Source organism: Giraffa tippelskirchi, chromosome 8 (genome assembly GCF_054371585.1).
Source record: "Giraffa tippelskirchi isolate mGirTip1 chromosome 8, T2T-mGirTip1v1.2.pri, whole genome shotgun sequence".
Lineage (NCBI taxonomy): Eukaryota > Metazoa > Chordata > Mammalia > Artiodactyla > Giraffidae > Giraffa > Giraffa tippelskirchi.
Genome location: NC_137282.1, coordinates 163,246,339 through 163,305,170, shown reverse-complemented (window position 1 = coordinate 163,305,170; position 58,832 = coordinate 163,246,339). Strand labels below are relative to the sequence as shown.

Below are 58,832 nucleotides of genomic sequence, written 5' to 3'. Positions count from 1 at the left end.
CCCTCGTCTCTGCTGTGTCCTGAGCTGAGCTTGGCCTCAGCCTAACAGGGAGTCGCAATCAACCGGAATGACCACGGGGACACGGCTGGCCTTGGGGGTGCATGGGAACCCGGGCCAGCTGAGAGCCTACCGCTCGGGACGGCAGAAAGAACTGCTCAGGCTCGGTGCCCAAGGATGCTTAGAGGTTTCACCCAGGCGGGCATCTCCAGGGGATAAAAAGCCTCCCAGCTCCTTCCCGAGTGAGCAGGACTGTGAGGATGGGCTGTCCTGGAAAGCTTGTCCTAACAAGGAAAAACTAACCTTGTAAATGAAGGTGACACGGAAGTGACAGTGTGCCTGGGACCTGCAGTGGTCCCCACCTGCCCTGTCTGGAGGGCCTCCTTCTACCTGGGTGCCTCCCCATTTTCCCGTCACATGGGAGCCATTTCTCACGGGCACACAGTCACTTGCAGGGTTGATTAACTCACTTGAAATCTTTTCCTCAAAGTGTTCAGACAATTCTGGCATCCTCACTGATTAGATTTTCCTATAATTCAATCCTACTCAGAATTTCTAGTCAGAATTTATCTCTTCCTGTTGATGAATTACTGGCTTTGAAGCGATCTGAACATTCCTTTGGTCAAAATTTAGTACTCTATATCAGAATATTTCTTATGGATTCCATTGCACAACTTTTCATTTTTGTTTGTACTCTATTGAATTTAATATTAATTTTCTCTTCATTCTTTAACAAATTTAGGCTTGCCAAAAGAAGATACACACCCAGACACATTCATAGAGATACATTCATATGCATTCAAAAGATATACATTTACATATGTCCAAATCAAGGCTCTGTGATTTCTCCTTGGCTTTATTAAAATGTTTCTTCTTTCTAAATCCAGTAAAAAAAAAAAAAAAAGGCTTCCTTTTTTATCAGATGTTCCAACCCCATCCAAAAAGAAAGAAGAAAGCAGAATGAACTTTTGACAAACATTGATGATCCTCTGTGTACAGTTTTACACAGTGATGGCTGGAGGAGCCTCCTGCAGACTAGCTTCTGAATCTGTGCATATGAAGACCTATTTCTCCTCGATACCCACAGCGGGTGCCCTTGGATTGACTCTTATCTCTGGACCTACATCTTCCAGTCTAGGGGCTGGGCCAGTAGACACAGCATGCCGTAGAGACGCTCAAGGAAGCCACCCTCCATCAGAGTGTTCAGTAGTAAGTTGGCAGAGGAGAGGCCTAGAAATCACATCCATTTATCCCATTGTTTCCCCAGGTCCACTCATCCCTTCCCTGGAGCCCGTGTGCCCTGCAGCCACTCCAGCTCACCCTCCAAAGGGAAGGTGTGATCGATAGGAAATAAAAACAGGAGAAGACGTTAGTTCATCATTGTTAAATGATCTTACGTTTGCAGATTTTATTGCACATGGTCACAGAGCATATTGTGAAGGGTCACTCAAGAAACATACGTTCGTGTGGACAGTTTCCTGAGGAATCCACCTGGCCCCCCGAAGGAGCCCATGTAATGAAGGGTCCTGAAGCTTGAGCTCTGTTAGTTTTATGGTAAATCTGCCTTAGACATCTATTTATTCATTCAGGATTTTGTTGTTGTTAATTTTAAAAGGGTCTGCTCTGCGCCAAACACATCAAGAACTCCATGAGGAACATGAGTGACGCTGGCTTGTCATCTGCATCCCCCGCCCCTCCCTACTCCGCAAAGGGCGCGCTGGCACTCAGCTGTCCCCTGGGCGCTGGTCTCGGCTGTGACGGCCTCAGAGGCAACCAAGGAGCAGTTCGCGATATGCGCTGAGGGAGCCAAGGACTGCACTGCGGGTAGCAAGGCAGGCTGTCTCAGCTCTTCGCTTTCAATACAGTTACAGGAAAACCTACCTATCAGCAAGTGGATCATTAAAAATAATTTTGGTGATTGATCATTACGTGATTTTTGGCATATAACTCAGAAGAAGTTAAAAGAATTGAGTGACATCAGCTTGACAAATCTTTTACTTACTACTTATTTACGTGACTAGGGCTTCTTTATAAAAAAAATAGTAAAAATAATTATTGCTAACTCATTTATTATTCAAACAATAAGTAGCCCATAAATTCAATTAAAAATTACACACACACATATGAAAATTTGGGGGAAGTTTGAAATGGGCAGACATTATTAGGTATCCCTTGTAACAGGAACATACCATTCCATGTCATCTCTGACGAGCTATTTTACAACCTATAAACTGAAGAAGTTACATGATAATGCGAAATGGTTCTTGACCATAGAAATATAAATATATTATGTCTGAATTACTGGAGATTCAGATAACTATTGCCTTGTGGATACTGACCAATTTTGATCTATCTGTAAATTCCTTTCAGCATTTCTAATCGCTTCTGTGTGTGTATAATTGTTTCCTGAACTCATGGTAATTAACATCTTACTGGTTTCCTCGCTAGTTGATGATGAAAGTAAAATCTCTGATGTGCTCATTTTGTATTTTCCCTCTAGTAATGATGATTTTTACCTTTTAAACATTAAAAAAATCATTAAAAAATGATTTTTATCTTTTATTGGAGAAAAAAACTTACCTGTGTGATTTCTATGTGGGGAATTTATGGGGATTTTATTTTTGCTTAGTAAATGGCCAGTTCAGGGGTTATGATTTTTTCATCATGACACGGTAGTGATCTCTAAGATGCAGGGCAAATACCAGTATGTGCTTTTCCAAATATTTTCTTAAAATCAGGATGAAACAACTCCCATCTCAAGGGCTGTGCAAATGAATGCGTATCCCTAGGGGCACAGGTGACATTTTCAGCTGATCCACCACTGGCTCCCTAAGTCACTGACCCCTCAAGCACGATGTGTGAAGAGCGTGATGGCTCTTTCTAATTTCCGATTAGCCATGAAGTTTTCTGTTTTCTCTCTTTTTGCCCCCAGCATCTTCTCTTGAAACACACCCCCCAATAGCCATCCCCCCACTCACCCATAGCCAACCCTAACCACTCGGAAAAAAGACAACAAGCTCACGATCGACTGAAATCAGATGCAGATGGATGCTCGGTTTTGTCTGGAGCCAAATGACTGTATCCACAAAGTAACCAGAAAATTCCTCGCAGTGTCAACCCCACCGCCAGGCAGAGGAAGCAGAGCTCAGCCGGCTGGTGTCCCGGAGGTCGGACGCTCTCAGGAGGTGACACGCAGACTCAGGGGCCTCACAGTTCAGGGGAGACTGAAGGAGCATCTCCTCCGAGCGGACACGACCCAGCCGAGACAGGAGGAAGAAACGGCCGAGGTTCAGCCCTTTTTTGGGATTGAGATGTCCTCGGTTTGGCAGGAAGCCTCTGCCTGTGGGGGTGAGGGCAGAGGAGAGTGGGGGCCTTGGGGCGCGAGGGCAGGTGCCCCTGGGCCCGGGACAGCCTGCAGTTCTGTGAGGCTCTCCGCCTGCCCCTGGACTGCAGGACACGAAGGACGGGCAGCATCTGGGTGTGATGGGGCCCTGGGGAATGGCCCAACCCCGGGACAGCACGCTGGCTTTGCCGCCAGGGCTGCAGCTTGAGGCTCTGTAAATCCAGCCCGGCTCCTGCATGGCCCCCTAGTCCCAACTCGTCCACCTGCCTCCCACCAAGCCCTGGACACTTCAGGTGTCAAATGAAATGGCCCGGTGGGCATCTAGGTGGAGCATGCTGACTGCAGTCTGCTTGGCTAGGAGCTCCTTGGCCATTTCTCCTTTCACTCCCAGTGCCAATGGAAAGGCAGCCTTGCCAGCCAGAGACACGAATGGACTTCAGCACCACGCCCTTTCTGTGAGGCCTGTGGGCAGGAGCTGAGGCTTGTGAGCTTTGATTTCCAGCCAGCTCTCAGACATTCAGGCACATGCATGCACACACATGTACATATGCACACACATGCATAGACATGAACACATGCATAAGCACAAATGCACACCCAGGCATACCCAGGCATACATGTGCACACATGATAACACGCTCGTGCACACAAGTACACACTTGTACACAATTGTGCACATAAGCACATACTCACACACAGTTGTACACAATTGTACACACTTGTGAACACTTCTACACACATATGCACATGCTTGTACAAATATATACACACTTGTACACAATCTTGCACATTTGAACACTCATGAAATCATGTAAATACTTGTACACACATGTACACACACAGTGTGTACAGGTATGGACACATGTGTAAAAGTGTGCATGATTGTACACAATTGTGTGTTCAGAGGTAGATCGCCCCTTCTCTTCCTCCTGCCCATCCTGACACCGTGTGGCCAACGCAGGACAACTACACAGTCTGGGCCCTTGTCCAGACATGGGGGCTGCGGAGGAGAGGAGAAAGTTCAAAGATGGCCCCTCTGCTGGTTTCCCTCTCTGGGAAAATGGGCGTTGCGATCACTGAAGATAAATCAGGGTCTGCTGGGGCAGGAGTGCAAGTCACTGCGAGACGAGCTGATGCTAAATGAAGCTCAGAAGTTCAAGGGGGACTCGAGATGTGGGTTTGGCAAACAATGGTGTCCAGTCAGTTGAGAGGGGGAGGTCTGCAGCTGAGCCTTCCCGGGGGCAGGTAGGGAGGGCCCCGGCCTCCGACCTGAATGCCCTGCTGTGCTGCGGGCGCCCCAGCCCAGGCCCCTAACTCCTCCTGAGTGCAGGTCCCCCAGTGCTTGAGGGTGGAGGCTGGGGAATCAGGGGAAAGGCTGCTGCCAGGTGTGGGACAGAGGCTGTCCCTGAAGGTGAGCTGGGAAGGACGTCTCGAGGTCAGGGGACAGGAAACTGGACCTGAAGTGACCGAGGGAATATCATTCCCCCAGCATTTACGGGAATGTTGGGGAGGTCCAGCCTTCCCACAGGATGTGGGCAGGAGGCTCAGCCAGTTCTGATTGAGTCCTAGAGGACCTGGTGTGCCCCGCTGACCCCTGAGTTACACAATCTCCACCCTGCACTCCTCTGGCCAAAACTCGACACAAAGGGCGAAGACACCCGGGGTCTTAATGTCCCTGGAGACACAGCCACTGCAGATGCGTGATGGTGCCTGGCAGCCCAGCCACATTCATCACACGTCTGTCCCTCCTCGCGCTGGTGATGCTGGGGGCTCGCGGCGTCGGGGGCAGGAGGACGATGGGCTTAACCTCCCCCGGGGACCGACTTCTCAGGTTAGACCAACTGCCTACTCATCTGGGACTTTCTCTTTGGTCTGGAAGCTGATCTGGAGGAAGGGTTGGTGGAGTGGAGCCCCAGAGGAAGGGCTGGTGCTCACCAGCCCAGGAGGGGACAGCGGTGGATGCCGGGGTGATGAGTCACAGCCCCCGAGGGTCCCCTCAGCTCTGCTGACCAGAGCACAGACGTCCCAGAAAGTAGAATAACCTGCAAAGCGACAGGGATACAGGTGTGTGCACTGTTGGCACTCAGAAAGACCCACGTGCACGCGAGCACACACACATGCAAACACAAAGCATCCTTTCCTCATCCTCCCAGACGCCGGGTGTGTGTACACATGTGTGTGCGCGTGTACTCTGTCTCCTTGCTGCACGGAGAGTGAGGACAGGGTGGGCCATGAGTAGGAGGTGCTCTACCAGTTACACTAGGGGGCATTGATGGTGTCGGAGCAGCTGTCTGGACAGCCACTTGGGGACAGAAACGGTGAAGACGCACTGGAGACCAGCTGCCTGTGTCCGGAGCCCAGCTCTGCACATTCGAGCCGTGGGAGCCCCTTGCCTTCCCGCCCCTCCCCTTCTCTGTTTCCAACAGCGTCCAAATGATAACGTCCCTCGGAGGACGGCCATGAGGGTGGGAAGAGCGGACGCATGCGGAGCCTCAGGACAGGGCCGGGCGGGGCCTGGCGCTCACGGGGGAGCTGCCGCTGTGACTGTCTTCATCGAGGACGTGTGGGTCTCCATTCGACGTGCGGCGGGGCCTGGCGTCTGCGTCCAGATGAGGAGCAAAGCCTCTCCCTTCTCACCCGGCGCGGGGAGGCCGGAAGGCGGGCGTGTCCCGGTAAGAGGAGGAGTCCGCGGTTGCCCAGGAGACTCCGGGTGCCTGAGACACCCCAGCCCACGGAGTCTCCAGGGCGCCCACCAGCGCCCGACTCTGGACGACACGGAGTCAAGAGCGGGCAACGCCTGTCGTCATCCCCGCGTTCACGGCTCCGCCAGCTCCTCCCCTCTCCGATTGGTAAGATTTGCTCTCACTGTCTGCCCGGGTCGAATGGCAACACCTAATCGAAACGGGGGAAGCGACTCCCGCCTTCAGTCCCCGCCTGGGCCTGTCCTGCGGAAGCAGCGACGTCTCCAAGGATGTCCCGAGCCGCAGGCAGGGAAAGTGGCTGACAGCGTTTCCCGGTGACCGCCCAGCATTCGGGACGAACATGGGTTATAAACATAAAGATGTGACCACCGTCCTCTCTGGTGATTGACAGACTTAAGCAGCCACACCTCGTGAGCAAGCTAGCCAGCCCCCGGCGGCTGTGAAGAGCCCTGGAGCTGAGGGAAGACGAGGAGCTTCGCTCCCACTGATGTCCCGCTCTTCCTGGGGGCTGAGCCGACCCCTGTCGGCAGGTCCAGGGGAGCCTTCAGGAAGGCACCGCCCAGGTCTAGCTGCTCGGTGACACCTCCCTGGTGGGAAGTTACATCTTTCAAACTTGCCCCATGGAATGACTGTCATTAGGAAAGAATTTCACGGCCTCACATTTAATATAAGCTAATGGATTCTGGAGGATTTTGAGCAGCAGATACTAAGTTTCAGCAGCCTCCTGAGAAGGTTTAGTGACACGCAAGTGCTAAAGCGGAGCGCCATGTCCCTACCACGGGACCGCGCCCTCAGGCTGAGCTGACCTACTGAGATTTGCTGGAAAACATGCTGGGCCCAGGCCTCCGCGTGTGTGGTCAGCCCCTCACTTCTCTGGTCTGCGTGGCTGAGTCTTGCTTTTATTTCCAAAGTCCACTGAGTTGTGAAGGTACCTCCACGCATAGAAACAAGATAAGGTAAATCCATAGACTGACTTTACGGATGCAGATTTGGTAGAGAAAACTCTTTCCATCAGATGAGGGCAGAGTGCAGGGAAATGTGTCAGAGATGTGTCAGTGTGGATATGAAAGGTTGCTAACTAAAATTGTGTTACTTATGATACTTATGCTAAAGTATTTTCAGTTTGACATTTCTCGTAGTCATGTATGGGTGTGAGAGTTGAACCATAAAGAAAGCTGAGCGCCGAAAAATTGATGCTTTTGAACTGTGGTATTAGAGATGACTCTTCAGAGTCCCTTGAACTGCAAGGAGAGCCAACCCGTCCATCCTAAAGGAAATCAGTCCTGAATATTCATTGGAAGGACTGATGCTGAAGCTGAGACTCCAGTACTTTGGCCACCTGATGCAAACAACTGACTCATTGGAAAAGACTCTAATGCTGGAAAAGATTGAAAAGAAGGGGACGATAGAGGATGAGATGGCTGGATGGCATCACCGACTCAATGGACGTTAGTTTGAGCAAGATCTGGGAGTTGGTGATGGACAGGGAGGCCTGGCATGCTGCAGTCCATGGGGCTGGAAAGAGTCGAACTCAACTGAGCAACTGAACTGAACTGAACCAAAGGCATAAAGATGAACCATAATCTGAAAACTCTGATAATGTAGCTTCTTCCTCCTTCCTTCCTTTCTTCTTTTCTCTCTTCCTTCCTTCCTTCTTTCATTCCTTATTGCAACACATAAAACAAGATGCACCATTTCCACCATCTTTCAGTGCACGGGGCAGGAGCGTTCCCTGCATTTACGCTGCTGAGCCACCGTCCCCATCTGCCTCCAGAACTTTCCTTTCCCCGAACTGTAACTCTGTCCTCATGAAGCATCTTCAGTGTTTTTGAAAAGCTGGTAGAACACTGAGATGACATCACAGTGACACATGGAAGCATTTGGAGCCGTGCCTCATGGGAGGGCAGCCCTCAGGGCAGGCAGGCGGGCTTCAGGCCGACAGGACAGGCTCGCAGACCGACCTCCTGCATCAGCAGCCGTGCCGCTCGTTGCTGGGTCTCGGCACGTCCTGCAGGGACCACGTGGAGGAGGAGGACCTCGCGTGCCCAGTGTCGCCCGTGTCTTCTTTTCTGGTCCTCGAAGCAGACCCACTTCCCCATCCCTCTCGGGAGAGCAGGTCAACACCAACACGTTGTCACTCATGACCAAGGCTGGTACTTAAAAAACTCATCTACAAGTGTGGCTATCGCCAAATTGCCCAGAGAAATTATCTTTGAGCAAAGGGAAAAGTATTTGTCACTCCTAGTGTAGTGACTTTTCTCCAGAGTAAACAGCAGCATCTTTCCAAAACTAGCCCCTCTCTGCACTGGGTCAGAGGTATTTACACTCAGCCAGAGCCATGAAGAGCCAGGAGCCAGGCTGACTGTGCCCGCAGAGGGCCTTTCCTGTCTGCCCTCTGCAAAAGCCTCCAGGAGGAAGGATGGAGCCTCCGGAGTCGAGAGGGGACACCAATCGGGGCCAAGGCAGGGATGAGGGGAGGGGGCTGGCTGGTGGTCTGGGCCTGGACTGGGTGGGCTCACTGGCAGCCCAGATGCCACGGCCCCCGCTTCTCGAGGAAGGAGGCAGGCACACAGCGAGGGCGGGTTGTTTCTGGGGAGTGAAAAACATTTAGAAATTATTTTCTGAAGCGTAACTCTAATGTTTCCTGTTTTTATGATCTAGAATTGCCTCGGGAGCCTGTAGGGTCAGTGAACCCCCAGGGAGGCGAGAGCACCGCGTGCAGACATTGTGGTTGGCAGCCGGAGCGCTGACGCAGCTGCGTGCCCACGGCCCCGGCCGGGAACAGCTGTCCCCGAGGGGCGGGCACAGCGCAGGGGAAGACGGGCAGAGAGGGGGCAGGAAGGTCTGCTGGGGGCCAGCCACCTCGCTCTCTTGCTGAGGCCTCAAGAGGTCAGGTTCCTGGAGCTGAGCTAACTCGTTCAAGGGCACACGGCCGAGTCTGTCAAGTTGCTTCCTCCACACTCCACGGAGCTCAGTCTCAAACCTCCTGCAGCTGCTGAGACAGTTCAGGCCCTCTGACTGCTTCCTTCTGGAAGAAGGACACTGTGCTAGTCAGGGTTCTCCAAAGGGTCAGAACCGAAAAGATGGACACGTATCTATCATCTCTCCATCATCTATCCGTCCATCGTGTATCTGTTAACTATCTATCTACCTATTTATCATCTATCCATTATCATACCTATTATCTATCCATCTATCATCTATCTATTATCTGTCTGTCTTTCATCCATCTATCATCTATCTATCTATATCTGTCATGTATGTATTACCTACCTATCATCTATTTATCATCTATCTATTCATCGATCATGCATATATCATCCCTCTATGTTCACGAGAGAGGGGTTTACTGTAAGGAACTGGCTCACACAGTCTTGGGGGCTGGCAGCCAGGATCCTGGTTGATGAGAGGAGACCCAGGGGAGCTGATGGTGTGGCCACAGGTCCCAGTCGGAAGGCCTGCGAACCAGGAAAGCTGACAGAGCAAATTCTCATCCAAGGCAAGTCTGAAGACAGCAAAAGACCAGGGCCCCAGGCGGAGAGTGAACGCTCTTTAATCCAGACTTTTTGTATGGATTAATCCAGACTGGTTGTATGAGGCCCACCTACACGGGGGAGGGCGGCCTCCTTTACTCAGTCTACTGAATCAAATATTAATCCCTCCTCAAACACTAGAAGACACACTCAGAATCACATTTGACCAAATATCTGGTCCCTTGGTGGCCCAGACAAGTTAATGCAAAAATCAGAGTACTGATTGTAAAAGAATTTTAGATAAATCTTTTCAAGGAGAAAGATGTTCAGTCCCTCAGTGCTGTCCCACTCTTTGCGACCCCATGGACTGCAGCACGCCAGGCCTCCCTGTCCTTCACTGTCTCCCAGAATTTGCTCAAACTCATGTCCGTTGAGTAGATGGTGCCATCCAACCGTCTCATCCTCTGTCACCCCAAGAAGACACAGACATGAGGAAAGTTACAGGAAAATATTTTTGAAAGTTTTAGCAATGATATTTTACATCCACATAATAATAAAATGATAAACTTTATATGCAATCCTGAGAGGCTTTACATAGACACATAGTTTCGAGGTCAAGAACTAAATTCCCACTTAGCAGATGGAGATGCTGAGGTTCAAAGAGAATGAGTGACCTCTTGAAGGTCATAAATGAAGAACAAGGAAGAAGTAGGGCCTGAACACCGCATCCTCTGACAGTTCAGTTCTGTCTGTAATGACGCCTGCTTCTGAGTAGGCCCGGCTGATGCATTTTCAATTCAGATGGATCCGGAAGGCAACCATCAGTAGCTAAATTAAAGTTTTGTTTGTCTAAAAACCTTGAGAATTTTTTAAATCAAAAACTTTTTAAGTTACTACTTGGTGTGAAAGTGACAGTGTTAGTCGCTCAGTTGTGTCCGGCTCTTTGCGCCCCCAGGGACTGTAGCCCGCCGGGCTCCTCTGTCCGTGGGATTCTCCAGGCGAGAATCCTGGAGGGGGGTGCCATTCTCTTCCCCAAGGTATCTTCCCAACCCAGGATTCAAACCCAGGTCTCCCGCATTGCAGGCAGATTCTTTACCATCTGAGCCACCAGGGAAATCCATTGCTTGGTGTACTTAGATTTTAAAATGTCAGACTCTTTCCAGAATGAAGTCTGTGTGATGCTCTCAGACGCTCTGAATAACGTTTGCAATCTCGAGCATGTAACGCCTAACGTGGATTTTAGCTGTGGGCCACCAGGGAGGGGAAAGTTGTTGAGAAAGTTTAAAGAGTGGGGCGAGAGCCTAGAAAACTGTCGTTTTATTGGACAAAGACCATGACTGGGCTTCATGCTGTCTGATGGATGCTGTATTTCTTTGTTCAGCGGGCCTTCAGTCCCTTAAGGGGCAGGAGGAATTCTCTGGATGGAGTGCTGCTCAAGTTCTTGGGGGAATTTAGTGATAGGCTGTGGAAGGATGGACATCCGGGAACTTTGCTGAGCAAGATCCCCAGTCCTCCCAGCTGAGCACCAAGACAATGATTCTAGCGTGTGAAAGCCAGAGTCAGACAGATTTCCCAGAAGATTCCAGTGTCGGATGGAGGGCCTGAGGGAACAGTAATGAAGTGTCAAGGCTGCAGGGGAGGGAAGGCAGGGGAGGGCCACGTTAGGAGTGATGGATAACAGCTCGAGGTGTCCAGATGTTTTTATTACTTTAAATTTTGCTTCCAGCATCGTGTTTGCAAATAGATTAGTAATGCCAGTTATACTCATGCTTAACCTTTAACCTGCTGTATAACTCATCGTGTCTACCTCTGGCCTGGACCTCCCTCTGAGACCCAGGCCCATGTATCCCACTGCCCGCTTGACATTTCCTCTGAGATATTCCAGAGCAGCTCAATCCTGACGTGTCCAAAACCCAAGTCAGTTTTTCCCTTGAGAGCCTGGTGCTTGCTCAGCTCATTATCCCGATGGCAGGTACCACCAGCCAGACACTGGTGTGCCTGTGAGCACCCTGGGGTCACCACCAGCCCTCCCCTCTCCCCCCCCACTCCCACTGCGCCCCATCCAGGCCCCCGAGTTCTCCCCTTGGGCCACTGCAGTCACCGTTCTGCCCACATCCCTGCTGTCTGTTTGGGGTGAGTTGCCACCTGCAGCTGGAACAGCCTTGCTCAAAATGATATAAAACCACATCACTGGCTTCTCTCCACCTTAGGGGAGCATGCTGGCCATGTGGTCTCCCAGATCCCGGCATGGCTGGCCCAGACATCCTCAGCACACCAGGCTTCTTGCCTTGGGCCTTGTGCTCCAGCCCCGCCACAGGTGCCCGCGCCTGCCGTGACAGACCCGCCCCGCCCCGCCCCACCCTGACTGGGCCCCTGTTCTGCCTCAGTCTCTCTGTGAAAATGAAAGCCGCTCAGTCGTGTCTGACTCTTTCGACCCTATGGATGGTAGCCCATCTGGCTTCTCTGTCCATGGAATTCTCCAGGCAAGAACACTGGAGTGGGTAGCTGTTCCCTTCTCCAGGGGATCTTCCCAACCCAGGGAATGAACCCCGGTCTCCTGAGCTGCAGGCAGCTTCTTCACCAGCTGTGCCACCAGGAAAGCCCTTTCATCTCTGCCTGTGTGCTAGCTCCTTCCTGCTTTGCCTGGTGACCGCCCCCCACATCCTTCACACCTTGCCAGGCCCAGGCTTCTTCCAGGAGCCCTTTCCCCTTGTCCCCACTGGGCCCCAGTCCCATAGGAAGACCTCAGAGCTCCCTTTGAAGGTTTTTACAAATTGTAATTTAGTGGGTAGTCGTGTGATCAGAAGGAAATGGCAACCCACTCCAGTATTCTTGCCTGGAGAATCCCAGGGATGGCGGAGCCTGGTGGGATGCCGTCTATGGGGTCGCACAGAGTCGGACACGACTGAAGCGACTTAGCAGCAGCAGCAGCAGCATGTGATCACTGCATGACTGTCTCCGCCCCTAAACAGGCAGGGACAGTTTCTGGTTTTACTCTTTTGATTTGGGGATGGGAAGAATAAATAAGTGAATCCTAACTGAGCAAGAAATGGCCACCACATCTATAAGAGGCCCAACGGCTTAGGCCAGGGTGGAACCAGGTCACTGCTGCCCACTCTCTGCTGTTGGCTCTCATTTAAACAAGAAAAGACATAGGGAAACTGTTGTGCTAAGAATTTCCTTAAGATCGCAAACCTTAAAGATTATGCTCAAAAGTTTCTGGCAAATGAATCTGTAATATCATTAACCAAATTTGATTCTGCAGAAATTAACTTAGACACTGTTTCATCAGACCTCTTACTTTCCCCCTTTCCACCAGTTTCGGGAGAGGACAGACCGAGTGCGTGGTGCATGCGTTAATTTCCTGATTTTCTGGTGATCCGTCTCCTTTCTTACTTTTTCTGCTATCCCGTTGGTGGTGCCTGTCTCTGCACTATTGAGTTTTCCTTGGTTCCCCTCCAAGATGAAACATCCTCACAAGTTTGGAGGACCCGGGTTGGAGGAAAACTTTGGAATATCTTAGGATCCAAGGCAACTCAGTGCCACAGTTCTTCACAATTTGTGCTGGTTTTCACCCGAGTGTTTCAAGTTGCACACCTACAGGCTAGAGTATTTCAAGCTGCACATGAAGCCTAGTGAAGACACTTCGTAGGTTGGACAACAGGCTGGTGAGCCTTTTGTTTCCTCAGTTTGCTAGAAATGAAAGTTAATCTCCATTGAGAGGCATTCCGCAAGCGGAAGTGTGAGTTTGGGGTAAATCTACTTGATTTGCGAGTATTTGCTGGCGCTTTCAACCCTATCTGCATTAACATTCTTAAATTACACAAAATTTACAAAGGCAGTGGAGACAAGACGTGCTCGCCCTCCGTGGGGACTTCAGTGATATTGTAAATCAGCCGTTCTAGCTCTCAGGGCCGACTGGACCTCTTGGCCTTTGGATTTTCGGAACATGATTCAGTCTCAGCTCGGGTTCATCTGTGTATCTTCTTCCCAGCAGAGCAGGAAAGGCGTCCTGAGAGTTTTCGGATCACAGTTTATTAAAGTTCTTAAATCATCTCAGAAGGGGAAATATGACCCGAGTAAAACAAGTGAATTTTTTAAAAAAATGGCCATCAGAACAAGACCTGGTGTTTTAAACCACGCAATTAATAGTGATTTTGGCTGCAAGAAGCCCAGAGAACTGTTTCAGGCTTCTGTTGGATTGAGTCACGTTCTCCTGGCCATGTATTTATATGTATACTACGAGTATGGATAATAAGAAACATGTCTGTACGTTGTCCACATAATGCAATATTAGAAGCTTGAAGCCAGCTTTCAACAGCGGAAGCAGAAGCTTTGATGATTCTCTTGTATGTTAGAATCGTTCTGAATCAGCAACTTGATGAGATGGTCAGTTTCGACAATCTGGACCCCAGAGTGGTGTCTCGGGTCTGGTGTATTTGCTTTGGCTGTCTGGGTATTTCCAAGGCAGTGGACGATCGCCGGTGGAGAAAGGGGGAAAGGCCCTCCAGGGGCGTACGTCTCCTCTTTGGACAGGTGTTTAAATCTGCGCTGCTAAGAACTTGCCTTTCCTGTGTTGAGGGAATGACTTTAGAAGGTCTGACATTTTTCCTCTTCATTCCTGAAACCCAGACAGCATGGGGACCCTGTGAGCCCCTGATGGCAATTGAGGGATGAAAGGTCTTAATTGACAAAAGAGCCCCTTGGCTAAATGCTTGTCTTTGTAGAACTTGTCAAAAGCATTCAGTTTCAAGCCAAAAAGCTGCCAGAAGGAAGGCCGATCACTGATGACAGAAAGATTAGGAGAGCACAGATCTGCTGGGCGCACAAATGCACAGAATGAGGCAGAGGCAGGGTCAGCCCAGGGCAGTTAACCCACAGGGATCCTCACGGGGAGGACGGGGACCCGGCGTCCATCTCCCACACGACGAGCAGCGACTTGTCTCTGCCCTAAGAAGCTGAAATCACGAGCTCCAAGTGCGTTTCTAACTCTGTCTTTTTGCTCATTGTGAGTCTGCCCTGTTTCAGGCTTCGTAGAAAACTGAGGCATAAAACAAGCAAATGACTGCCCAGGTCATTTGCTGGAGGAACCCGCTCGGGTGGGGGTTGGGGGTCTGCTATATTCCAGTGGCAAACACACACACACAAACACACACACACAGATTCAGCCCATTGTGGGTTTTCTGCAGGCTATGGATTACCTCCAAGAAAAGTCCTGTCTTTTTCTGGGTTCTATACAGGGCTATAAATAAGCTATTTTAGTCCAGCTGAGAAAATTTAACAAATGGGCAGAGTAAGACGTGTGAATGGTCCAGACAACAGCTGTGCCCAGACCTTGGTGGTGGTGGTTCTGGTTTGTTCCTGGCTGTGGAGGGAAATTGTGCGAAGCTGTGGGTCAGATCTAGAAGGGCGGGGACCTTTCCCCTCGAACTTCCTGCAGACACCCTCCCTGTGGTGCTGGATGAAGGAATGGACTCCAGTCCATCCATCCTGGGACTTCCTATAAGTTCTGATTATCTAGAAAAGAAGTTGGAATTTGGCCAAGGAGGCATTTTGAGCATTTCTATTTTCTTCAAAACTGGAATTTCTATCCGCATCAATACCTGCCCCCCACTGCCCCACCCAGTGAGGGAAATTTTGTCCTAACGTCCTCCACTTCCAAACCTCTGTTGGACAGGATAACAGCAGTGAACACATGGCAAAGGCAGAGAGTCCAGAGAGGGTGGGCTGACTTCCAGAGTTTCTTGGGGGAAAGGGGTAGGTGAGCAGGGAGAAAGGCGAGCCTCAAGCTGAGAGTGACTGAAGGGTCTTTTTGATGAGCTTGGAGAGAGTTTTTGGAGAAGCTGACATGTGATGGAGACGTGAAAAGATGTGAAAAAGAGAAAAAGAGCGGTTGGAAAGAAGACTTTGTGGAGTCCTTTGTCTGCTTTTATGTTTGTTTGTTTGTTTGTTTTTAATTAATAGAGCTCCTTTTTGCATTTTACAGAGACCCCGAGAAAATCTATTTTAACTGCTTTTCTAATGAAAACCTTGGATGTCAGACAGTGTTTCTTTGCATTTAACATCTTGCCAAGAATGGCTGGCAGAATGTCGGGCTTATGTGGGTGATGCATGATGTAACAAAAGCCCTGCCCACTGGGTGCTGGGCGTCAGCACTCAGGGGGACCTGCATCAAGACCCAAATGCCCAGGCGTCTGTGTCCGTGCTGAGCATCTCCACGTGAGTCTGATGTGTTGGCCGCGGAGACACCTAGTGTCCTGCTGCGACGCCCATCAGACCAAGAAAGTAAGTCAGGGCTCCAGCAACACTGCCTTAAACTAGGGACGCTAAATATCACCACGGTCACTCGTGCCTGTCAGGGGCACTGTTGGGAGTAAGACGGCTTGTTTTAAACCTTTCATGTGATCAGGACAGGGCAAGGACTTAAAGAGTAGAAAATGCAACTTTCCTTTTTCTTTCTTTCTTTTTTTTTTTTTAAATGCCACTATTTTCAAAAACAAAAGGGAGAAAAGCCATCCGCTAGAAGTGAAACGGCCAGCATCTGCCTGGTAATTTTCCATCTGTGCCACAGCGATCTTCACCAGCAATTTAAAAAATCCTGTCATAAGCAGAAAACAGATTTGGCCACGAAAGTAAACTCCACTTCCTGCCAGTGACTGAATGTGACTTCCAGGTTTATAAACTCCGAGGCCACTCACATCGCGTTAGTTGTTGAGCCAGGGAGAGGTTTGGCTTTTAGAGATGTTTACAATATTTTTCAAGTTTTGTAATAAGCAAGTGTCCAGTGAAATTCACCATGTGGACAGCAGGAATGGGGCAGCCTGACAGTCTTAGGCTTGTGTTCCCGGCATCAGGGGCCTGCCCTGCCGGTCCAAGAGAGAGCCTTGAGTGATATCAAAGTGACGTGGTGGTGCTGAGTTAGAAGCTGCGGACAGCCGTTATCTGCAGGGTCTACATCCCAGTGCTGAGAGAACTCATCCTTTCTCAAACTCGAGCAGATTAAAGGTTTGCATGTGCCGTGGGCAGGAAGACAGCCATATTTCTGGAAATATGAGGAAAAGGTATAGATCTGTATCTCCTGTCTGTTTTCATGGAGTGTGAATTTACCCTGCTCAAATTATTCTATTTGAAGCTGGTCCGGGAACCTGGGTTGGCAAGGAGCAGCCATGTCTGTAGAATGACTCAGTCATTCCAGTTTCCTGCAGCCTGGTCACCCCCAGCCCCAAAGCAGCTGCCACTCACACCTAACTGCCATCACCAAGACGTCCCAGGCTGCCCTTCCTGGAAGCTGCCCCTGGGCCCCTGGCATCTGGTGGCCCCATGACCTTGGCTGTAAGAGAAGGAGGCTCTGACGGGAGTGAAGGGGTAGCTGCAGCCACGGGACACGGAACCGCCTGGGGTCCTTAGACATAATCAGACGCAATCTGCAGAACTCCAGGCCTCTCTGTTTGGCAACAGAGTCCCCTGTCCCTTCTGTGGTGTCTCCAGGGCCATGGCATCAAGCTCTCTGGCAGCCCCTCTTCACTCAACCCTGCACTTTGTGCTTTTTTTTTTAAACCAGATTCAGTACAGTGATGTCAAGGAGGTAGAGGAGGAGGAAGAAGACATGCTGACTGGCTTGTATGCCCCCTCCCCCCCCCGGCACCCCAAGCCTCCATGACCTCTCTGTCCGCGTCTCTGTGTGTGCTGGTTGTGGGGTGTTTCACCCTCCCTCCATCCTAGTCATGTTCAACTTGCTGTACTCCTTGCTGAAGTCGATGAAAATTAAGATCGAAGATCCTGTGAATATTAGTTAGGCGTGTGTTTGACTGAATGTAGTACAAAACCTGAAGATGTTTAAAAACTAAGGAGTTTATCTGTGTCAGATAATAAGAAATCTTAGTGTGGTCGAAACAAGGCTACTTCCCAGGCTCCATCTACCTTCCTGCTCTGCCATCTTCCGGGAGTGCGTCTTCATCCTCATGGTGCCAAGATGGCTGCTGCACCTCCAGGCCATGTATTCCAGGCAGGAAGAAAGGTGAGTGAAGGGAAAAGGGTGAAAGGCTGAAACAGACAGACCTACCGGATGTTTCCTCTTTAAAAATCTTTGTGGGACACTCTGTCCTTAGAGGCCTACTTACATCTCATAGCCCAGAACTGGCTCTTTTATCCACCCTTTGCTGCATAAATTCTATAGCTTCTGTGTTAGAGGAAGGGGACCATTACACTTTTGAGTAGCTTTGCGAGGACTTTCACACTGTTCAAGATAATCCATAGGAAACACATACCTTGGTTCCAACACGTAAGCGGTAAATTGAGAGTTGGGATTTCATTAAGAGCACGGTGACCGCCTGTGCGGGCTGGTCTGAGAAGGGGCGGCGGCAGCCTAGCCAGTGTCCCTGGCCCCTGTCGCCTTTGCCCCAGATCGTTCCTGTGAACGAGTCAGGAGGGCTTAACCAGGACGCCTGCCTCGCAGGCCCTCAAGCCCACGGTTACGGTTTCCTGCAGGTGTCTCCTCGCAGCTCTCTCCACCCGTCAAAACCCCATCAAGACATAAAACAGGAAAGTCCCTGATTTCCCCCTTCACACTCAGACAGCTTCTCTTCCAGCTTTTGATCTGGCCTGTTCAAGGGCTTCAGATAAATGGAGTCACACAGTAGACCTTCTTCTGGGTAAGTGAAAACTCAGGATGATATTTTTGAGAATCACCCAGATGTATCATTGCAAAAGCTAATTTATTTCACTCATTGTATGAGACCAAAACAAACTCTGGATCCCAGTTAGGTTCAAATCACCTATCATATTTTTGAGGTTTATTTATTCTTTTTTTTTTTCTGAGGAACCAGATGAAACTCTGGACTTTTATCAGAAGCAGAAGCTTATCCCTATCCAAAATGAAATTACACAAATTCATACCTATGGTAAAGATCCTAACTGTCTCTTGGACAAATTTCCAGCAGAAAGGCCCAAAACAAACTGGTTCTAGTCCTCTGAATTAAAAAATATATATATTTATGGGGAAAAAATTCATTTTTGTTTTAAAGAAAAGTTAAAAATAAGTCCCTCTTCCAGAGCATAGAGCTTCCTTTGTCCAATCAGGTTGGAGTATGCCAGGGGAGAAGTCGTCTTGCTTAGAAGTCACTATCTGATGAAGGAGAAACAAGAATCCTTTCTCGAAATCTCTATAGACAGCACAGAACGTTAAAGCTATCAGAGCAACGCTGCCCTTCTCTGTGGCAAAGAATGCAATCTCCTGGCAATAAAGATCTTTATTTCATAAGAAGGAATGTGGGTTTGGGAACTTTTAAATGACTCATTTTAGGTTTCTTGTCTCTGAGAGATATAAATTAGCAGCAGCAAAATCTTATGGCCTTTTGAATGCTTCAGCCCTTGAATTGTAAATTAAAGTTTGTTTAGCCGTTTGGCGGGCCTTAACCGTACCAGAAAGAGCTGTTAAATATTTTATGGTGTCTGAACGCGTTTGCAACCCTGGGCACCATTCCTGTCCCCTGACACATTTTTGTTCAAATGAGAAAGGGAACGACAGAATGCACATAAAAATATTCCCAGTTAACAGAAGTTTAAATGAATTAAAGAAAGAAAGAACACACATGTTTGCATTTAGACATGGTATAGGGCCAATTTTTTCATGAAGAGTGCCTTATTACTTCTGCTCTAAGCGATGCTCTGAATGTTCAGCGTTTGACAAGGGGAATTTCCCTCCCTGCTCTCATTCCCCGATAGTATATATTAAACTAATTGCTTTATTTTAACAAGGGGGACCCTGTTTCCCCCAGCCATCCTCCTGACCCCCAGGTTGAACTTCAACTCCAAGGATCTTTGCCGAGAGATAATTGCACCATCGATATGATTTAAGGCACTTTCGCTCCAGTACGTGAAGTCTTCTCCGTCTCCAGAAACATTTTTAACTCTCAAAGGGTCAGATTCCCATCCTGCATAATTCTTGGAGAGTCATATAAAAAATCTGGCCCAGAGTTTCCTTATCATTTATAATTTTCAAAATGCTCTCAGAGTCACAGACCTATCTAGTGTTTCAGAGATGAACAATTTGCTGTTTTTCAAGAATAAAAATTCTCTGAAGAGTAATGTTAGGAAGCCAATAAGATTAAGACTGTCACAGGGAAACTGTAAATAACACGTCTGCCAGAGTCTGCAGCGCCCGCATCTCAGGTCGGCATTTACAAACCATTCTTCAGCTTCTCCTTAAAAAGCACTCAAGGTCGAAGTGAACACACATGGAAAACTGGCACGTGGTGGGGGATTGGCCATCCTGCCATGGATGGAAGGATGGAGGGGGCACCACTCTGAAGGTCCCCACCCTCAAGACTCAAGATTCTCCTTCTCAGGAAAGCTCCCCGACCTACCTGCCCTGAGGCCCCAGGGCAGCGGCGCTGAGTCCTGCAGTTCCTTCCCACCTCCTCCTTTTCCTGGCACGCTGCTTCCTGCACTTGTGTATTACACACGCACACATACAGGTGCACACCCAACACCTGAAGCAAACATAAAAACCCCACACACACCCAGCCTCTACAGGCAGACACACTCACACAGCTTCAGAATGAGCAGCTTTAATTCATTTGCGTTCTCTCTGGTCCTTACTCCCTGAGGAGAACCTTGCTCTCTTGGTCTGGGCAAAGGCAAACACTAAGACTGCCTCTTTTGGAAGGCGTTGGGTCCATGAGCGATGCAAATATCCTGTATCTCTAGGTAACTTCTGCTGGACCAGGGCTCAGCAGCATTGTTCTGTAAAGGCCAGAGAATGACTTTTATAATAATAATACTTTAGACCTTGTCGGCTACAAGGTCTTTGCCTCAGCTATTCAACTGCAAAGAGGCCACATCCACAGGCAAACAAGTGGTGTGGCCATGTTCCAATAAAACTTTATTCGAGGACATTAAGATTTGCGTTTCATCTAATTTTGACATGCAATATTATTATTCTCATTTTTCAAAACCATTTACAACTGTAAAAGCGACTCTTAGCTCACAGGCTATAAATAAACAGACAGTGGGCTAGACTAGACCCACTGCCAACAGCTTACTGAACCCTGTACTTTCTAGAATATAAATTCTAAGGACTGGGCTTTTCATGTTTGTAATTCTGGAGCCTTAAGTACCATGACAGGTACTTAATAAGTACTTGTTTAATACAAAAGTAAACTAAATAATTTCTTCTGAATCTGTAATATAAATTAATGCATGCTTACTAATATGTATGATAACATAATAATAATAAATTATATTGTTTAAAAATAATACTATAAACTTATATTTGCCTGGTTCTTTACAGCTGGACAAATACTTTCACAAACCCCATTTGTTTAGCCTGTGTGCCTGTGACATCTGCAGGGAACACAAGTCTGTGTGACAGATGATAGAATTTATCACCGAGTGCATTTTTGCTTTTGTGAGCATATCATGAGAACTCTGATTTTTTTTTCCCCCAAATAATTGCCCTATAGAAAACGCCTGCCTGCTTTTTGTTTTTTAACTTTCATTACTGTCTGAGAAGTTTGAGGTGACTTTTTGACACATTATCACATTTCAGCTTCTCGGGGACTTTAGTTCACATGTGGGAAGAGAGCAAACTCCATCCGTGTTCATAAACAAGAGGTCGGCGTGAACTCTGGACGAGCTTGCGGCAGGGGGTCATCTCTGAAGGAACAGGACGCTGTCCACGGTGGCAGGTGAGCCTGAGGGGCAGATGGCACCTGGGCCGGCTGTGCAGTATTGGCCACCAAGCCCGGATGTCCTCTCCATCCTTCTCAGCCCACTCTGTGCCCAGGCAGGTTGGCATCTGGTGGGTATGATCACTGGACAACACCCGAGGGACCAGAGGGTGGGGCAGAGAGAGGGCGGAAGTCCATCCCCCGCTCTGGGTCTGCAGTCCTGGGTCCCAGGGGGAGCACTGCTGTCTTCCCTCTCAGTTGAGAGTGGTGATGGTTTTCCGTGCTGCTGCTGGGCCACCTGACCACCCCTAGCCTGGCCTTCCCTGGTGGCTGAATGGTAAAGAATCCGTCTGCAGTGCAGGAGACCCGGGTCGATCCCTGGGTCGGGAAGATCCTTGGAGGAGGGAATGGCCACCCACTCTAGAGGAGCCTGGCTGGCTATAGTCCACGTGGTCGCAGAGAGTCGGACACAGCTGGGTGACTAACACTAACACTAAGTTGCCCAAACCTCTGTAAATAACCTCTTCCTTAAAGCTTTCCAGGTAAGCCATCTGCTTCCTGTGTGGTATGAGGTCTGCCTTGGGGGCACGGGAAGCGCAGTAGTTGGGGGCCCCAACTCAGAGCCATCACTTCAGAAATGTCTCCCGCTAACCCTCCCCTGGGGTCACAACTCTGGGTATTTTCTTTGACTCCGCGAACCCTCTCGCCCACGTCACACAGGAAGGACCAGGAGCCCGCTCTCTGTAGGGCGGGTGTGAGGGCCAGACCTGCTGCGCCCTCTTTCCTGAGGCTAGGTTGCCTTCGGCACTGAGTCGGCTCCCGGAGCAGCAGGGGTGGGGAGAAGAGCAGGGGCCTACGTCCTGGACGGGGCTTCCCCGGCGGCTCAGTGGTAAAAACCTGCCTGCGGTGCAGGAGACCCGGGTCGATCCCTGGATCGGGAAGATGCCCTGGAGGAGGAAATGGCCACTCACTCCAGTAGTCTTGCCTGGAGAATCCCATGGACAGAGGAGCCTGGTGCGCTACAGTCCATGAGGTCGCAAAGAGTTGGACACCAACCACCACTTCCTGGGCTGAGCCTTCAAGGACCAGGGTGAGGCAGGGGGCAGTCACGGAAGGAAGGGGCTGCACCCTCCAGGAGCTCAGAACCGGAATTACTGATCATAGCCTATGTCTATTTGCTCATATTTTCCACACCACATATGAGCCCATTGGTGTTTTTCATATTTGTATTTCTCCCTTCATCATTTCAATTTCTCTTTTAAAATTGAAGTAGAGTTGATTTACAACGTTGTGTTGATTTCTGCTGTACATCAAAGTGACTCAGCTATACACGTATATACATTCCTTTTATATTCTTTTCCATTTTGATTTATTACTGCACTCTGAATATAGTTCCCTGGGCTTTACAGGAGGACATTCCAATGGATGTTGATATGAGTTTTACTAAAACCAGCGCTTATATTTACTTATTGTCATTACTGTTTTCCTATTTAAAAATTTTTTTTCATTTGTTTTTAGCCGATATTCTGCTATCTTGATTTTGATTTTTCAATGACAGAAGAATTTAAAGGTTTAAAAATATTTCTAGATGGTAGGTTTGTTTCCTAGCTTTTACTTTTATTATTAGTTTTTCATTTTATTGCTTTATGATCAGAAAAGGTTATTTTTGCTTTTTTAAAGATACGAATGGAGGTCTTCTTTCTGGCTGACTGGAGTCCATTTTTGTGACTATCAATAAATCATTTAAAAAGAAACAGTTGCTCTGATTTGAGGAGAGTGTGATACACGGTCCCGACCTCATCCTGTCGCTCCTTTTAGGGTGTGGAGCATCTCCCACTTCTCAGCCTTCCGAGTCGTCCGCCCATTCACTGTTTTGCTTTTACCTTCACTGTCTGCCACTCTTTCCCATCACGCATTTTCAAAGGCAACAAAATCCACGTCTGACAGGTCTGCTATCTCCGCAGATCAGATGAGCTCAGAGCAGCGTCTCGGCCCTGACACGTTCTGCAGAGGCGCAGGCCAGGCTTGGAAAGCCCAGCGGGGGAATCGGGAAGGAAAGAGGGATGTGTCATAACAGCTGGCACGACTGAGACTAACGCGTCTTTGGCCTGGGACCCATCGGCTGAACTTTCTTATATGGTGAGTGTGTATCAACCTGAGACCTTGGAACTCTTACCTGCACAGCGGCCAGGGGGAGCCAGGTGCTTCTGTGAAGGAGTGAATGAATGTCCTCTTAAAACTTACATCATGAAGCTTATACCACGGGCAACTAAAAATACATAAAATATATGACTGTCAGACAGTGACTGGCACTACACCAAAAATTAAGCTGGGAAAGAGGATAGTTACGAGGAACAAGGTTTATATAGCATCAGAAAATGGGGGAAAACATTTGCAAACCACACATTTGATAAGGAGATAATATTCAAAATATATAAGGAATTCATACAACTCAATAGTGAAAAACCAAGTAACCCAATTTAAAAATGGACGAAGGACTTGAATAGACATTTTTTTCAAAGAAGACATACAGATGGTCAAAAGATACATGAAAAGATGCCCGACATCACTCACTGTCAGGGAGATGCACATCAAAACCATGAAGAGGTATCACCTCACACCTGTTACAGTGACTGCTAAAAAAAGACGAGAAACAAGGCGTGTCGGTGAGGGTGTGGAGCCAAGGGAGCCCCACGCTCTGTCCGTGGAACAGAGCCTGGTGCAGCCGTGCCCACCTCACTCCCAGTGAACATCTGCTTGCTTCTGTGCGTGTTTCCAGAGTTTTTAATTATAAATACTAACAAATGCAACCGTATACGTTAAATCTCTCCTTTCATTGTTACACAAATGATTATACAATACCCTCAGCTTTTTCATCTTGCTTTTTACACAAAATTATAGATCTGGAGATTTTTGCATACCAGTATATAGAAAGACTCCTCATTGCTTTTAAATGACTGCATGTTCCATACTGTAAATAGCTTCTACTAAAGGAGATCAGTCCTGGGTGTTCATTGGAAGGACTGATGTTGAAGCTGAAACTCCAATACTTTGGCCACCTCATGGGAAGAGTTGACTCATTGGAAAAGCCCCTAATGCTGGGTAGGATTGGGGGCAGGAGGAGAAGGGGACGACAGAGGATGAGATGGTTGGATGGCATCACTGACTCGATGGACATGAGTTTGGGTAGACTCTGGGAGTTGGTGATGGACAGAGAGGCCTGGCGTGCTGCAGTTCATGGGGTCGCAAAGAGTCGGACACGACTGAGCGACTGAACTGAACTGAACTGAATACAAATTTGGAGTGTGTCCAGTCTTTTGCTATTGTAAACAATGCTGCAATAGAAAGCCTTGTTTATGTGTCATTTTGCAGGTGTGCAAGTCTATAGGATAAAGTTAGAGAAGGGGAGTAATGGGTTAAAGGGTGATACGCACGGTAAGTCTGACAATCATTGACAAACAGATCATGGCAGGGCCGGGAGGAGCACTCACCCCCACCCGCAAGGCATGAGGGTCTTCTTTTCCCGCAGCCTCCCAACAGAAGGTGCTAACAACTGTCCGAGTTTTGCCAACACGATGGATGAAAAACGACATCTCAGTATAGTTTTAATTTGCATTTTTCTTACTTTAAATACAGTGAGCATCTCTTTTTGTCTTTTGTATTTCATAATTTTAAGATGTAATTATCGTCTTTCCCTTCACCCATTTTTCTCTTGGATTCTTGGTCTGCACTCTGTGTTTTTAAGCCAACCGAAAAATGTTAAACGCTGTACATTATTTTGGATCTAAAAATCCCATCGCATTTTTAATGTTGTAAAACTTACAATAACCCTTCCATTTTAATAAGAGTAAATATGTGTTATTATACTACAAAATAGTTTCTTTGTTCAGAGTCTGAAATTAGAAATTTCAAACATGGCTCATATGTATGTGTGTGTGCATATAATGATGGCCTTCTTATAAAGTCATGTGAGGCCATAAAACTTTACTCCAAAAAGGGAACCAACCTCAAATGAGGTCTCTGGAATAGAGCTATGCTGAAGCTTAGAAATAAGGTCTCAGATTAGTCCAAGCATTTCTCCCACTAAGGGGATAACATTTCTAATTACATTTATAATTATTTTAAGCCCATTTGTTGAACAGATTCCAGTCTAAATCATTAATATCAGATTCCTGCAGTGGCTGCTTGAATGTGTATTACATTTATATTGAACTCCATTTTATTAATAATTTTTAGAAGAGTAATAGACATCATGAAATAAAGTGTCAGAGCCTGTCATCTTGTCTAATCCCCTCATTTTACGTAGGCCTTTAATAGGGACTTTGATTCTCACCCTCCCTCTTAATTCTTCTTTGCCGTTTAAAATGCATTCAGTGCTGACTGTAGCACCTGGTTACAGGTAAGTTCACACAGCGTCCATGCTGCCTGGTGCCCTTCACGCCTCGGTGCACATGAGGTCTTTCTTGTTTAGTTCTTGGCTATTTCAAATCTTAGGGTTCACTAGGGAAAATCCTCTGGGACAGTAAAAGTTCTATTTTTTTCAGTTACTAGGCTTCAATTTCTCCATGGGTCCCTTAAGGATTTTTGACTAGAAGCCTTCTAAGTTCCCCAAAGAGCCAACCATCGTTGAGTTTGGGAGGGGAGAGAAGGGTGGGTGATGGATTCTCCACTTTCTCCGGGGAAAGCACTGCCCTGTTTGGGGGCAAACTTAATATTTCTGCATAGCTTTGTTACATTCTATTTCCTGAGGTCATAACAGTCTGGGTTCCAATTACATTCCTAGAATAATGAGCCTATTACAGTAAATGAACATTTTCAAGTGCAACCGAACAACCGTCTATTGAATATGCCCGCACCTAATAATTTTCCACTTGGCAGAAGGAGAGAAGGAGGCGTTTGGGTGACAGGAAGTCATCTGTGAAACGTGATCGAAGAAGGAGGATGAGAAGGTAAGGCGGGTCTGGCGTCTCTCGTGGCGTCTGCTTAGTCAAGGCCGTGGGGAGATGGAGGCTGCAGGCCTTTTCTGCGAACGCTGAGGCCCCTGACTCCAAACCGCTTCAGGGTCCCCACGAGTCACCTGCTCTAAGCGTCCCCTTCCTCCTTTGAAAGCTGTGGTGGATATCGGATGACGGCCCACACCCTGACTTTGTTGGCTTAGCGCTATCACGGAGAATGGAGGTGGATCAAGTAACCCAAGTGGAGAGTGAGCTTTAGGAGTAGATGTGGTTTTAAGTGTTAAAAACATAGTTTTAAACAAAGCACGTTTTATGCAACTATATTGCAAGAAGAAGAAGTTATATATAATTTATACATACAAATTAATTTATAAATATATAACTATATAATATATAGAACACATATATATAAAACATATAAATATAGAACATATAGAACAGATGCACATATCAAATCAATGTGTGAGAAATATGTGAACTGCTACCAATCCTGTCTGTGTAACTGATCATGAGACCATAGTTGATATATTTTTAAGTGTATTTGTTGACATATAATTTACATGTCATAAAATCCATCTATTTAAAGTGCCCAGTTCAATGGTTTTTGGTATGTTTGCAGAGTTGTGCAACTCTCACCACAAACATTTTAATCACCCTCCAAAGCAAACCCGGTTCCATCACTCCCCTTTCCACTTGCCCAACCCCTAGTCCCTGGAAACCACTAATCTACTTCCTGTCTTTAAAGATTTGCCTATTCTAAAATTTTATATTTCATATAAGTGGAATCACACCATCTGTGGTCTTTCAGAACGAGCTCCTTTCATTTACATAATGTTTTCAAGATTCCTAATAGATTCACGTGTGTGTTGGTGTGTTCAGTTGTGTCCGACTCTTCACAACCCCATGGACTGGAGCCCACCAGGCTCCTCCGCTCATGGAATTTTCCAGGCAAAGATACTGGAGTGGGTTGCCATTTTCTACTCCAGAGAACCTTCCCAACCCAGGGATTGAACCCAGGTCTCCTACGTCTCCTGCATTGGCAGGCAGATTCTTTACCGCTGCACCGCCTGGGAAGCCCAGTTTTTTCATAGTTGATATTTATAGTAGCTTAATAACTGACACAATGTACAACAGCAATATTTATAGAGTGATTATGGGGAGTAAATGAGTTAATACGTATAAAATTCTTAGGATAATGTCTGACAGAGTTAGTGCTTAATAAATTACTTTTTGTCTTTATAAAAAGAACTCATTTTAAAATTGTGTTTTTCTAACTATAACAATAATAGCACATGGATGACATCCAAGGTCATTCACAAAAACTAATGTCAACACCATAATCCCCATCTCTGCTAATATTTTGGAATATATGTAAGGTATACATATATACACACATATACATACAACTTACTATAAATACATATGCATATATATAATATGCTACTATCTTATTGAAGTATAGTTGCTTTACAAAGTTGTGTTAGCTTCAGGTTTACAACAAACTGATTCAGTCATACATTACATATATGTTATTCTTTTTCAGATTTTTTTCCCCAATAGGTTATCACAAAGGGTTGAGGAGAATTCCCTGTGCTGCACAGTAGGTCCTTGTCACGCATCTATTTTATCTGCTCACCCCAGTCTCCTAATTCATCCCTCCCCACCCAACTTTCCTCTTTGGTGACTGTAAGTGTTTTTTCTATGCCTGTGGGTCTACTTCTGTTTTGTAAATAAGTTCATTTGTATCAATTTTTTAGATTCCACGTAAAAGTGGTATCATATGATACTTGTCTTTCTCTTGCCTGACTTACTTCACTTAGTATGATTATATCCAGGGCCATCCCTGCTGCTACAAATGGCAGTATTTCATTTTTTATGGCCAAGTAGTATTCCGCTGTATATCTGTACCATATCTTCTTTATCCAGTCATCTGTCGAGGGACATTTAGACTGCTTTCATGGCTTGGCTATCATGAATAGTGCTGCAATGAACATCAGGATACAAGCATGTTTTTGAATTATGGTTTTCTCTGGATATATGTCAAGGAGTGGGATTGCAGGATCATTAATTTAAGCTATTATTGATTACTTCATTTGGTATAGAAATACGCATGGAGATAAACAACAGTAAATGTCTTATATTCTAGCCTTACTGAAAAATTATCAACTTTTTTTCCAGTATAGGGTTTTCAAAAGAAAAATTAGTGATTACCATGATACTTGGCATGAGTTGACTTTTTCCTTGAGTTTTTCCTGTCTCTCCCTCAGGTTCAGCAACAGGATCTGTGAGCAGATGTCAAACTTGCCAGACTCTTCTGAAATGTAGGAAAACACTTCCAGTCAGTGCATTCTTATTTGTTGTTGTTTGGTCGTGTCTGACCCTTTGAAACCCCGATAGAGGAACCAAGAGATCGGGACTGAGTTTAAGCATCTTTCAGTTTTATTCCTCTGCTGAATGGAGACTTTGGACTATAAGAATGTGTTTTTTATAAAAGCAGCAAATAAAAATAGACAAAACGGCCTACGAGTTACTAAGGATAAGAATTTTGTGTTTAACCAACTTCATAGCCTCAGGGTCTAGCACAGCGCCCGGCGCAGGGAGGGCGATCAGGTGCTGTTGGCTTTCTTCTTAGGTGTATTGGAGGTGCGACTGTCACCAGTGTGACCGTACGTGGTTCACTCTCCATTCTCACCCGTTTTTACGGTACCTCAAGTATAAGTGGATCTCAGTTAACGCTCAAGAATTGAGCTCGGCTGATTGAAGCCTATGTGATTCCTTTCTGTTAGGGTAGATGTTTCTTGAGAAACATTTTTATTATTTAGCATATCATGGAAATTTGGACTTGCTGCGCACCTCATAACCACATCTATTATTTTATTACTTTTTTATTCCTCTGGGCTTCTTGTTCACAGTACACAACGCTCTCTGGTGTGACAGATCTTGGCACAAGTAATTCCAAACCTCAGAGCTCTCTCATCATCCAGCCCCAAGCAATTACACAAGCACTTGAGATCCTGGCAGTCAGGAGCGTGGATGTAAGTGAGGCGGACAAGGTGGAAACAAACGGCGACATCTGGAGAGGAGCTCGGCCAGGCCTCGAGTCGCCTGCCTCCAGCACCTTCCCTTTCCTCGGTCCCGCGCCCCTCCCATCAGCTCACGATGTCACAGGACCGTCTCCCTTGACGGTGCCGGGCTCGTCCTCAGCCAGCCTCCAGCCCCTCCAGGCAGGCAACACCCAGGACATCGCATCGGTCATTTTCCCGAGCTCCGTGCCTAAGCGTGGATCTGACCTTGTATCCTCTGAAAATGATCCTATGTGTAAACTCTTAAATAATCTCTTAAAATCTCTAGCTTCTTTTCTACAGAGAGTTCACATACAAGAATTGTATCTTGGCCATGACCCTTTTAATGAAATTAAAGATAGAAGGAAAACTGAGACTACTGGTTGTTCAGGTGGTAGAATGTTTGGGTTTAATGCATGCACATTCTTTCCTGGATCTCTGAGATGGATTTTATGGTTTTAATCAAAAGTGTAAGCTTTCAGGATAATGCTAAGAGATGGTCCATTGAACTGCGTTCTTAAAATATGAAAGCTGTCCAATCACTCTACAGTCTCTACATTGTAAAATTTTATGTCTCAACTACAGTTAATTTTCCATCACCCAACCTCTTGGCTGGACTTCCACGTCTTCTCAATAATGACTTCTCTTACTTGGCTAGTCATGTTAAATTTAGCAAAAACTGGGGTGCCAATCACCTCTGCCCGGCTCCCCCTGTGTTAAGTCATCTCTGATGCTATCTCAGGCTCCTTTCATCACCTTGTGGGTCCCCTCCATCACTGGGTTCCACGTTTGTAAGAAATTGCTTATTTGGATATCCATCCAGGCAGGCCCATCAGACCTTTCGCATCAGCTCGCTGGAGTCTGGAATCCAAGCCGCTGGCGCAGAAAGCAGGCCTTCGTGCCTCTGCATTAATGCGTGAGGAGTGGGGCGTTTATCAGACGCTTGTCACTGTGCCTCCCTGCGCGCCGTTGCTTTCCACGTGGGAAGCAGGGACCGTCCTCGCTCATGCAGAGGTGCGGCTCCAGGGGAGAGAGAGGCCACCTTCTTCTTCCTCTCCGGCGTGACCACGGTCGGCTCCGTGTGCGTCCTGTGCGATGACTGTGGAGCATGAAGAGATAGGGTGGAGACCAAGTGGAAGGATTTTCAGGGTTTCCCAGAGGGGTACTCCAGGGGCTCCGATTCTAGCAGACGGTGAGCGCAGCTGAGGGCGAAAGCGGAGTGTCGCTCCTGTCTCATGCTGGGGCCTGGGGGACAGGACCCGGTCCCTGCTGGCACCCCCCACCTAGGCTGCCCACCCCCTGCCTGCACCCCAGGCCACAGTCTCAGCCCCAGCACTCTGTGCTCCCCTCTGCTGCTCTCTGACATACTGACCTTGAAGAAGGCTGTTTATCTGTCCTCCCCTGGCTACTCTCCTTGTTCACACACACACACACACACACACACACACACACGGACGACCGCACCCAGGCGCATGCATATGCTGGGGCAGATTGTCCATTCAGATGCACACACACACAGCTGTGAGCACCTCAGAGGCAATTCTGTGTCTAGGTCTCCCCATAACCAAAATCCTTGCCCAGAGCGGGTGTCAGTAACGGCCGTTGAATGAACGTTAAACAAGGAGCAGGGTCCCAGAAGTCTGCGCCTCTCAGGGCCAGCTGCCGTCAGATACTGGATCTGGAGTTTCCCACCTGCTTTGATTCTAGCTGAAAGTCTGCTGATCACAGCCTGGACTTGGAAGGCCAGTTACGTCTCACCGGTTCCCCAGATACACCGTCAGATCAAGTTGGAATGCACATCATCCAAGAGCCATCAAGAACAAAGTCATTCCGTCTTCTGATTTGTTCCCATCAGAGACTTGAACAAACAAACAAACACCAAGCAGTTCCCACTCCTGAGCAAACATTGCTTGAATTGATAGTGGATCAACAAGAGCCTGGATGGGTCAGCAGACACCAGTAAGCGAAGAGGCACATTACCGCAAGCAGTCCAAGGTCAGCCCACAGCGCAAACATAAGCAAATGTACACATAAAATATAATAACATCATGAATCACATACAGCAACGAAGACTGAGAAAGTACAGCTTCACGAAAGATGCAGAGATGGAGACAGACACACACACGTGTGCATAGATGCATAGATGGATGATGGATGGAAGGAGAGTGGGACAGAGAGAGAGGCAGATGGAAAATGTAACATTGGGGGAAGGCAGCCTGTTTTGTATTTTTGAGGCTGAAGGTTGAGATACGTGAATGTGCAAATGCACGTGTTTCACGATGGTAGCAAATGAGAGCCTCCGGGTGAGTTGGCTGGAGGCTGGGAGAGAGCATGAGTGTTCGGGAGTCAAGCAGCCCACGCCCGCCCCTTTGGCAAAGCTCCTCCTGAAGGGACAAGCTGGGGGCTTGGGCTGGGGGATGCTTCAGGTGGAGGCCAAGCACAGGGAAAAATGAGGTGACACAAAGAGGGAGCGTCAGCAGAACCTCTGTCCCCACCCAGGTCCAAGACTTCCACTCAACAAACGTTTGGGAAAGATCTCCAGCGCCCTCCAGAGCTTTCTGGAACAAGAACTGAGTTTCTTTCATTTTCCACACCCACCAAGACTGTGCCTAGGTACCCAGTTGTTGTTTTCAGTTGCTAAGTCGTGCCCGACTCTTTGCAACCCTACAGCCGGCAGCACGCCAGGCTCCTCTGTATCTCCCACCGTTTGCTCAAACTCCTGTCCGGAGAGTCAGAGACGCCATCCAACCATTTCATCCTCTGCTGCCCTTTTCTCCTTTTCCGGTACCCAGCACACTGTGCAAAATCTTGATAATGAAAATACTCTTGATGTTTATACTTCCCCTGCAAAGCATTCCCACACTTGTCATCTTCCTTGGCCTATGTCTAAAAACAGGCTGCTTCCACACCCACCTGCAGGCAGGGGTGAGGGGGGGATGGGGGGTGAGGGGCTGGACAGCTGAGCCCGCCCTCCCCCGCGGCTCCATCCGAGACCCTGGGTGTACAGAGAGTCTGGTGCACACTGCCTCCAGGGACAATATCCCAAGGCACCCAACCTCAGGGCACTTCCTGAAGCCTATTATCTTGCAGTAAAAGGTTTCCTTATTTTGGATAGCTCAGAATTTTCCTCCAGTACTCCTATTCCTCTGAGATAAACGTGGAGATCCTAGCTACTCAGCGTGTGGTCCATGGACCAGCAGCATCAACATCGCCTGTGGTCTTGTTAAAACACAGGCTCCCAGACCCCAGCCCGGAGCCCTCTTTGAGGGAACACGCCCACCAGGCCAGGCCTCATGGGGACGTGGGGACCTCCACTCATGCCCACCAGGTTGCTGTTTCTCTTGAAGAGTGTCTTACATTCCCTGGCTTCTAAAGGATTTCTCCAGTATTTACTCCATTAGCTAAGGGAAAAGGCGAGAGTGGGGGTTGGGGGGTGGGGAGGGGAACATATATTATTTCTTGAAAAGAAAACTGATATATTTTCCAGCAGTGTGATCTCATCCCATGTCTGTGAAGGACTAGTGTTAATCCGAAGTCAGTTTGAGTTAATAAAGCGTGCCTCTTCCTTACAACGACCTTTTGTTGGAGGTATTTGAGGTTTGCTTTTGTAAACAGTTCTTACTTAAATGAGAATCTTGTTATCAGTTTATTGAAAAAGTCAGTTATCCTGTGTCAAGCAATACAGAGCTTGCTTTTGCCCAATCTAGAAAATGTATCTACCCTTTCGAAATAAAATTACTTCAATAGACTTTAGTAATAACACATTACGTATGTGTGGATGTGTGTATATGATATAAAACATAAACAGGTGTTCATATATAATAAAGTGTAATCATATACACAACTATGTACTTATTTGCCATTTACAAAACATTTTCCATCCATGATCCCTTTCCAGGGTCATGACACAGAACCTTGGGCACACTCGATATTACTTCAGTTTTGCTGGTGAAAATATTGACGCTTTAGGTTCACCAAGTCAACCAAAGTCACCTGCCTGGTTCAGTGGTAACTAGCTGTCATCCTCCCCAACCTCTCCTGCCCCAAACGGCTACTCAGATTCCCTAAGACCCTTGGTGGACGTGTTAACTGATTATTCAGTCTTGGTTTCCATTTCATGCTGCAGAACGCAAAGGTGACTGGCTGCCCACGGCTCACGGAGAAATTAGGAAGAAAAGTGAGTTTCAGTCCGGGCACCAAACACACACACACACACGCCTACCTCCTGTCTTCAGAAAGGGTTTGTGGTGGTTGATACCTGCATTAGGGACAATAATAATCTCACGGAAAGAGACAACAGCCAAAAAGGTTTAAACACTAAAGATTACAGCGTCTCTACTATTCATTACGTTCTGACTGTTCAGACTCTGGGATGACAGCGAAACGGGAACCTCCCTCCTCCTCACTGACGTTTCAAAGGGCAAAGTGGTTCCGAAAGCGCGGCGGCGCTCCGTGCTGGTAACAGCGTGAAAGAAGCCAGTCACAAACGAAAAAAGACCCTGGGCTGCCGGGCCGGGAAGTCTAGGAGGAGGGCTCATGCGGCGAAAGCAAAGCCAAGGTACGACCAGGGACCAGAGTCCAGAGTCCGCCTCAGAAAACAATCCACGGGACGCTCCTGCAGCCTTTATTCTCCTGGACCCGGCTCATCATCCGCAGCAAAGAAGCAAACGTATTTTATGGGTTGTTATTCAGAACGTGGACAGTGTGCTAGACCACCTCTGCAATTTTACCCAGCAAAATCTTTTAAAATAGTAAACCCTGGAGAAAATTAATACAATGTGAAATACACTGAGAAAGTAAAGTGCGATGTAAATGCTTTGTGATGAGGTGATGAAAACCGAGCCGAGGTCTGCAAATAGCCGGGTCTACCTGACTCCACCACCGCAGAACAAGTCTGGCCACTGTAATCTCAGGAGGTGCAGATTTCAGCAAATGAACACAGACCCTTTCTGACAGATGTTACCTCTCCCAGCACCACCTGATGTGCAACTCCCAGATAGTGTTAATCGCTCAGTCGTGTCCAACTCTTTGCAACCCCACGTACTGTAGGCCACCAAGCTCCTGTGTCCATGGAATTCTCCAGCAAGAATACTGGAATGGGTAGTTGCTCCCTCCTCCAGGGGATCTTCCCAACCCAGGGGTCGAACCTGGGTCTGCTGCATTACAGGCAGATTCTTTACCAGCTAAGCCACCAGGGAAGCCCCAAATAATGTCAGGACAAATTCGGCTCCTTGGCCGTCGAGTCCGGGACGGGCCCACCTCCCCTGTCCCCATCACTTCAGCCTCGAGGGACAGACCTTCCCTGCTCACTCCGGGCGAGTCTGACTCCCCAGCAGCCTGCGGGCTGAGAGTAGGACTCCCAGAGGCTTTCTGTATGGCGACCTGCCCCCACCGCTGCAGCCACATTTTCACTAAGCTCATAGCTTCCCAGGTTCGTCTTGGTGTGAATTTTCAGAAGGGGACTCTTTGTCTCTCCTTCCACCCCTGGATTTTCTTTCTTTCAAAAGTAAAATAAAGCCGTTCCGAGCGATCCTTTTGTCCTTGTCTGCTGTAGGATCGCTGGAGCTCTCTGTGGCTCAGGCCGGGTGGTTCCCCAGTTCTGCTACTGCCTCCTTACAAACGGGAACATGCGCACTGTAGTCAATCAAGAGAGCTCCGTGTCCGTCAAACAAAACACATCTATGCATACATGTACACACTATAATATGCGTGTGCACTGTAATGTAGATGTACCCGGTTGCTCAGTGATGTCCAACTCTTTGCAATCCTTTTGGACCATAGCCCACCAGGCTCCTCTGTCCACGGGATTTCCCAGGCAAAAATACTGGAGTGGGTCGCCATTTCCTTCTCCCGGGGATCTTCCTGACCCAGGGATCAAATCCGCATCTCCTGTGTCTCCTGCATTGCAGGCAGATTCTGTACCTGCTGAGCCATCAGAAAAGGCCATTTTGTATATACACACAAGGAAAAGAACTAAATAGCCCCAGACCACATATATTCACACATATGTGGGTATGCATGTATATGTATGTGTGCACATATGGTTTGGAGGATATTTACACACACACATTCAGTAGGTCTGCCCTGGCTCCCCAGTTAGATGATCTGAATCAACTCTGAGACTCATGGAATCCAGCCTCCTCTTCACCTGGTCCCTTCCCGCCACAAACAGCCCATGAGGGCCCTCCCACGCTGAGCCATCGGTCCAGAGGACCTCCACGTGGAGACACAGTGGGGTCGCTGTGGGGGGGAAGTCCAGGCCGCAGGAGGAGAGCTCCCGATCTGTGCGTTCTGCTCCTGGGGCCCGTGTTCTCCAGTTTGCCCGAGTGTTGAGAAGAGCGTTACAGGTTCCCTCCGGCCCCTGCCCAACCCTTCCTGCCGGCCACGCCACATACCCCCTGCCTTGATCTTAAATTCAGCCGCTCTGGGGCGAAAGTGACCTCAAAGTGCGCTGGCTCCACCCTCAACGCCACCCACACAGGCCCCGCCCACCGCTGGTCGAGGTGAGACCGAGGACGGACGGAGGGAGGGGCCGTGGGAAGATGCAGGGTGTTTGGAAGGCCTGGCCTCGCCCGTGGCGCGCGGGTTCGTGCTGACGTCGGAGCTGGGACGGGGGTCAGCTTCGGCCGCGCGATGAGAATAGATGGGCCCGCTGCACGGCGGGAGGGGAGACCCCCTTCCATAATCTGAAGGCAGAGAGACGGACACCAAGCCCGTCACAGCTCAGGGCCCTGGTGACAGTGGAGGCACTGCCCGACAGCTGCCGGGGCGGGTCAGGGGTCCGCTGGCCCCCGGCGCAGCGCCTCGGGACTCAGAAGGAGGGGACGGGAAAGGGGGAACTCTGCTGACGCCTGTGTGATCTCCGAATCATAACCCGCTGAGTCCTCTCCTTGCTCCAAAGGCGATTTAGAAGAAGCTCCGGGACTGTGAGCCAGCGTTTGTTTACCGCCGACTTCAGTTATCAGTCGGAGGCTCGTGTTTCACAGGCCACATGTGTAAACGCCCGCTCCTCCCCACACTGTTTATGGAGAGGCAGAGCCCGAGGTTTCCAGGGTGCCCCGGCTCCTCCGGAGGGCTGGTAGGGGCCGGGGGCACAGGAGGTCAGCCTCCCTCCTGCAGGAATCTCGGAGCTTCCCGGAACCTTCCAGCACGTGGGTGGCAGATGTATCAGCTGACGGGAAAGCGAGAGCGTGAAGGCGGCCACCCAAGACTTCGGGTCACCCCCGACATCCCTGCCGGGGCTCGGATCCCAGCGCTCGAAGGGCACCTGCCTGCCGAGCCAAAACCAACCCGCCCTACGTGGGGCGCACGGCAGGGGCGGGGCCGAGGGCGGGGGCTCCGGGGCTCCCTGCAGCCCGCTGGAATAACCGGCCCAGGACGCCGCGATGCCTTGGGCGTGGCAGGCGGACAAAGGGCCCCACTCCGATCTGGGAGCGTCCCCGCTGAGTGCTGGAAACCAGCCGGCTGTGCTTGCGGCCCGCACCCTGGTGGTCCTCCGCTGACGGGCTCCCCCCGCTCTTTGTTGTCTTTAGGCCTGAGAGTCCATCTGGTTTTGATTCAGGTGGCCTCAGGCTCGCCTCAGAGGTGAAAAGGGTGCACACTCAAATTGAATTTCTCACAAATCTCAAACCAGAAGGATCCCCGTCTTCTCACACAAAGCCCGTTCTGCCTAGGCTGCCCCCGGCCTGGGAGCCTGGCATAAATCAGTTTCACCTGTTTGGCCCAAGAAGCCCGTGTTAGTCTAACAAGAGGGACCAACACAGCCGGAGGACGTCTGCAGTGCCTGAACCAGGGGAAACAGGGCGGTGACCTCTTGTTGACCTCCTGGTGGGGACAGTGGTTCTGGGTTCTGGTGGGGCAGAACTGGGTAGTTCTGGACATGTAACGGGGTTCTCTGGGTCTTCCCAGGTGGCTCAGTGGTAAAGAATCCCCCTGCAGTGTGGGAGACTTGGGTTCAATCCCTGGGTGAGGAGGATCCCCTAGAGTAGGAAACCCACTCCAGTCTTCTTGTCTGGGAGAGCCCATGGACAGATGAGCCTGGTGGACTGCAGTCCATGGGGTCGCAAAGACTTGGACATGACTGAGCACCCACACCAGTGGGGTTCTCTATCCACCCGAACCGTATCGGGGGAAGGCAGCTTTGTATCTGCAGACGGTGCATGTCATATCTGAGCCGTTAGAATTAAAAGCTCCCCTGAGGCTGCGGATCGGGTAGCAAGGCTTCTGAAGAGAGATGTTCAGGCCGTGGCCCCTTGTTTTGGGGGTCAAGGCTCGCACACAGCCCTCGTGTCATCGAGCTGGGTGAGGAGGCCCCGGTCGGTCGTGGGATATGTGGTCCAGCGGGCACACCTGCCGAGGATGCACCCGGAAGGAGGGATGTTCCTCTGCCCAGGGGTGCCTGGGTGTCCTTGGGACCTGTGGTCTGTCATCACGGTGACTTCTTGTTAAACATCACAAGTAAGATGAACAAAAAGAAGTTGGATCCTCTAAACAGGGACCCACAAACTGGCTGGTGCACTGGATTCAGCCCAAGCCTGTTTTCACCTATGAAATTTTATTGGTTCATGTACCTGTGCACACAGGGACAAAGCACTTGTCACGTGTTATCCAGGGCTGCTTTCTGAAGGGCAGAGTAGCTGTGACAGTGACTGCAAAGCTGAAAATATTTACCAACTCCTGCTTTATAGAAACAGCGTGCCTGCCCTGTTGTGGAGGCTCAGGCAACTTCTTCCTGGGTCCTTCCTGGCCTTCTTCAGTTGTCATCACGTTATCATCTTCAGTGGTGAAATTGGTAGCCTTCTTTTGTAAGAAGTCATCAAACTCCATTGTCCCTCTGCAGAGAGCAAAAAGCAGACATACCACAAAGGGGTGGGGGGAATCTCTGGAGGGGATGGAACTTCACTGGTCCCCGGACTCTGCTCCGTGAATTATTCTGGGACTCAAGGGAAAATGAAGCCTGATTTCCTGTTCAGAAAAACATCATCCATCGCCGAAGCCAGCCACACTGGACAACAGCTGGAAAGGGCTCAAGACGAGGTAAAAGCCTTGGAATGTCTTGGTTTTCAAACACACGCTGGATTGTTTTCTCCAGCTTCATCCGTCAGCATCTTGGGCGGGTGGTAGTGTCACCAAGGGCCTCTCAAGGTTTTCATGTGGAAAAGCAGCTTGAAACGATCCTATCTCCACAGGAAAGACAGATCCCTGCCAGGGTCAGCAGTCTGAAGCTCTGATTTCAAGAGGAAAGCAGAGCGGAGCGGAGGAGAGGGTCGGCCTCGGCCTCCGGGTGGAGGCGGCCCACTCTGAGCCTTGGCCCGCGTTCTCCCCCAGCGGTGGAGCGCGGCGTGATCCTGGGTCACGCTGTGACATGCGGACCACACAGAACAACGGAGGGCAGGGCTGTGAACTGACCGCTGCCCCCGAGCTCTCCAGGGTGTGATTTCAAGGAGTAAGTTAATGGCCTCCCTACAAAAGAGCCCCAGGGGTCCCTGGAGCTTGACCCCCAAACTTGAACTCTACCTGAACCGATTTTCTCATTTTTTCCCCCTTTTTTGAGGTTTGAAAACATTTAATCAACTCTCCTCCCAGGACATTTGAGTTCTGTGCACTCCTGCCCTTGTGGCTCCATCTGGGAGACGAGGTGCCAAAACCACCGCTGGAAAGGCGGCCCGAGTATTTTCAGTCGATGGAAAGCAGCAGGTAACGGAAATCTTGTGAGACGGCTTGTTCTCAGGAGATGGTTTTGGGTCCGGTTTTGCTGACCGGAGCATTCCCCGGGTTTGGCTAAACCTTGAATCAGCAATTGCACTTGAGACGCCGGCTCTCAGTTGTAATTGCAGTGGAAGTGCTTGCAAGCCCTGCCCCTGCCCTGCCCCTGCCCTGCAGTTGGCCTCCGGGTCTCCTCCTGACACACGCGCTTCCCGGCTCCCCAAGGGCGTTAACTCGCTTCCCATCCAGAAACACCGGGCTGTGGTTGGATAAACCACCTAAAGCTCTCAGTTCAAGTCAAAGAGCATCTCTTCAGCATCAATAGTATCCCGTTGCCCTAGGAATAAGCGGAGGAGCCTGGTGCCCCGGGTTCAAGGGGCTTGCCTAGCAGAAAAGGCAGACACTCCCACACGATGGTATCAGTGGCACCAATAGCGCCAGTTGAGTGTGGTGGGAACACACAGACCCGTGGAGATGCACCAGAGTGAGTAACTGTTTGTTGTTTTAAATAATGGTTCACACAAAGTTCTTCCCTCCAAGGCCAGTTAACTTAGGGAGGAGTTTGCTTTAAGAGTCTACATACAGGGACTTGTCTGGCAGTCCAGCAGCTAAGACTCTGCACTCCCAATGCAGGGGGCAGGTGGTCAGTCCCTGGCTGGGGAACTAGGAGTCCGTGTGCCCCTCATAGGACCAAAAATAATTTGGGGAAAGAGTCTAAATGTACAGACCATGGGTGGCGGGTCGTTTGCAATGCCGGGCTCATTTTCTGGGCTGGGGGTTGTTGTCTGGGGATCTGTGTTGAGAAAGGCTCCGAGGTTGTGGCTGGTCTCCGGGACTGTGATGGGCTGGTTGTCCTGGAGGGGAGACATAGCCTGGCGCCCGCTTCCCGGGCCCCCCGGTGAGCTGCAGAGGGCCTGCCCGTGAGCCCGATTTGTGTGCTCTGCGAGCCCCAGGCCGGCTCCTGAGACAGAAGAAGGCCAAGAGGAAAAGGCAGAGACAGCCACGTGTCGGAACACTGATGTCCACATAGACCCCCCACTCTGAGTTTGTAAGAACAGGCAGAATGAAGCCCCCACACAGCGCTTTAAGACTGAACGTGCGCTGTGGCCTGTCAGGAGGTAGAGACGGGATTGTTCGTAAACTTCAGATTCACCGAGCAAGGAGAGGGGAGGGGTTCGGCCTAGAAGCCTAAGGATCCGCCGAGAGGTGTGACACGTGTGTGCTTGTGGAGGCGCGGATTCCCAGCTAAGTTTGGAAGATTGAGGGCCCAGCCGGGGCCGGCCTGACAGCAGTCACCAGGCGGCTCCTGGTGGGGATGCACACGGTCGTATTTATCATCCGAGCTCCTAGGAGAAAGCGGGACTCCAGGACCGGCGCTCTGTACAACTGTCTGGGTATTTCAGGTATTATTCTCAGGAAAGTTCTCTTACCATGAAACATGTTCCTGGGTGGATTTCTGTCTGCCTGGCAGCACCGGCCCCATAAATCCTGCAGGAGAGAACTGGCCGGCTGGAGCTGGAAACTGCATGTAGCATTTCTTCAATGGCAAGAAAACGGCCACACATTTTTTTAATTGTTTCCCTCGCAAATAACTTTCAAAGAGCCTTACAAAAATGTTTTCCTTGCTTCGCTCCCCTGTGAGTTAAACACGCAGCCCCGGGGCTGCCAGTTGGCATCCCCCTCCTGACTCCGACAGACGGGTGGATGAGATTGCTGGGGTCGGGGAGGGGCGGGGAGCACGTGTTTCCTTGCAGTGAGCAAAATGGGCCTTTTGATTTTTAACCAACTCCTTAAAGCAAAAGCGGTTCCCACCCATGAGCGTTGCCTAACTGGGGGGCTTGGGAGATGAGTGCAGACAGGAGCCCCAGACAGAGCGGGCTCCCTGCTTCCATCTCCGCCTAGTCACCTGCCCGTGTGCGGATCACCTGCGCGGGGCCACCCTGTCCAGAGGCCTGGCTGGGCCTCCGGGGTGTGGACACGCGGCCGGGGCCCTGAGCGGTTCGACGAGACCCTTGCTCTCTCACCCCTCTGTGTAAAGGAGGATGCGCTTCCGTACGGGCTTGCGGCTCCATAATGAGATGCTTTTCTACTTCAATTATACTGTGGTAGAGCAAACTTTACACAATAAGCCTCAAATAGGAGCACAGCCTGCCCCAAAGCACATGAGTGGGCGTGGAGACGCGGTGGTCAGTCGGTGACACCGTGAACTGCGCAGGCCGCTCCTGCCGTGATCGGGCCTTGCTGCAGGCACGAACTTGTAAAGAGGCCAGGAATCTGGTTTTGACACATGCCTGACCCTCTTGCAGACCTTGAAAAAATTTTAAAGCTCTGCTTCTCTGCTTTTTTGCCCGACGAGAGCCATCTTCTTGGTTCTCCCCTCTCCCACCGTTAAGCAGGGCTGTATTCCAATCTGTGAGGTGTTGTCACACCATGGAAAGATCCCTGGGTGGGGAGTTCTTTCATTCATAGGTTTAATCAAGAATTATCGGGCACCTGTTGGCTGCTGGGCTCTGGACTGTCCCGGCTGCCTGCTGTGTGGAGGGGACAGACGCGAATCAGACAGTGACAAGGAGGAGTCTGCAGTTAAATCCACGGTGTGTTCTGTCCTCTGAGCTAACGGAGGAGTTGACTCCGTGATGGAGGTCTGGGTGAGGAGACAGGCAAAGGCGAGGGGCTCAGGGGAAGCATCTTTGCATTGACCAAGAGCAGCTGAAGGAACGGGAGGAGGAAGGGTGTTTCCACGTGAGCGGGGTTAGCCTGGGGAGCCCCCAGGATGGGGTCTTTCAGGGCAAAACCAGGACTGTCCCTGAAAGGGGGTGGGGTGCGCAGACCCCACTACAGCTGGAAGCCGGTGCTTTGAGGATTGGTGAGGAGGCCAGCCTCACTGGGAGACACGGGCAGCTCCCCACCCCAGACATAGATCCCGTGAGATAGACAGATGGGCCAAACTGTTCAGGGCCTTAAAGGTCGTGTTAAGGCCTCTCTCCCAAGAGCAAAGAAAAGCATCTTATGCAAGTAAATGACAGGTCCTGTATCCTTCCCCCAAAAGTTCATCCAGTTAGAATACGGAGACCACAACAGGGCAACGTCTAGCAGTCTTCTCGGGTGGAGCGGGCTGTGGCTTCTCGGCCATGGTGTGCCAGCTCTTGGCAGGGGTGCCTGCGGCGGGTGGAGACCCCGTTGGTAGAATTTGCTGGTTTCCACAGTGCACATCTCCCACCTGGTCCATTTCAAGCCACCACGTGGCATCCCTGAGCCCAGAGGTGGCAGAGATGCCACATGGACTCCAAGAACTTCCATTCGTGAAAAGCTAGAGGGCTTTCAAAAAAACCCGACTCCAATGACCGATAAACAGAAGCCTTCCCTTGAGGAGCTCTGACCCAGGAGAGGATTTTAAAACCTTCTACTACATAATGGGAAAATGTGATAGGCATAGGCCAGGCTTGCTACCCTGAATCTGGAGCTTTCTAATGACATAGGAAAGACAGAACCCTGAGAGAAATGTAAAAATCACACCAGGTTAGCAAAAAGCACTTTGCATCTGCTGACAAGTGCTCAGTCATGTCCAACTCTTTGCAACCCCATGGACTGTAGCTCACCAGGTGCTTCTGCCCATGGGATTGTCCAGACAAGAATACTGGAGTAGTTTTCCATTTCCTTCTCCAGGGGATCTTCCAGACCCAGGATTGAACCCCATTTCCTGCATTGGCAGGCGGATTCTTTACCGCTGATCCTTCTGTGATGCAGGAAGTCCCTCCGAGAGCTGAAGGCCAACACCATTGTGATGCCCTGATGTCACTAAGGTTTCTGCTCTCTCACCACATAGGTTCAAAGATTTTGGAATTCCAACCAATATTTTAAAAACAAAAATTCCACAGAATGGCAGGCTCAGAATGCTGTATGCCCCTGGCCTTGGAAAGAAGGGCAAGCACCATTTTAACCCCACCTGGACAATGTAGACATTCAGGCTCAAGGTCAAGGAGATCTGCAGCTCTTGTGGGCAGGGATCATTTCTTTCTCACTTTTGTGTCCATAGTCCCTGAACTTGGGGTCAAGTTCAAATTAGAAGTTAAAAGATAGATATATAGATAGATAATTTAACTTGCATAAAAAGATGTCTTCAGGATTACCTTTATAATTTTCTGTCATTTAAAGCTATATTATTGGTTCAGCTTTAGTATAATTATTTGCCTTTTCAGAAAATGATAGCTTACTAATTTTTTAAAAATTTTGAATACATTTTTACTAAGGAATAGACATAGTGTACAGAAACTTCTGAGGATGGTGCAGAGAGGTCCCATAAATCCACTTCCAGTTCCCCTGATGTTAAGAGTTCACATTACTGTGGTACATTTGTCACAGTTAAGGAGCTGACATTGATACATCATTATTCATCGAAGTCCATAGTTGCTTGGATTTCCTGAGTTTTTACCTAATGTCTCTTTTCTGTTCCAGGATCTTGTCCAGAGAGCACTTTACCCTGAGTCGTGATGTCTCCGGCTCTTCTTGACGGTGACAGTGTCTGTTTTCCTCGTCTTGGATGATTTTGTCTGTTCCGAGGAGTACTGGCCAGGTGTTCCCTTTGTACTTTCAAGACAGTCCTTTGGATTGGAATCTGTCTGGCATTTTTCTCTTGATTAGACTGGGGTACCTGGGAGGAAGACCCAGAAGGAAAGTGCCTTTCTCACACACCGTGTCCAGGCACATGCCGTCAACATGACCCATCACTGTGATGTTGGCTTGCAGGCTTCTCTTCTGCAAAGTTGCTCTATTTTCCTCTCCTTTCAATGTTGTAAGAAACTACCAAACTGTCTTCCGAACTGGTTCTACCATTTCCATGCCTACCGGCAATGACTGAGAGTTTCTTTTGGTCTGCATCCTCACCAGCAATTACTATGGTTAATTCTGGATTTTAGTCATCCTTATAGTACAAAATGGTATCTCATTGTTTTAATTTGCATTTCCGTAAGGACAAGAGGTTCTGAGCATGTTGTTGTATGCTTATTTTCCATCAGTGTATCATCTTTGTGGACCTCCCTGGTGGCTCAGATGGTAAAGAATCTGCCTACAATGCGGGAGACCCTGGGAAAAGTGGAAGCAGGGACAGATTTTACTTTCCTGGGCTCCAAAATCACTGTGGATGGTGACTGCAGCCATGAAATTAAAAGACACTTTCTCCTTAGAAGGGAAGCTATGACAAACCTAGACAGAGTATTAAAAAGCAGAGATATTGCTTTGCCAACAAAGGTCCATATAGTCAAAGCTATGATTTTTCCAGTAGTCATGTACAGATGTGAGAGTTGGACCATAAAGAAGATTGAGTGCGGAAGAATTAATGCTTTTGAACTGTGGTGCGGAGAAGAGTCTTGAGAGTCCCTTGGACTGCAATGAGATCAAACCAGTCAATCCTAAAGGAGATCAACCCCGAATTTCACTGGAAGGAATGATACTGAAGCTGAAGCTCCAATACTTTGGCCACCTGATGCGAAGAGCTGACTCATTGGAAAAGATACTGATGCTGGGAAAGATGGAGGGTGGGAAGGGAAGAGGGGAGCAGGGGATGAGAGGGTTCGGTGGCATCACCGACTCAGTGGGCATGAATGTGGGCAAACTCCAGGAGACAGTGGAGGACAGAGGAGCCTGACACGCTGCAATCCATGGGGTCGAAAAGAGTTGGACACAGTTGGTGATTAAACAACAGTGATTTCACGGTCTGTTTGTGCCATTCACGGACCTGGAGGTTGATTCCAGTTTGGGGTGTGTGTGTGTTCGTTTAGTCACTCAGTTGTGTCCAACTACTTTGGGGGGTTATTATAAATAAAAATTTTATGTACAGTTTTTTGTGTGTGTAAATATAAGTTTTTTTTCTCTGGGGTAAATGCCCAAGAGTGCAATTGCAGGATTGTATGGTAGCTGCTTGTTTAGTTTCTTAAAGAACTGCCGCATTGTTTTCCAGAGTGTTTTATATTCCCAGCAGTAGCATGTGAGACCCAGTTTGTCAGCATTCTCAGCAGCGTTCAGTGGTAGACTACCAGAGCCTTCGCTGACTCACGTGTAAAATGAGACATGATAGTGCCTAACTCACAAGGGTGCGGAGAGAACTGAATTGGATGTTGCACTCAGAGTGCTCAGTACAATGTCTGGCAATTAGTTAATCATCAGACAACTAATTTCACTGTCATTGCCGTCCTTTTTCTCATTCTCCCATTTCTGCTTTTCCCTCTTTGTTCACTTGTTTTCGTGTGGTCATCCTGTCGACCCTACTAACCTGGAAGCTCTCCAGAGGAGAAGGCTATGTGGTCTTTGTAGTATGTTCTGCTCCTGTGTCACACACGCTCATACGTGCACACACGCACACACACGCACACACACACACACTGGACATTGCCGTACTAGTGCTGGGCCGAGCAAATGGTAGATGGGCAAGTTTCCCATCTGCCTGTGTTGGGGGGTGGAGGCCTGGGGCCCCCATCATCTGTAATGATGGAAGGTGGGCCCTGCGTGAAGAGGCCAGGCTGCCAACCAGGAGGGGCAGTGAGGGAGCGCACGGCTGTTTAATCAAGTGCCCCCGGAGGAAGGACAGGACAACATCGGGCGACTTATAAAAACAGGCGAAGAACAGCTCATCGGGAAGTGGCAGCTTCTAGAGCCAGGATCTCAGGGAGCTGGAAGAAAGGTGACGAGAGGAGAGAGGCAGAAAGGATCCCAATCCGCAGCCCCGGTGACGGCCGTGCGACGATTTTAGATCAAGAAACAAAACACAGGATTTTTCCATCTCAGACTCTTCCTTCTAACACCATTTCTCATCAGGCAAAACTGAACTCCAGGTAAAATGGAAGGAAAAAGCAACAGAAGGCAACCGAGGACAAGCAAAGCGAACCAAAATATTCAGAGTCCTTTATCAGGTCTCACCTCCGCGCAGAACGCAGAGGCAAGTCACAGCCCTCCAGCCCTGCCTGGTTTCCAGGCTGGGACTCCCCGACAGGCAGAGTTCCTACTCATACTATTGTTGCTTCAACCAGCTCCAGGGCACTGATTTTATCTCTCCAGATTTATTCACTTGTTTTCCTGTCTCTGAAACGCACCATTGTGTGGAACCTAGGCGTGGCTACAGAATTGCCCCGTTCTCCTCCCCGGTGCCTGCTCTGATGCCAGTCACAGCCCCCTCCCTCCTGCCTCCCCCCTGGGACCAGGAGCACCCTGATCCCTGTCATCAGGCAGCATCTTCAGCACCACCGGGCCGGGGGTTGGGGAGAGAGGCATAAAGGGTCTCGGGGTATAAAAACCAGTGATTCTGACCTTGACCAGACCAGCAGAAGAAATGGATCCCTCAAGGGAGAGGTGTCCTTCCACGAAAAGGCAAACAACCACAAAGCAAAAGAAAACCAAGAGCCCTGGGCCCACCCGTCCCTCTGCCGTAGCACTTTGTTTCTTGGCTGATCGCAGCGTTTTCCTTTCAGTGCTACATAGATCGGGGTTGCTGGGAGATGCAGGCGGGCCTGTTTGCATTCTGGTCTGTGCAATAGATAAAGATTTCCAGGTAGGCTGAGTCAGTTAACCAAAGAAATAAAGAAATAGAAGTGGTTGTCCCAGGGCCTCTCTTTACAGATGTCAGAATTTGGAGTCCTGTTTGTCGTCACCACACTGAGAACTCGGGCATGGCCAGGGCCACTGCCTCGTCCCCTGGACAAAAACCAGCATCAGAGGGAGATGTGTGCTGTAGTCACCCTGGGGGGAAGTCTGCTGGTGTAGACACTTTAAATACTCCGAGCCCGTGTCCCGTGTCAACAGTCAAAGCTTCTGCTTACATTAGACACAGGTGAGACCTAGGGACCCCTGTGGGACTAAAGGCAAAGGCTTTCTCTTGTCCCGGAGAATGAAGCCCAAAGCTGGAGTCGAGTCCGGTGGCCAGGAGCACCATCGTCTGCTTTTGGTCTGACACCAGTTTGGGGCTGGCGTTAGGGTCCCTCTCTCCCTCTCAGCCAGAGAGCACGGGGGACAGAGGCCAGCCTTACAGTCCACCTAAGAGCTAACCCCTCAGACGGGAGACCGGAAAACACCCCAAATGAGAGCAGCTCAAGCAAGAATCTAGTGCCCTCCACACACACACATACACACACACATACACACACACATACACACACACGGCTCCTCATAGACGCAAAGAACGTTGCCTCTCAGATGCACTGCCCCCCTCCCACCAGCGCTGAGAACCCATCGGGTCAGAATTTGCCTCCAGCCCTTGCAGTGACCAGGGTCTCAGGACATGCGCTTGGTAACTTGCCAGACATTTGTTGCCATGATCCAGCCCTGGACTGCCAAGGTCAGAGCCAACAAGGGCGTCTGAAAATGCGCACAAGTGTGTTCTCGCTGCCTGCCTGGCACAAGCCGAACCCAAGGGCGAGGAACCAGATGTCTTCTTGCCAGAATGCAGTCCCCAGCTTCGTGGAGACTGGAGATGGTTTCTGACGCTCCTTCTGACTGCGCCAGGGCTAAAGGCAGCTGCAGTCTCTCCGCCTCCCACTCAACACATCCTTGGTCCCAAGACCCTGGAGACGTCTTAATCGTTAAGTGTACGTTAATAAAAACCAGTGGGATATACCATATTTGTACGGCGAGTGCAGAGAAAAAAAGTGAGCCGGGCAGTCAGGCAAGAAAAGGAAATTTATTAGAGAGAAACGAGAGGGTGACTGGCCCTTAAGGAGAATCAGCGTCCTCCCTTTCTGACGGGGTCTTTCTTATACTCCGCCAGTGAAAAATTCTCTGAAGGGATGGTTAATTTTTAGCCTGTAGTTGAGTCCTGTGGTCACATAGTGGACGTCTGGAATCTGGTGGTCTCGCAGCTTTGAGAAGGTAGGAGCCAGTGAGAAAACAGAACGTCGTTTGGGCAATTTCAGTCTCAAGGGTCACTGTGGTTTTATTCTTTGCGAGGTCAACATCATGAGCCATCTTATCAGTGAGACCCCATGTGGGCCCTATCAATATTGTGACATATTTAGCACAATATTATAAGAATGTTATACATCAATACAAGAATATTATATTAATTATATATTAACAGTCTTCCCTGACGGTTCAGATGGTAAAGGATCTGCCTGCAATGTGTGAGACCTGGGTTCAATCCCTGGATCAGGGAGATCCCCTGGAGGAGGGCATGGCAACCCACTCCAGTATTCTTGCCTGGAGAATCCCATGGACAGAGGAGCCTGGCGGGCCACAGTCCATAGTGTTGTGAAGAGTCGGACCACGACTGAAGCGACTTAGCAGCAGCAGCAGCTAGGAGTCCTAAGTTGATATGAGAATATCGTATAAACACTCCAGTCCTCTGCATCTGTGCAGACACCACGCGGCTCCATTCAGATGTCGGCTGTCCATGCTTCTGGCTGACAGCTCTGGTCCCAGCGGCTCCAGGGACTTTGCTCTCACTGAAGCCGGCCACCTCAGCGCTTCCTGCCTCTTCCTGGGGACCACCTGCATCCAAACCGCTGATTCAGGTGCAGCATTGAGGCTGGGCACGGGCTGGGACCGTCTCCTCCTCCTGAGAGCAGCCTGGCCCACCTTCGTCTCCGAGTCCACTTGTGGGGCCGTCAGTCTGCAGTGGCGGGCCCCAGCAGGTGTCTGCGTGACTGGGCGCTGCGTGGGCCCTGCGCCGCATCCAGCCTCCGCCCCAGCCTCAGACAGTCGTGCTGTGGCATCGACGGCCACTGGGACGGGCTAGCAGCGGTGACTCTCACCCTGGTTGTGACCCGGATGTCCCAGCCATGGGAGGAAGTGCAAGAGGGCTCATGCATCAAGTGTTTGATGAAACTGGGAGAAGTCAAGTATAAGACAGTGCCATCAGGCCATCACCAGAGGCGCTGGATTCTTAGGAAAAGACCGAAAGGGGTCCCTCAGCAAAGAGAGGCTGGACACGCGCACGGACGGGATCCTTGGCAAGGAGGAGGGTGCTCTGCAGCTGTGGACAGGAGAGCCGAGCCCCAAGCTCAGGAGTGAACAAGGAAACCGTGAAGCTGAGTCCTCACCAGACAGGTTGCTAAACTGGGAGCAGTGACCTGCTGCCCAAGAGCTGCATTCTCCATCACAGGTGAGGACCATCGGAGGTGCCCTTGGGAACCTGAAATCCTACATTCTTGTGAAACTGCTGGGCTACCAGAGGCTCCCCACCCCCTAGCTTTGAGGCAAGCGTGGCTTCTGCTTGAAAATAGTGTCAAAGCCTCTTCCTTATAAAATGACACACGCTCCTCCCTGGATGTGCCCTCGCTTATCCAGGGCCACCCCAGACCCCTGCGCGGGCTGAGCCTCAGGGATGCGGGGTGAACCTGGCCGGAGGCGCCAGACCAACCTCGGGACGTGGGGCTGAGGGCCCAGGAAGCTGTCGGGTAAGGAGGCTCGGCGGTACGGGGGCCTCCCAGGTGAAGATTTGACACCTGTCAAGGCCCCTGGCAGAGAAGGTGATGGCACCCCACTCCAATACTCTTGCTTGGAAAATCCCAGGGATGGAGGAGCCTGGTGGGCTGCCATCTATGGGGTCGCAAAGAGTCGGACACGACTGAGCGACTTCACTTTCCCTTTTCACTTTCATGCATTGGACAAGGAAATGGCAACCCACTTCAGTGTTCTTGCCTGGAGAATCCCAGGGACGGCGGAGCCTGGTGGGCTGCCGTCTATGGGGTCGCACAGAGTCGGACACGACTGATGCGACTTAGCAGCAGCAGCAGCAGCAAGGCCCCTGGAGCTGACTCGCTGTTGAAAGCTGGAAAAAAGGACAGTTCACACTATGCAGCCATGAAGCCCGGTCTGTCCCAGCCCCGGACCCAGGGAGGCTGAGAGCCCAGGACACCGGTCTGCTGGAGCAGCTCTGCCCGGTGGGTGAGGCCAGAAGGTGCCCAGAGAGCCGCAGCCTGCAGGACGGACTGGGGGCCTCCCCCAGGACAGCAGCCGGGAGGGCACAGAGGCCGCTCTCCTCGGCAGGCAGGGCTGACCCTAAGGCAGGCGGCAGAGACCTGGGCTCCCCAGGGACCGCGGCGGGAAGCCCAGGGAGCAGGTGGCGAGAGTCCAGGAGACAGTGCTTCACCCTCAGCAACGGCAACAGTCACACAGGGTCAGGGCTGGAGGGGCAGCCAGAGGCCTGCGCTGCAGACCACGGAGACGACCACAGACTGCGGGGACACTGAGGCAAGAGCAATGGGCTCAGACTAGAGCAAGTCACTAGCGGTCCCCGTAAGCCAGCGACAGCGCGGAGGGGAGGGGTCCCCAGGACACATGCAGGGCCCTCGTGGCCAGCTTCCCAGTGGGGTCTTCAGGCCCATTGCCCGAGGAAGGGCCAGGTCACCAGGACACACACCTGAGAAGCCTGCGTCCACGTCTCAGGTCACTGGGTGCGAGGGAAGTGGGGGAGCCCAGACCTCTGGGGGCGGCTGGGGTGACAACTTGCTGAGTGCTGGGGGTCCCGGGTCAGGGCTGTGCCAGCGGAGGTGGAGAACGCCCGGCTGGTGCAGAGCAGGGGCTCACAAGTGAGCCCCTGGGCCCCGGCAGAGCCCACGGCCTGGATGGGCCGCCAAGTGACCACAGAGCCAGAGTGCCTCTCCCGGCGCTGTGACCTGCTGGCGGACACTGGGCGGGGCAGCGGGTCTCATTCGAAACTGTCTCCAAGTCAGAGAAAATGGGCCACAAACACACGGATGCCCCAAATGCTACACTGCACTTCCTTCCCAGAGAAACAGCTCCAGGAGGAAAAAAAAAAATCATTAAAAAAAAAAAAAAACGTTGTTAAAGTGAATGGAAACATAAGGAGGTCCTTCACTGGCTTAAGAAAATAAACCAAAATCCAAAATATTCTGAGAAACACATTAGGGAATTAGAGGGGATCAAAACGTCCACCTCTGGGCCAGTTATACGTCAGGCCCAGAGACATTTAATTCTGCACGGACAGCAGGGGGACCTCAGCGTGCCCCAGTCCTGAGAAAGTCCCTTCAGCTTTCCATTCTCTGCCTGAATGGGGCGGGAGAAGGCCAGTCCGTCCTGTCAGATGGCAGGAGGGTCATGACGGCGATTCTCGCGGGGCAGGCCGAGCTCCTCCAGGAAGCCGAGCACCATGTTTACGCAGGATGAGGCCGCCTCGGGTCAGCGTCCACCGCCGGCCATACCCACGGCGGCGAGTTCAGACGCCCCCCGACCCCGTGGTGACGCGGAGAGCTCCTCCTGGCACATCAGGCCGTCCGTGTCCTTGTCCGTCCTGCCGTCCCGCCACGTGCCTCCGTGAAGACAGGTGCAGATGCAAGGGAAGTGGAGACAGTTGCCTGCGCTTGTCCAGTCGCTCAGCCGTGTCCTCCGAGGGTCGGCCTTCGTTTTCGCGTGACCGTCTCCACGTGTGTGTGAGTGGGTGCCCTTTCCTTTCTAACATGGCCACCGTCACATTGGATTACGGCATCCAATCCAGTATGACTTTGTTTTAATGCGATCGCGTCTTCAATGTGAGACCCTACTTCCAAAGAAGGTTTCATTCATTGGTTAAAATTTCAACATATCTTTAGGGGACACAATTTAACCTATAATAGTGTGTGTGGTGAAAATTATTCCACCCTGGTTCTCCACTTTCCCTAACCCTTGTGCAGGCACGTAACTATTTCTTCTATGTCCTTCCAGAGCTGCTTTATATTATTACAAACAAGCACAAACCCAGACACTGGTTACTTCTGCCTTTATTTCTTGACATTATCATCTAGTAATATATCTATCTTTATCTCCTATTATTAGCAAGCCATAAGTTATTACATGGGCTTCCCTAGAGGTGCATATGGTCAAGTATCTGTCTGCAATGCAGGAGACCCAGGTTCGATCCTTGGGTTGGGAAGATCCCTTGTAGAAGGGAATGGCCACCCACTCCAGTATTCTTGTCTGGAGAATTCCATGGGGAGCCTGGTGGGCTACAGTCCATGGGGTCACAAAGAGTCACACACGACTGAGCAACTAATGCTTTACTTTCACTTTCTTTTAATGAATTACCAACGCTAGATTTTTTTTCACTTAATAATATGTAGTGGAGACTATTTGATAGAGACTCCTCACTTTTTACAGCTGTATAATATTCTATGGTAGGGTTATAACAAAATTATTTAACAAGTCCCTTACTGATGAAAAGTGGGTTGTTTCTAAGCTTTTGCTATTGCAGTCAACACCAATGAATAACCTTGTATATATTTTATTTCTCCCTTGGATTAATATATTTATAAAATAAAGCAACAATGGCACCCCACTCCAGTACTCTTGCCTGGAAAATCCCATGGATGGAGGAGCCTGGTGGGCTGCAGTCCATGGGGTCGCTAAGAGTCGGACACGACTGAGTGACTTCACTTTCACTTTTCCCTTTCATGCACTGGAGAAGGAAATGGCAACCCACTCCAGTGTTCTTGCCTGGAGAATCCCAGGGATGGGGGAGCCTGGTGGGCTGCCATCTATGGGGTCACACAGAGTCGGACACGACTGAAGCGACTTAGCAGCAGCAGCAGCAGCAAAATAAATATAACTTACTTCAGGGCAAAGAGCATATACATTCATAATTTTAATATCTGTTGCCAGATTCCCCATAGAAGTTGAAAACAACATGTTTCCATTAACTTTTCATAAGTGACTTTTTCCTCCCTTGCAACTTCAGCACATTATCCTTTTTTTAAAAAAACAAACTAGGAATTGGATAATGAAATCTCAGTCTAGCTTAATTTGCATTTTATTCATCGTGGGTGAGCTTGAGCATCTTTTCTACTCATATATTTAAGTGTCTGTAAAGTGTCCTTTTAAGCATTTTCTACTGGGTCACTGGGTTTTTTCTCACGGACCTGTGGGACTTACTTAGGTATTAGTTATATCCCCTTTGCCTGTATGACTTGCAAATATTTTTCCCATTTGTTGTCTTATGAAGGCTACTTTAACATGAAACCTGAATTTATTGTCAATTGATTGTTTTGGATCCATGTAAGTATTTTATTTCTTACACTGGAAGTAGTTTTAAAAAAAAGACATAAAGTCTCATGAATCCAGCACTAGTAGTCGGTTGTTTGTGCTGTTTTGTCTCTAGGAATGGACTTGGGGGACAACAGTATATTAAGATACAGGCATAAATATGATTTATTTTTTTAATAACAAAAAGTGAGTGTTTTTTTTCATTTTGTAGAAACTTTATAGAACATCCATAATTGTATCTATCAATTATAAAGATAGAATAACAGTGATAAATCTAAATATTTGCTCTACATAAACCTGTTTTTATTACTCTGACAAGATCTAAAGTTTACTAAACAGCTTGGTTAAAAAAAACATATTAGGAAGTTCCCAGATGGCTCAGTGGGTAGAATCCACCTGCAATGCAGGAGATGATGGTTTGATCCCTGGGTCAGGAAGATGCCCTGGAGAAGAAAAGGGCAACCCACTACAGTATCCATGCTTGCATGGACACAGAGGAGCCTGGCGGGCTACACGCTGCAAAGTGTTGCAGAGTTGGACACAACTAAGTGACTAAGCACAGAAAAAAAAAAAAAAGCATATATTTCATGGATATAGTTTCCAGAGAATATTTTACCCCAAAGGGCCAAAAAAGGATCTTTTAACTTCTATCATGCTTTAATTTTATTAAGATTAAAAAAAAATTTACTAATATATATGCACACAAACACACACACACACACATATATATATTGTTATTGTTCAGTTGCTCAGTCATGTCTGACTTTTTGTGACTCCATGAACTGCAGCACGGCAGGCTTCCCTGTATTTTACTGTCTCCTGGAGTTTGCTCAAACTCATGTCTGTTGAGTCAGTGATGCCATCCAACCATCTCATCCTCTGCTGCCCCCTTCTCTTACCCTCAATCTTTCTCAGCATCAGGGTCTTTTCCAGTGAGTCAGTTCCTCACATCACATGGCCAAAGTATTGGAGCTTCAGCTTCAGCATCAGTCCTTCCAATGAATATTCAGGACTGATTTCCTTTAGGATTGGCTGGTTTGATCTCCTTGCAGTCCTAGGGATTCTCAAGGGTGTGTGTATATATTCCTTTCTGAGATTCAAGAAGCACCTGGTGGCTGGCTGTTTATTTCAAGGGACATTTCAAGGGCGTCACTGTTTGCTCTGTTTGCTGATGTTAATGGGTGTCTGCCTGAACCTTCACCAAAGGGAATGTCGTGGAGGGGCTATCTGGCCACATGCGGGCATCTCACCTGCCTGCCAGCCTCCTCAGGAGTTCAGGACTCCAGGGAACCCACCTGACCTGTGACCTTCACCTTGGTGGGTCGCACCCCGGCCCCTCGGGGAAGGGGCTGCAGAGCTAACATTTTGAAAGCGATTTTCTGCTGCTGAACAAACGTGTGGTTTATCACAGCCTTCAGAAACTTCGATTGATCGGGATTACCCCCTTTCTCCTTTCCTGTGTGCCTTCAATTAGCTGAATGAAAGCAAACCCCAGGCTTTAGGACCAAAAATAGCTGGGGAAAAGTGACGCAGACTTCACCGAGATGAAAGAGTGGAGCCCAGAAGCCTAATTAAAAGCAACTGAGAAACCAGCATTTGATACGGAGTTTACTCACCTGAAAAAATAAAGGGAGAGCTGCAGCAGGGCTCGGGGGGAGGGCTGTGGGAAAGGGCCGCGGGGTCCCTGGCGGGTCACAGGAAGGCCCTGCCCGCGAGGACACAGGCTGCCTCTCCTCCCCTCCCGGAGTCAGGGGGAGGTCGGCCAGGAGGGGACCCAGGAGGGCGCGCCTCCACGGTGGCAGGGACCACCTTCGTCCTTCCCCCGGCGCGGGGCTCTTCCCCTCCCTGAGACGTGCGTCATTCGCTAGCATCCTCCCCCAGATCTCCCAGCCTCTTCCCATCTCCCGTCTCCTCGCCTCCAGCCTCTCCCCCACCACCTTCCTGACATTCAGAGCGTTTCTGTGCATTCAGCATATGGATTGTTTTTGATGGCATGAGCTTTCAAGGACTCACTGAAAGAATGAGCCCTCCTTTACCAAGAGGAAAATTCTCTCCGTTTCGAGATAAATCAAGGCCCAAGGTCAGTCAAGAAATAAATGACTCCCTCTTTCGAACAGTGCATATTTTTAACCTACAAGTCAGCCCCACACATGAAACACTGGCATATCTAAATGGCTTTGGTGGGGTGGGGGGGCCTCTTGAGGCAGCTGCCATCTTGTCCAAGATTTTATTTGGAGGCGAGAGAAAGAACTTCGCCTAATTTTCTTGGCCGTTGACGGCTGGGGGAGATGGCCCGCATTCTCTCCTTTCCAAGCTGGATATTCATTACCTCGGGCAGCGCTGGGGGTGGGGGAGGCGGAAAGATGTATTTGGTGTTTCCTAACAAATGCGGTGGCTTCGTTACTGCAAATAACTGAAATGACAGCACTCTTTCTGGAGCGGTCTGTTATGCGGAGGAGGCAGAGGCCAGATGCTGGCTCCTTGGGGTCCCAGCAGCGTCTCCTCACCTCACGCTTTGTTGGGGAGGACCTAGGACTCCGTGAGACCATGGCGGCCACTGTCAGCTACCGTTCCACAGAATGTGAGGTCCAGGAGTTTTCACAGGGACAGGGGCCAGCAAACCATGACCCAGGGGCCAAATCCAGCCTCATCCTACAAATAAAGCTTTATTTCAACGCAGCCACGCCTACGTGTCTGAGGATTGTCTGTGGCTACTTTCAAACGGCAGAGATGAGTAGTTGTGGCAGAGGCCATCTGGCCCCATGGAGCCTAGAAAAATCACACTCTGCCCTTTAAGAAAATGTTTGCCCGGCCCAAAATGGGGTAGGGATGGGCACCGAGTATCAGAACACCCCTGTTCATGTGATTTAATGTGAACCAGCGATTCAGTGGTCAGGAGCAACAGTCAGAGAGGAAATGAAGGGCCAGGGAAGCAAAGTCCATCTCCCACATCTGTGATCTTTCCAAGTCCACAGGAGGTTTTCCTAATCTTTCAATAACCTGGTCCAAGGGTGCAGACCAGGTAACTGACTCTTGACAACTGGGGTTTCCCTGGTGGCACTAGCTGTAAAGAATCCACCTGCCAGTGCAGGAGATGTAAGAGATGCGGGTTCAATCCGTGAGTCAGGAAGATTCTCTTGAGGAGAGCATGGCAACCCACTCCAGAATTCTTGCCTGGAGAATTCCATGGACAGAGGAGCCTGGTGAGCTCCAGTCCATGCAGTGGCAGAGAGTCAGACATGGCTGACGCAACTGAGCATGCAAGATATGGAGGACACATCTACAAGGCAAGGCACCCCAAAGTTTACTGGTACACCCTCAGAAATCCGGAGGGAGCCTGGAATAGAGGCTCCTCTCGGACCTTGGAAGGAACAGCCCGGCCATCACCTTGATTTCGACTCCTGCCTCCAGGATGTGAGAAAATAAGTCTCCATTGTTCTGAGCCACCAGCTGGAGGCACTGTGTCACAGCAGTCCCAGAAACTGAGCGCACACCCTCTGTAATTTTTGAATACTGAACCCTGTGAACGTCATATATATTCAAAGATATAAGTAAGTAGTTGGAAAATTTTTTGGCCAAAAGAAGAAATAAATGAAGTAGGTCCTATACCATGGCTCTGTTTCTGAAATTATGCAAAACTTCATGAGATACACGAGGGATTCGTTTCAATGGAGTCAGCCACACTTAGGTGAATATTGTGAAAATGAAAGAAATAAACCAGCAGAAGTCCGGGGTAGGCAGGACTCCAGCCCCTCAGCCTCTGTCCTGGACGCCCGACCCAAGCTGAGAACTTGACTCCGGGGAGAGTAGCTCTTCCCCCAGTTTGCCTTCTTATCTCACATTTTTTTTAAGAGAAAAAAGGTGAATTCCTCTGAAGAGCAAAAGAATCTGCCTGAGACCACTGGAGCGACCAGAGCTGTGAGGAGACCTGGTCCGGGGGCTTTCGGACACTGTCCATCCACGCCCAGCAGTGACCACAGAGCAGCCCCACAAGTGCCGCAGCAATGACGGCGCCACAGACACCCGCTCCCTCTCCGCCTGTCGAGTGAGGCTGTGGCTTCTTGCAAACTGGGTCTGGGTCATATTTGTATTTGTTGTTAGCTCTGAAATTGAAAAAGTTGTAATCACAATGCAACCGAGACATGAGAATGTCTGGTCAACTCAACAAACTCAAAACGGATTTTGACACTAGATGCTCAGCTGAATTTTTTTGTAAGAAAATACTTTTTAATAGGATGTTTTAGATTTACAGAAAAATAGCAAAGATAATACAGAGTGTTTCTGTATGTCCCACATCCATTTTCCCCTATTATTAACCTTACACTTTGGAAAAGACCCTGATGCTGGGAAAGATTGAAGGCAGGAGGAGAAGGGGACGACAGAGGATGAGATAGTTGGATGGCATCACTGACTCGATGGGAATGAATTTGAGCAAGCTCCCGGAGATGGTGATGGACAGGGAAGCCTGGCGGGCTGTAGTCCATGGGGTCGCAAAGAGTCGGACACAACTGAGCGACTGAACTGAACTGAATCTGGTACATTAGTTACATTAATGAAACAAAATTGATAACATCACTGTTAACTGAATGTTATATTTTATTCAGATTTCCTTACTTTTTACCTGATGTCTTCTTTCTGTCCCAAGATCCCCTCCAAGGCACCTGATCGCAGGTAGCCATCCCGCCTCCTTAGGCTCCTCGGGACTGCGACAGTTTCTCAGACTTTCCTGGTTTTTGATTACTTGGACGACTTTGAGGAGGGCTGACTGGGAATTTTGTGGAATGTCCAGGGTTTTTTCCTCATGATTAGCTGGGATTGTGGTTTTGGGGAAGAAGACCGCAGGCAAAACGCCACTCTCATCACCTCCTGTCAAGGGACACACTGTCAGGATGCCTTGTCAGTGTCCATACTGACCTCGAGCCCTGGCTGAGGTCGTTCCTGCCAGGCTTCTCCACTGCAAAGCTGCTCTAGCCCCCTAGCCCCATCACACACACACACACACACACACACACACACACTGTCCTCCTTGGAAGGAAGCCGCTGTGCACACCACACACTTAGGCGTTGGGGCTCTGCTTTGTCTCCTTGAGGACAGAACGTCTTCGTAAATTATTTGGAATTTTCTGCAGAGAAGACTTGTCTCTCTTCAGCCATTTATTTGTTTATTCGATCGGTTGTTTATATCAGCAAGGGCTCATGGATATTTATTCAATTCAAAGATACTTATTTACTTAGTGGATCTTTTTATTGAACAGGATGACTGGTTTGGCATCATGAGCAGATCAGCTCAGAACTCAAAACCCACTGCACAACTATACACTAGGCCTCTATTTTTGCTCACGTGGTGACCACATTTCTGGAAACTCCTTTACTGACCACGTAGGGGCCAGATGTACCCAACGCGCTATGTGTGGCACACAGGTGTGCGACAGGCTGTGTGCCCGCCCTGTGCTGTCAACGTCACGTTTGGTTTAGTTATTTGCACACAGCACAGCATTTGAACATGGGTAACAACACAGATCATCTAATTCCTGTCCTCAAGAAGCTCCAGCAGTCACTGGAACGGACGTGAGGCACCCCAAACTCACACGAGAGAGTACAGAGTCATCATAAATCAAAATGCATCAGGTGTGCCATAGGGCAGAGTTTATCAAGGATGGTTTTCTTGAGCTGGTGCAGGAGTAGATTTTCTCAGAAAAGCTCTATTTTGTAAAAAGTGGGAACTGGAGATGTGAGATGACCATGGGAAGGGATGATGGGCTCGAGTATATTTTTTCGTGTGTGACTTTTTTTGGAGGAAGAATGAACAGATGACCGTAAACCTTATAATCACTATTATAGTCCATCTACTGTTGTTTAAAATCTTCTCTAAAAGCCAGAATCATTCCCTGGCTTGCATGTACTTCATATAACTCCCCGTTTGCCAATTTATATTAAAAGAAAATTTGTGCTAAAGAAAAAATGGGA

The 58,832-nt window shown here is 49.3% G+C and overlaps 3 long non-coding RNA genes across 3 annotated transcripts; 2 read left to right on the top strand and 1 right to left on the bottom strand.

The window, feature by feature from the left end:
• Positions 1-20,067: 20,067 nt before the first annotated feature.
• Positions 20,068-25,930, bottom strand: LOC145518594 (uncharacterized). Its single transcript, XR_014063012.1, has 4 exons — positions 25,518-25,930; positions 24,676-24,737; positions 23,361-23,453; positions 20,068-20,258 (listed from the first exon to the last, which is right to left on the bottom strand). It is a non-coding gene; the product is annotated as an uncharacterized LOC145518594 (long non-coding RNA).
• Positions 25,931-25,965: 35 nt separating this feature from the next.
• LOC145518593 (uncharacterized) lies at positions 25,966-29,571 on the top strand. Its single transcript, XR_014063011.1, has 2 exons — positions 25,966-26,133; positions 28,407-29,571. It is a non-coding gene; the product is annotated as an uncharacterized LOC145518593 (long non-coding RNA).
• A 6,204-nt stretch (positions 29,572-35,775) lies between these two features.
• LOC145518592 (uncharacterized) lies at positions 35,776-44,744 on the top strand. The gene is made up of 3 exons (XR_014063010.1): positions 35,776-38,237; positions 38,390-38,646; positions 43,362-44,744. It is a non-coding gene; the product is annotated as an uncharacterized LOC145518592 (long non-coding RNA).
• The last annotated feature ends 14,088 nt before the right edge of the window (positions 44,745-58,832 follow it).